Source organism: Eutrema salsugineum, unplaced genomic scaffold, assembly GCF_000478725.1.
Source record: "Eutrema salsugineum unplaced genomic scaffold, Eutsalg1_0 scaffold_17, whole genome shotgun sequence".
In the NCBI taxonomy this organism is placed as follows: domain Eukaryota; kingdom Viridiplantae; phylum Streptophyta; class Magnoliopsida; order Brassicales; family Brassicaceae; genus Eutrema; species Eutrema salsugineum.
The window spans coordinates 138,710-210,013 of NW_006256852.1; the positions used below are offsets into that span (position 1 = coordinate 138,710).

At 36.9% G+C, this 71,304-nt stretch overlaps 6 protein-coding genes, 1 long non-coding RNA gene and 1 pseudogene across 7 annotated transcripts in view; 4 read left to right on the forward strand and 4 right to left on the reverse strand.

Annotated features, from left to right (window-relative positions):
* The first annotated feature begins 4,604 nt into the window (after positions 1-4,604).
* Positions 4,605-5,850, forward strand: LOC18020668 (annotated as a pseudogene).
* A 1,095-nt stretch (positions 5,851-6,945) lies between these two features.
* LOC18020669 (pentatricopeptide repeat-containing protein At5g44230) lies at positions 6,946-10,525 on the reverse strand. Its single transcript, XM_006403064.2, has 2 exons — positions 8,032-10,525; positions 6,946-7,043 (listed from the first exon to the last, which is right to left on the reverse strand). The coding sequence occupies exon 1, from the start codon at positions 10,523-10,525 to the stop codon at positions 8,555-8,557; it is 1,971 nt and encodes a 656-aa protein (XP_006403127.1). The 3' UTR covers positions 6,946-7,043; positions 8,032-8,554.
* A 2,601-nt stretch (positions 10,526-13,126) lies between these two features.
* On the reverse strand, positions 13,127-13,896 carry LOC18020675 (ethylene-responsive transcription factor 9). The gene has a single exon (XM_006403065.2). The coding sequence runs from the start codon at positions 13,870-13,872 to the stop codon at positions 13,276-13,278; it is 597 nt and encodes a 198-aa protein (XP_006403128.1). The 5' UTR covers positions 13,873-13,896; the 3' UTR covers positions 13,127-13,275.
* Positions 13,897-15,492: 1,596 nt separating this feature from the next.
* Positions 15,493-21,202, forward strand: LOC112087573. The gene is made up of 3 exons (XR_002900144.1): positions 15,493-15,596; positions 15,816-15,862; positions 20,547-21,202. It is a non-coding gene; the product is annotated as an uncharacterized LOC112087573 (long non-coding RNA).
* Positions 21,203-22,433: 1,231 nt separating this feature from the next.
* LOC112087583 (meiosis-specific protein ASY2-like) lies at positions 22,434-24,778 on the forward strand. Its single transcript, XM_024157528.1, has 6 exons — positions 22,434-22,790; positions 22,864-23,296; positions 23,362-23,499; positions 23,570-24,110; positions 24,196-24,286; positions 24,359-24,778. The coding sequence occupies exons 1-6, from the start codon at positions 22,434-22,436 to the stop codon at positions 24,776-24,778; spliced, it is 1,980 nt and encodes a 659-aa protein (XP_024013296.1).
* Positions 24,779-50,936: 26,158 nt separating this feature from the next.
* On the forward strand, positions 50,937-53,301 carry LOC18020676 (nuclear cap-binding protein subunit 2). Its single transcript, XM_006403066.2, has 9 exons — positions 50,937-51,070; positions 51,171-51,214; positions 51,512-51,735; positions 51,836-51,974; positions 52,064-52,097; positions 52,243-52,353; positions 52,669-52,734; positions 52,837-52,943; positions 53,054-53,301. The coding sequence occupies exons 2-9, from the start codon at positions 51,197-51,199 to the stop codon at positions 53,126-53,128; spliced, it is 774 nt and encodes a 257-aa protein (XP_006403129.1). The 5' UTR covers positions 50,937-51,070; positions 51,171-51,196; the 3' UTR covers positions 53,129-53,301.
* A 422-nt stretch (positions 53,302-53,723) lies between these two features.
* LOC18020677 (transcription activator GLK2) lies at positions 53,724-56,351 on the reverse strand. The gene is made up of 5 exons (XM_006403067.2): positions 55,844-56,351; positions 55,153-55,293; positions 54,638-54,973; positions 54,171-54,287; positions 53,724-54,045 (listed from the first exon to the last, which is right to left on the reverse strand). The coding sequence occupies exons 1-5, from the start codon at positions 56,279-56,281 to the stop codon at positions 53,899-53,901; spliced, it is 1,179 nt and encodes a 392-aa protein (XP_006403130.1). The 5' UTR covers positions 56,282-56,351; the 3' UTR covers positions 53,724-53,898.
* An 8,375-nt stretch (positions 56,352-64,726) lies between these two features.
* The window catches only part of LOC18020679 (homeobox-DDT domain protein RLT2), a 7,366-nt gene continuing 788 nt past the window's right edge, over positions 64,727-71,304 (reverse strand). The window contains 19 exon segments of the mRNA XM_006403069.2: positions 64,727-65,619; positions 65,677-65,776; positions 65,779-65,929; positions 66,003-66,107; positions 66,193-66,723; positions 66,804-67,322; positions 67,417-68,043; positions 68,137-68,346; positions 68,433-68,588; positions 68,685-68,837; positions 68,925-69,011; positions 69,101-69,201; positions 69,311-69,533; positions 69,626-69,790; positions 69,874-69,963; positions 70,050-70,430; positions 70,525-70,604; positions 70,703-71,140; positions 71,252-71,304. The exon segment at positions 71,252-71,304 is cut by the window's right edge and continues 69 nt beyond it. Coding sequence (XP_006403132.2) covers positions 64,824-65,619; positions 65,677-65,776; positions 65,779-65,929; positions 66,003-66,107; positions 66,193-66,723; positions 66,804-67,322; positions 67,417-68,043; positions 68,137-68,346; positions 68,433-68,588; positions 68,685-68,837; positions 68,925-69,011; positions 69,101-69,201; positions 69,311-69,533; positions 69,626-69,790; positions 69,874-69,963; positions 70,050-70,430; positions 70,525-70,604; positions 70,703-71,140; positions 71,252-71,304 — 4,966 coding nt within the window. The 3' untranslated portion in view covers positions 64,727-64,823.

The following is a 71,304-nucleotide window of genomic DNA, read 5'->3' on the forward strand; positions in this document are numbered from 1 at the left end:
AAATTATATATAAATGTCGTCACATAAATATGGAGATTATATATATATATAACATTTTTTATAATGTCGTCACATAAATATGGAGATTTTTAAAATTAAAATAAATACATGTTCATTCGATAATATAATCTTTAAAGAAGAACGTTTCAAAATTTGTACATGCGTCTACGTCGGTAAAACTTTGACGAAGATAGTACAACCAACTTTCAAATATCTTAAACGGGAAACACACCCTCCAAAATACATTGATCTAAGTGGAACATTATAAGTCCAAGAAGGATATCAATGGTCAGAAACATTATCATCCTTTTCGATGAGTATATTAATCGGCTTTACACTACGATGATTATCTACATTATCATCACTTTCGGTCTCATCATCTAACTTAACATCATCATCAGCATCGTTATTATCGTCAGTTGAATCATCATCAGCTTCATTGTCACCGCTATCATCTTCTGAAGGATCACTCGAACCGTCAAATCCTTTAGAAGATTCGCCGTCATCGATAAAATCATCATCAAAATCGTAGTCATCTGTTTCATCCATATCACCAGCATCATCATGCGATTCATCATCGGAACCCAAATAATCCTCGAAACCATAATCATCATCGGTGCCACATCCAGACAACACCTCATCCTCTACAGAGCCATCAACTTCTAAAGTTAAACATAAAACAATTAAAGGTATACATCAGAAGTAATTTAAATGGACAAAATAAAACAGAACCAACTTAATTTATATACTATTAACCCCATCAGATGTTTTGCTTACAATCCAAGCTTTTCTCTCTAAATTCCAAAGAAAAGTGCTAGGAGAATGGTCTGTTGAATCAACACGTTAAGAGCCTACAATGCAACATGCACATCAGGACAAATAGAAACCAACGTAAAAGGTTTATGATATAGTATTAAGAAATCAAAAAAGTCAGGATTACCTCTTTTAATCAAACCTTCTGATCAAGAATATATAAAACGTAGAATTATGATCTATATAAAACAAACAAAATATTATTTTTTTTTCATGGAAATAATAACTGAAAAGTATATGAATAATAGAACTAAAACGTAACACTGCGAACCTTCAATCATAGGATTATATGACCCAAAACCCAAAGATCGATACCAGAATCCACAAGTAATTGACATGGATAACCTAAAAACAAAACAAAATTACAAAAGTATTTAAATAATTCATAGGAAAAAAAAGTTTAAATACGATGAGAACGAATACTCTTTTTTGTAGAGATGTCTACGAAAATATATGGAGTAATGTAACGGTAACCTGATTCATCGTCTTGATTGAAACTCGGAGTAAAGAGATGGCCATTACACGGATGAAAAATCGCGAGCAAAAGCTTGGTTATCAAAACTTAGCAACGGCAAAAACTGTTAAATTCTATTAAAAAAACAAAGAGCATAATATTATTAGTTTAATAGATTTAAGTTGTACCCAACGAAGCAGAAAAAACTTCCCAAGAAATCCTTACTTAGATGAATGAGCAAAACTGTATTTAGAAGAACACATGGTTAGTTTTGAATGCAAGTAGACAAACACCATGAAGAATCAAAAAATTTGAAAAGGATGATGCTACTGTAAACCTACAAACCAACAAATAAGCTATCATAGAAGAAACAATTACGAAACCGTAGCAAAAAAATAAAACTGTAAAATTATGAGACGATTCTTCAAATACACATCATATTTATACGTCAAAATAATTTAAGATTTAGTTGATTTTTAATTTTTTTATTTTTTTTTAAAAAGCTCACGATAATTATACCAATATTATAACATTGTTAATGATAACTACAAAAAGTAACTTTTCATTACTGTTTACCGCGGAAAAATTAGATACGGTATGATCTTTCTTTAAGATTCGAAACTATTATTTTATAAGGAAAAGTTAACTTTTCGCTTTAGATAACAACAAAAGAAATATGACATATATCCGTTTTTAAAATATCTATTATATAAGGATTTTTTTTCTAAAACCTGGCTTAAAATAAAATTTCAAAAAAAAAACAAAGAAAATAAGATGTGCTTAAATTTAAATAAAACATAGACTTAACTGAAGATCAAACCATCATACGAAGCTATTTTTTGTTATTAACCAATCAATTGCTAAGTATATATTATATGCCTGGATCAAAGAAAAAAATCAACAACTGATAAACAATGACATTCGAACTCGTAAATAGTTAGTTGACAAACAAATCACCAAACCAACACACCTATCCTCTTTTATATTGCACACAATAAATTGATATTTATATCTCTATATTATTATTTGAGTAAACATTTACATAAATGAACTTTTATTTATAAGATATTACAAAATATTTTATATAAATAAATATTTGTTTATAAGATATTACATAAATAAACATTTACTTAGAATATATCACATAAATGAACTTTATAAATATAGAAAACTCAATTAAATATTCCTCTGTAAGAGATAGTTAAATACAAAGTTAACATATTTGTTTTGAATATATATGAATATAAATCAAAAATGTATTTAGTTTCTTTACTTATTAAAATACTCAAATATATTCTATTATTTTAAATAATAATCAATTCATGTATATAAAAAAACAATATTTAAAATTTTGCAATATTTTTAATTTGTATTTTGATAATTAATTAGTATTATTTTCAAAAATAAATTCAATTATTTTATAAAAAAAATATGTTTTCAAAATTTAAATTGTATTTTTACGGGTTGGCCAAAAATATATTTTAATAAATTACGAAATAGATTAAGTAGATGGGTGTCCACTTTGACAATCCTCAATATAATAATTATTAACAAATTTTATATAATTCATTTACTAAAAATGATGTTTAATTTTTATTAAAATATTCACAATTAAATTCTTATTGTAATATATATATATATATTAACATTATATCACTTTCACATTTTAAAATTACTAATAATTAAACCGCATAACAAACGTAATTCAAAGTCTTATTTGATGCCTGAATTTTTCGGGAATTGGGACGAGAATTGACGGGTAAAGATGAGAATGAGAATTTTGGGAATCTGAATATACTACCCAAAGTATTCCCACAAAATAACAGGAGGGAAATTTACGGGTATGGGACGGGAACGGAAAATTTAGGAATCAAAACATACTTCCCATACAATCTCAAAATAAAATATAATCGGAAAATGAACGGGAAAGGGACGGAAAAATTTTCGGATAATTCGAATGATTAGACTAAAATTAATTTTTATTTTTTTAAAAAAATTATTATTTGTTAATAAATTGGAAAAATATTATTTATTAAAAAAATTTCAATAAACCGAAATCTCTAAAATTTTATTTTATATAATTACCCAACGGGAAGTTCGGGTAATCCCATCCCCGTCCCTACCCTTTTCCTTACCCATTCAAATATTATTTTCAAACCCGAATGGGAAGTTACAATTTCCCTTTCCCGAAAAGTTCGGGAATTTCGGGACGGGTACGAGACGGGACGGATTACCCTTTCCGAAAAATTCAGGCCTAATTATATACAGGTAAATATCGGTTGTGTAATATTTATATGTATTGTTATTTAATTGCCACTAATTTAGTTATTTATATTTTTTGTTAAATGATTTTTACCACCAATGTTAATTTAACCAAAAAAATTTAAATTTAAAGATAATTTAAAAAACATTACTTTGTGCGGGTTAATTCTTAATTTTGGATTAATCGATTTTAAAAATTTAGATTTGAGTCGCATTATTCTAGAGAAAAGCTTTTGACACTTCTGATTTTAATAACGGAAGGTTTTTATTTTTAAAAAGATTAATATCTGTTTTAATAATTAAAAATTAACTAATCAAATTATAATAATAACCGACCAATCAATATATTGTATTTTCATTAATTAAAACAACGTCAAAATTTGAACTTTGAATTTTGATCGAATCTCGCAAATATTATAATAGATATATATATATATATATATATATATAATAGATATTGTAGGATAGATACGTGGATTTTGTTTATTTATACAATTTTTTGTAACACAAAACGGAATGAAAAAGTATATTATTCACTTAATATTTTGTTATGTTATAGAGAGCTTTACGATAACAACAAATGGAAAAGAAAAAAACAAATCTCTCGATTTCACCCCATCCCCTCTCTTCCTCATCTCGTTCGTTTCTCACGACTGTAGAGTTAGGCTTTGTTGAATTTTACGTGTTATTCTTCTTCTGCAATTCGCGAGTAGATAAGTTATTTCATTGCAGGTAAGGTAAGTTTGTTTCAATGGTTTTCAATTCGCAAATGTATATCGTTCCGCGTGATTCATGTTCATAGGTTGAAACCATGTCATATCCACTGTTACTGTTACTGTCCATGTTCTGCGTCATTGACCATTCTTTGGTTCATGTTCTTACAGTCTCGAAATATTTGTAAGATTATACATCTGTTGCTCAAAGTTATAAAGATCATACTTGGAGAGTCAATCTATTTTTTCTTTAGCTCTTTTTTTATTTGTGTCCTGTATTGCGTCTGAACACTATAGTTTTATAATCATTCTTATTTGACCATCGTAACGTGATGCACATTTTGGTTCTCCTTTTCACTAGGATGAGAGCTGGTGAAGTGGATGATGACAAGGAGGGTGTTTGTAAGGTCTCAGTCAACAACTTAGCTCATCATATCCCTCCTGATCTAGAGATTGAGATCTTGACTAGATTGCTGATTAAATCTCTTAAGAGGTTCCAATGTGTATCCAAGGAATGGTCATCCATCATCCAAAGCCAAGTATTCATCGATTCGTTTATCTCACTGTCCCAAACTCGGTCACGGTTTCTAGTAGCTGTTCGTAGTGCTAAGAATCGTGTGGCCCTCTTATCGTCTTCACCCAATGAAACAGAGCGACCTACCACTCTTAAAATGGCCGTGAACCCTATTGGTTATACACTTATACTTGTTTGCATACCAATCTCGAAATGACTGTGCCCTGTTTGCCTGTGGACCGTGTTCATTTGTCTTGCGTCCATGGACTGTTTGCTTTGTTACATCCTTCAGATCCAGGCGGTTCACCATTTGTAACCCTTGCACTAGACAGATCATAACATTGCCAGATCTCAAAGCTAAGGTTATAAGGGAGGACATATATATGTTCTTGGGATATGATCCGGTTGGTAATGAATACAAAGCATTGTGTAGCACGGTTTTGTTTGGTGAACGTTTTCAAGAGCACAAGGTTTTAATACTTGGAGGAGGAAACCTGTCATGGAGAAACATCAAAGGTAGGAAAACCAAACGTTATAATGTTGTGACCAACGGAGTATGCATCAATGGGATGGTGTATTTTGGTGGTTGGACTACCCGAGAACAAGAGAAAGAACCAAGGATTTTTCGTTTTGACGTTAGATGTGAGAGGATGAGTTCTATCAGAACATTTTCGTCATTCATAGCTTGTGGATCATTGTTAAACTACAATGGGATGTTGGCTGCGGTATATCCCAATCCTCGTGAGCCTCTTCGTGGTTTCGTTATATGGGTTTTAGATGTCTTCGACAAATTTAGATGGAAGACCGATGTCTTCCATCTTCACCCTCTCTTGGCGGATTTGTCAGGGAAAATTCAGTTAAACTTCTTAGGCATGAACAAATCTGGTGAGGTCATTTTAGGTCCGCTAAAGTTGCCTCCCAGACATGAACCATTATACATTTTCTACTACAACGGAAAGGGAGCCAAGAACTATATTAGAAGAGTTGAGCTTGAAGGATTTGAAGAGTTTGGGTGCAATCATACAAGTGATGAGCAATGTGTTTGTCAACTTCTTATCTCACCGGAACACTTTGAAAGTCTTGTGCCTTTTTAATATCCCTTTTCTTTATTTTGTCTTTTAGCTTTGCTTCTCAAGATTCCAAGGCCACAGTGCACTAAACCACATAATTATAATCATGTTTCTTCTGTCACAACTAGGTTTCGTACTTCTGTTACTTCAACCTATACCTCAAAATGAGAATATTTGAACCTATATGTCTCAATTTTATTCCTTGGTGCATGAATTTCCAACTTAGTTATGTCTGTTTGTGGGTAGTTAGAATATTGCAAAATAACATTATATATATATATATATATATATATGATTATTGTTTGTAATTTTGAATTAAATACTAGGATACTCAACACATCTCCCCACGAGTGTAACAAGCCTAGACCTAGGAGATAGTGGGATCGAGAGGATCACAGATTACATCAAGGGTCTTTATAACCTACAGTTCCTTACTCTGTCAAGCTGCAAAAGACTCACGTTATTGCCAGAGCTCCCTGGCTCGCTCAACTGTTTAACAGCAAACGATTGTGAATCACTGGAGAGAGTAAGTGGACCTTTAAATGCTCCACATGCAGAGCTCAGTTTCAACAACTGCTTCAGGTTGTGTGGACAAGAGATTGTTCAACATGTCGTTTGTTCACAAGTGGGCTCTCTTACCTGGAAGAGAAGTACCTGCAGAGTTCGATTACCGAGCCAGCGGAAACTCCTTGACAATTCCTCATTCTGCTTTTATCAGATTCAAGGTTTGCCTCGTGATGTCACCTAACCGTCAAGCCATGAGAGGTTTGGATTCAGAACTATTGTATTCTTGCAAAGTCCACAACTTAGTAAGCTTTACTGACATGAAGTTCGTCATCCCCAAATTTCAAAGGCGGCATCTGTTTATATTTCTTCACTCTGGCTTGCCCTTTATCGATCCTTCTGAAGTGAGGAGAAAGACAGTTCTTGAATTCAGCTGGACATATCAAGAATTCGACATTATTGAATGTGGTATTCAGATCATGACGGACGAAACCGACCGCAGCAACAATGGGGAATCTGGCGATAAAGATGACCACATGGATACACATGAATCTAAACCTGAAGCCGGCCAAGCATCTGCCAAGGAAGATGATGAAGAGGGATACAAATTCAAATCTGCAGAAGCCTCCAAAGACAGAGATGAGGGTGACTATGAATCCATATCCAGGAAGCGTCCAAGGAAGACGATGATGATCACAAGTGCTCCTTCAAATCTGAAGAAGAAAAAAAAAAAGTGAAGAAATGAATCATGAGTCCTCTGTGTTCAAAAATGAATCATGAGTTTATGTACTGTCTTTGTATGGTCAGTTGCTGCTCATTCAAGTTGATCAGTAGCATAGCTTGGTAAAAAAATTATATAAAGTTTTCATACCTGCTTTCTTCAAGCTTTAAAGTATTGTTGAAATATTCAGAATCAATTTGCTGTTCAAAGAGGAAGATGAATTCACAAGGAACCGGCTCTGGTGATTCCTCTAGACTATAAAAAGCACAGTTTTGGTACTCTCCGTTCGGTGGAAATTTGTAAAGGTAAAAGCAGAAGAGACAAAGAAGAGCTCAAGAGAGCATACATGTCGTCCCAAGGTATCATAATTGTGACCTACTTGTGTATTGAAAGAGTGTATATTGGATGAATACGTCGGTGAAATCACAATTTTGGGGCAGTGTCAAAGTTTGCGGACTCTCAAAATTAATAATGGATAGATTTTGTATTTTTGATCTTCTGGTTTCAAAATGGGATGAATTTTATTTTATGAAAACATCTTGTGCTACAGTTTTCATCTAGTTATATAGAAAAGGAACAAATAATTCAATCTCTGTAGCCCAAAATATAGAGAGAAGAAAAGAGACTTCCCTAAAACCTCTAATGAGAAGAGATGCTTTCTAAGAAAATATTCGGACATTGTCTTGTGTCTCTCTTCTTTCTAACAACCTATCTCTTTACCTTCTTTGTTCTAGCAAAATTCCTAAGGAAGCAGAACCAGAAAGTCAAGGTGACAGTTATAAAAGCAGTGACGATAATGAGGATGATTAAGACGATGAAGAGGATGCTATATGGTGTTGAGACTATAAATGGTGTTGAGACTATAAATGGTGTTAAGATTTAAATTTAAAAAATGGAATTCGACTTTCCGGTTTGACTCATAATGAAATCCCAAGTAAACTAAATTCTCAAAGTCTAGTTGTAAGAGCTACTTGGCACACCTGGTCAAGGAGGAGAAAAAGCAGCTGGATCAGGGGAAGCTATTGGGATCTCCATAAACGCCATCGCCTTGCTCCTCTCCATTAGCGTTCTGAGTCCAGTCTTGGTTTGCTGTGTGACCCGATACTTCCTGTGTGACCATCCCATATTACTTGCTTCGGTTGCTCAATTTTCTTCTTCTCAATTTCTGCTTTACCAGCATTTGAGACTTCTTCTTCGGTTGTTCCAAAGAGATCCAGACGCAGACGGGACAGTCCGACTATGTTTGTGCAACAGTGGTCTGGTCTCACGAATCTTAGCAGACATACGATCACTTTTGCTCTTTGAACTAAGGATCAATAAGCGAAATTCATTAACTCGCAATTGGTGATATAACAAGCTTAACTTTCTTCGTCCATTTCCATTTCGTCCAGGGCTCAACAATTTCATCTACTTCCATCGCTGATACTTAACTCCTCCTTACAACCTCATCAAGTGTCATAGGTGGTGGCAACTCTTCATCTTCCTCGTCCGCAAAATCGATTCTCACCAAAAATCACCACATGAACAAGCTCCACTCCTAAAATGGTGGAACCTCATATTATCCCTCATTATAATCACCCTCCCTGTAACCTCCGACGCCAAACGCATAAACGTGTGACAATCTTGGCACATCCTCAAATTCTTCATTATCTTTATCGAAGAATCTCTGCTCGTAGTTAACAAAGAGAACGCTAAAGCCAGCTTCTCGGTGTGCCGAATCAGTATCGACCTCTTCTCATCGTCACTCACGTTGTAAGGTACAGAGCTTAAATCTGGTTGATACCCTAACACCGTTAATCTCTGTACAAGCTCTTCTAACGTGTCTTCAATCTTATTCAACATCGGATGGTTCATGTATCCCGGGAAAAACTTGTGCATCTTACCTCTGTTATCTACAACCCAACTAACCGCTGGTGTCTTCTTCAAACCCTTTCTTTTAATCAGTTTCCGCACACTTAAAACACCGTCCCAGTCTCCAGCTGAAGCGTAGACGTTAGAGAGCAAGATATAGTTTCCGATAATATCTGGTTCCAATTCAAACAAATGTTTCGCAGCAATCTCTGCAACGTCTGGATCCTTGTGGATCCTGCAGGCACCAAGCAATGCACCCCACACACCTCCGTGTGGCTCAACAGACATGGTTTTGATCACTTCAAGTGCTTCTTGTAACCGTCCTGCACGGCCTAGAAGATCGACCATACAAGTATAGTGATCACTCGTTGGTTTAACGCCGAATGTTTGATGCATAGAAGCGAATATTTGACGTCCTTGGTCCACAAGACCCGCGTGGCTGCAAGCTGTAAGCACGCCGACAAATGTAACCGTGTTTGGTTTAACTGTGGTATGCGTTACCATGTAATTGAACAGATCTAAAGCCTCTTGTGCACGTCCGTGCATAGCCAGACCAAGGATCATCGAACTGTAAGAAAACACGTTCTTGTTGTTCATCGACTCAAACACGTGTAGTGCCTCTTCTACATTTCCACATTTCGAGTACATGTCTATCAACGCAGACCCGATAACAACATGATCTCTAGGAGAATACCCACATTTCCGAGCGATTTCAACAGCCCGATCAGCGTATTTGCTTGCTCCAAGCTGTGCACAAGCTGATATGAATCCAGCTACGGTCACTTCATCAGCTCGGATTCCAGATTTCTCCATTCTATCAAAGTACTCTAAAGCTTCCTGAGGCTTCGCGTTTTGCGCGAATCCTGTAACCATGGCGGTCCAAGCCACCATGTCCTTTGTAGGCAAGCTCTCAAACAGTTCAGAAGCAGATTCCATATTCCCAGCTCTCGCATACGCTGCTATAAGCTCTGTCCACGATATCACATCTCTCTCAGGCATTTCGTCGAACACCTTACGCGCACAATCGATAGACCCGCACTTCACATACATGTCGATCATGGTGTTGCCAACGTAAACGAAACAAAACCCTCTAAGCCTAAACGTCTGCGCGTGAAACTGCCTACCCAGATTCAAATCTCTCACAAATCCACAAGCTTTCAATAGAGCAGAGAAAGTGAAAGAAACAGGAGTGATCCCTTCTTTCCTCATACATCCATACATAGAGATTGCTTCTAACAATTTACCTTGAATCGCGTAGCCACGAATCACTGCGGTCCATAGAAATGGGTTCCGAAACTGAACAGACTCCATCACACGGCGAGGGTACGGATCCATGGGGACGCCGAGCTTGGTGAGCGTGCGGATTAGCTTGGCGATGATGTAGCAGCTTTGATCGAGTCCTTGACGGATAATATGACCGTGAACTTGCTTGATTTGGTCGAGACCGGTGCAGACGTCGAGCTTAGAGATGAGCGATGACACTAGAACTTCTTTTTGACGACTGATTTCGGAAAAGGTATCGGCATTGTTGATCCGTCCAAGCTGAATCAGTTGTTTCGAGAGCAAGCTTATGTTAATGGGGTTAAGCGCCGTCGAGAACCGGTGAGAATGCGCCACCGTCATCGCCGACAATGCCCCGGGGCTCGCGCCGTGCCTTGCCTTTAATTACCGGTTTCTAATTTTAGCTATGTAATTACCAAAATGCACCTGTGAAGATTTTTTTCTCTCGGGCTTTTTCCGATTTAAGGCCCAGCTCATTAGAGAAATGTCAAGTCCAGGCTCATAAAGAGTTTTAAGACCCGCACAGGTGGAGCACATACTTAGGACACGTGTCAAAAATGAAGCTGTAAAGGAAGAATTTAGTGGGCCCCGGAGTCAGACAAAGAGTCCAATGGAAAGCGAATAAGCTATAGAAGAAAGAGACTTTTTTTTTTCTTTTCAAAACAAGCTTTTTCGTTTTGTCCAAAAAGAAAAAAAAATTGTTTAAAAGGTTTACTATTGAAAAAGGAAGACTTCATTATAGTCTTTTTCTGTCCATAGATCATCGAAGAAAGTAAGAGTCAATTTTCAGTTGTACCAAATAAAAGTCTAGTGTGAATGCTTGAATTGTAGTAAAATGTTATAGTCAAATTTAGAAATTCACTTCAATTGTTTTTTCCTGTCCATGCATTGTCGAATAATATGAAAGTCAACATCGAGTTGTACCAACGTCCAGAACTCCAAAATAGAGAGAGGTCATGTGTGAATGCTTAAATTGTCGTTATAATAAAATGTCGCAATTTTGTAAACCGTCAGTGAGTTTACAAAATTATGGAAAAAAAAATACTCCTATGACTCACCAAAAAAAAAATACTTAAAACCAATTAATAGATTAGTTAATTAAATTAAGGAGACCACGCACGCAAGGCTCGTGAGTAGACCAACACGCGGCGAAACATCGGTGGAGATATATTTTCAGGCTAAAAAAAAGACCAAATGGTATGAAGTATGAACGTACGTACGCGCGAGGCGGTGATGTCACGTGGTGTATGTGTGGACGGTGAGTGAAATAAACGCGACGTCGTGGCGCGTGGAGAGAAGCTTAAAAAAATAACTTTCCGCAGAATCTGCCGACTAAGTATGGGACCCACGCATATCTGCTTACCCCGACCTTAATTTGAGTCCCACACCCACTTCGGCGACTTATCCAATGCAACCAATAGCTTCTTCTTCTTTTCTTTTCCCGGTCTTTTACAATATTTTTGCATAACAAAAGTAAAGTTCATGCAAGACTTTTTAGAGTCTTGTTAACAATACAAGCTGAATAAATTAACATATACACATCACTTTGATATATAGGTCATAGGTAACACCGTCAAATATATTACCACATCTGTAGTTAAACAAAACAAGCTTTATAGTAAAAATATATATATATATATATATTAACCCAATATTTTCATGTATTGATGAACTTACAGGATAGATCGGTAAAACCTTCCAAAAATGCAAGAAATGGAGTGGATTGTTGCTAGCAATAGTAGAAAACATGGTCGAAGAAGATGAGGTGGACTCAAATGATCTCTCCTGAGAATTATTCACCTGTTATTCTTTTTTTATCTTCAATTTATGTGTTTCTTTGTGTACTTTTGCAACTAGATAAGTGTATTTTTAATCTCTTTTATTCTGAACTTTTCTAGTAACAGTATGACACAAAAAGACCACAGTTTTCTTTATTAGCTGTATTTTATTTTTTATGCATTTTCCAAATCCGTGTGATGGGCATATATGTACCAATCCAAAAATCAATCTCCACGCGAATACATGTACAAGAAGAATTATGATTACTAAAGAAATATAGTATTAACTTAAGGTAGTTAGCGAGTCTTTATATATGATTTGTCTCCAATCATTTGTACGTCCATGATACAAATTTTCAATCCATACTCTTCAGAAGAGGAACTATGTTTTAAATTTTGTCACCAAACATTTCAATTTGTCACCAAATATAGTATGAACTGGTTTTAAAATATTGACACAAAACTTATGAAATATGTACACAAATCTGAATGTAATAAGTTTGAGATTACTAGAAATCAAGGATTAAAAAATATGAACAAAAACAAAAGGGAGACGCGCCTGGTGGACGGCGAAGGCTCACGTGCCTCCCACCTGACACTGATGCCATCATCCCCATCTACACGAAATTCGAAAGATTGGACAGATGATGCTACTTTCACTCTATCTTACATTTTTACATTTTCAAATTTCATGATTTTTATTCAAAAATTCCTGACTTCTTTACTGTTCATTTTTCTCTTTTGAACTTCACTTTCTTACAATTCTACTACACCTTCTGAAAAGAGGTTTTTTATAATTAATTTCATAATCCTATTACAACATAATGAGAAAACTTAAAAAATAAAACAAACATAATGAGAAAATTAAATGTAATGGCAACTACTTTGTATGTTATGATGACGATTTTTTTGTACTCTCCCGTCTCAAACATTAATTTGTTTGACGTTGACAGACAAAGTAAATGCTTCACATTTCTTTGATTTCATATTCCACAGCCACTTAATGCATTTAATGGATTTATATCGACTACCATTTGATAAAATTAACCATTATTTTGGTACCCAAAAAAAATCAACTATTATAAATGTCATTTTAAATCAACTTCAAAACGAGAAAAGCAGATAAAAAAAAAGATAGATTTCTAATTATAATTTACATCCAGGAACCATAGAGAAACAAAAAAAAGGGGCTTTCTAAACTTTCGTCCTCTTACTTGTCCAAATTAAAAAAAAAAAAGATGCAGAAAACAAATTAAATTATTATCTCCCGCAATGTCAAAAAAAAACCAAATTAAAAAGAAAAAAGAAAAAAATCTAAACGTCTACCGGTGGAGCTAAGTTAAGATCCAGGTTAAGTTCCTTTCTCGGTTCGACCTTAACGGTCTGTTGAATACCAATACTCAGCTCGATATTAACCGGATCAAACCGAACCGGGTAAACCCGAGAAAGCTCCGCTCTTAACGCAGCAGCCCTTGACGGATCGAAGAAAAAACCCGCAGCAGCCGGTGATAAACCGCCGGAGACGTATTGCTGCCGGTGACATGCAAACGGAAATCTACCCACCACCCCAACTCGCCGTGTCATCTCACGCGCCGCCATCACCGGCGAACGGTTTCCACCGGCGGTATGGCTGACCGTAGTAGACTCTCCGGGAAGAGGGAAATTGGTTTTTGCTTTGGAGCCACGAAACTCTCTCGCGGCGGCGTCGTAAGCTCTAGCGGCTTCCTCCGCCGTATCAAATGTCCCGAGCCAAACACGGCTTTTCTTCCCCGGGTCACGGATCTCCGCCGCGTATCTTCCCCATGGCCTCTTCCTCACTCCTCTAAACCTCACTTCCTTCCTCGTCGTTTTCCATCCGCCGCCGCCTTCAGTCACGGTGGCGTAACTCGCATTCGTCTGTTTTGGAGCCATTTGCTAAGGAAATATAAGAGAAAAAGATGGTAATTTATAGAGAAGTAACGTTGGGTTTTATTTATAACGAAAAAAGGTTTCTTGGTTTAGAGAGAGAGAGAGAAGAGGTCAATGAGGGTTTGACTGAAAAGCGCCGCCCAAAAAAAAAACAGACAGTGAGGCTTATGTTTTGTGACGGCTTTTTTGCCTTAGCGTCCCGTTACTGCGGCGTGACTTTGCGTAATTTGATTGCTTTAACTCACGCTCTCTCATTAATGTGCGTGACTGCCACGCTCTAAACATATTTAATCAAACAGATTTTACATTAATAGAGAATTTGTAAGTATCAGTTTGATATTATGGCATATCATGTTTTTCTAAGGTGTTGACATCTTTTTAATAAATTGGTTAGTAACTTAGAATCCATCAACTTCAGTATTAGTTTTATATGGCATATCATGTTTTTCCAATAGATTTCCGTTTGTTGTATAAATACATGAGATACAGGTTGATCTTTAATTTACTTTTGTAGATTTCGTTGATATCTTGTTTTATGAAATCAACAACAATCATATTGTGGACGTCCTAGCCGTCAGAGAAATTCAGAGATTTCGGCTCGCTTTATCGTCGTCATCTTTTTCCTGTTATAGGTTTGCAAGTTTATTAGTGGTATTTTTATTTCATCAGATGTGGATTTCGTCTAAAAAAAACTATTGCAGAAGTACAACATTTTCTTACGGATATCACTCTCTTTAAGACATGTTCGTTTGTATCAGAATGCTGTATTTAACTCTAAATGTTTAAATGTGGTTCGTTTTACCAAAAAAAAATATTTGATTTCAGATACAGCCTCTGGATGCAAATTAATTAGTATCTCAAAAATCTAGATATTTTAAATGTTGGAAAATGGAGTGATCAAATGCAGCGTTTGCATCTAGTTTAAAAAGACAAAAATACCCTTACTAAAATAAATAAAAACTACACAGAATTTTAACCTAATCTAAAAAATTGTCTCTATCTCTTAGCCGACAATCTGCTCTCTCTTCGGCGACAATAAGACGGAAAAAATCTGATCTTCTTTCATTAATTGTTTTCGTTGCTCATGTAAGTTTTTTTAACTATTGGGTTTTCATATTGTTCTATAAACTTAATACATTAGCCTTCATAACCTGGTTTGCTGCTTTACCGTCTTTTCTCTTCAGCTTCTGGTTTAAGATGCGTTTTCATGGTGTTAAAATTTATGGGGTTTATTTCGGTGTATATGACTTGGTTTTTCTTCTTTGTATTTTTTATTTGGGGTTTTGGATTCAACTTCATTCAAACCCCAATACCGGGAAACTGGGAATTGTTTTGTAGACCGACCTTATTCATTTTGTTGTACACTGAACAAGAACAAGATTGGTTGGCTTTTGATCTATGATTGAAATTTTTTTAGTTCTTGTAGCTTTAACCATTGTTATAGTTGTGTAAGACAAAGGACCTTTGATTCTTAAAGAACAACGATATGTGTATATAAGAGAGAAATATAAGAAGATGACAGAAAGAAACTGAATAGGAAAATGCAATGAAAGTTTTACATTCACTCCCAATATATTTCAAATCCGGTACTTGTAGGAAGACTTGATTGTGGAAAATGTTTAACTTTGCAGATTATTTGTAAAATCTCTCGTAAGGAAGAAGTGGTGTATATTAAGGACAAAGAGATCAATAAGCAGAAGTTGATGAGAATAATTGATCAGTACAAGGTGAGTTCCGAGTTTCTATGTCTTCAATTGTTCTGAGTTTTTATGTCTTCCAAGTTTAGAACTTCGATTTTGGTTTAGGGTAGATAGGTTAAAACCCTTAGTTATGTGTGTTTCTAATTTACAAAAAAGAAGCTTGAAACATATTATTAGCTCGTAAATGTCAGAAACTTGTTTTAATTGTATTACTATGCTTCTTACTTTGACTTATTTACATAACAGAGAAGCTGCAAAAACAGAAGATGACCTCAACAAGCAGCGAGAATGACGTGAGTTTTCATCTTTTCTTATAAAATTCATACTTATAATATTTATTATATTAAAATAAAAACACTTTTAATACTTGCTTTCAAATCTATTATATAAAAGTTGGGTTATGTCTCACAATCTTGACACATCAGCATCTATTATTTTGACACATCAGATTTACAAAATAATTTATAATTTATTTTATTGATTTTTAATTTGTTTAGAAAACACAAAAGTCCTAAATCATTAAATACAATACAAAAAACCCTTAGAAACAATAAACTTCTTATTTTTTTTATTTTTTTTTGGGTTAAAATTCTTCTGCTTTGATTTTAGTGAGAGAGAATAAACCATTATTTATTTTTATTCTATTGATTATTGATAAAGATAATCCAACAAAAAATCAAATGTAATTTGAGAAAACAAAAAAAGATCAACTACATTCTGAAAAGCTTAATGAATATCAGGAAGTCAACAACATAAAGTTATGGAACTAAAGGTGAATGATAATCTTTTTGTTTATAGCCTGCATTTGGATTACAAATTTTTTTAGTTTGTATGTTGCCTTCCGATTTTAAATCTTGACAAATTCTTGTTCTGTAGTAATCAAACTTATTTGTATGCTCAAAAGTCTAAATAATATCCCTTTAAAAGGAGTCAAGAAAATGAATACAACATATTTAGAGAAAAAAATAGTTTTAGTTGTAATGACTAATGATGACTAAGGAATTTTTGTTTTGTAAAAAGTCGTATTTCTCTGATGCAACAAATTATTCGAAAGTACTTGTAAAATTTACCAATACGTTTCTCTTATGCATAAAACTTCGCAACTTTAGACGTAAAAACTAAAATTTGTAACCAAATGAAGGGAATAATAAATCTTATTAACTTTAAAAATTCGAAATAATACAACTAAAATCATGGAAAAGTAACTATTTTGGAAATAAATTTAAATAAAATAAAAATCCCATAACTGTAGAGTTTGGATTTTTAAATTATTTTTTCGTATTCTATAGTCTTTTCAGACGAATTTCATAATTGTAGGATTTGGATTTTTAATTTGTTTTCAATTTTGTATATGTTTCTTTGCCTAAAGTTGTAGATTTGGGCTTATATGCCAATTTTCTGTACCAAAGTTTTCTACTTCTACGTAAAATATCCCAAAAAGTAAAACAGATGTTAAGAAGATGAAATTGTGTGACCAAAGCCTCGGTAATATTTTCAAGCATGCAAGTGTTCTTAAGATTTAGCATATGGAACTATGAAACCATACGACGTTACTTTGAGAAAATTTGGGCTGATAGTTTTTAAATTCGCTTTAGTTAACGAATATTAAAGGTAGCGATTAAATTCAAGTGAAAGATTTAGCATAGAAGACTATCTCCAACGTAAGATCTATAGTGATTTCATACTAAAAATTTGGTGAAGAAAAGTGGTCATGGGTTTAATACAATTTGGGATATTAGTTAGAACTCCATTATATTCATTTTTGATTTCAGAAGAGTTTATGAAATACTTTACCAATTAAAATAGGAAAATTCGAATAAATTTATCTATTTATTTATAAGATATGCCTCTTGAGTTTATAACCATAAGTTGATATTTTATACTTAGTATTTGTTGGATTATCAACTCTAGATTTTGTTTAGTATAATAGCTTCTTTGAAGAAAATAATAGCTAAAAATAAACTGATAAAAAAATTACTTTTAAAAGAACTAAATAACAACTTTTTTTATATGTATATGATAACTTTAAAAAAAATTCTGAATTGAGTTTATTTAAAGTTACAAAAAGCTTAAAAATATTTTAAAAAACATTAAAAAGACTCCGTGCATTTGCACGGATAATCATCTAGTACTCTTTAAAATTCTTTAAATAAAATAATTTAAAAACAGTTTAAAATAATCATAATTTCTTACAAAATTATTTAAAAAACATTTTCTTTTATATATAAATTTAATTCCAAAAATTAGATATTAATAAATATCTAAATATTTCCTTAAATATATGTTATATTTAATTTAGAATTCAAATTATTTTAATTTTTGTAATTTAATTTTTGAAAATAGATATTAATTTAAATTAGTCTAAAATTCCTTAAATATAGGTTCTATTTAATTTAACATTTAGAATTCATATAATATTTTTATAATAACACATACAATTAACGAATACTTTATTTTATTTGTTGTAATCATATTCAATCAGATTAAAATTTCACATATTGAAAACTGATAGATATTAATATTATATATAATAATTTGATGGGATAAGTTAAATTTTTATTATAACTGTGATTTTATGCGGGTTATATTATTAAAATATACAAAATATTAAAATAAATTTTATTTCAAAATTAGTAAATATTTATATTATATAATGATATAAACGGACGAGTTAGAATTATGATTTTATATCTTTCAAAATAGAATGAGCGAGTTAGAAATAACCTTTTTTAAATAATGGTTATTTAGACCAGTCCAACCTATACAGAGGCAGGCTTATGAGTAGTTCCGGATTGCAAATTTCAAGGGGTCAAACCTGCATGCATAAATCAACAGAGATTTCAAGGATTTTTGACTGTACACACATACAGATAAGCCAATAATAATTTCACGTCACGATACATCACTAGTAGTTCTCCAAGCAGGGTTTCAGAAATCAAGAACTAACTTCTTCACTTGTTTTGAGACGGCAAATTCGATCAAATACTCGATATCTGCCCCGAATCCCACTGGATTGGAGAGATGAATCTCAAAATAATTAAGTAAATTATTTACATGTAATAACAACATATGATGTAACATTAAAACCAAATAACTAAATATCTTTGGTTCTGTTCATATAAGTGGAGTTGAAGGTTGGAGTACTCAGCAAGGAGAAAAATGCTTAGAGACAGCTCTCAGTCTAGAGACAGCACATTTTTTTACGTCTAAGGTACATCACTTTTTGTTATAACGGTATAAGAAATCGTTTTTATATACTTTTTTATAGTATTTAGTTATTTGGTTTTAATGTTACATGATATGTTGTTATTACACGTAAATAATTTACTTAAGTTGTTCTTTCGAAGCGTTAGAGGAACATATGCCATCAAACCAAAAATATTGCTTTCAAAGAATCTGAGTACATGTACAGGTTTGGCTGCAAGAAAGTTGCTAGAATTTCTTTGGTTCACTACATGCGTCAATGGGTGTCTAGATTTCAAGGTCAAGTCATTGACAGTTTTGAGATTCATTTCTCCAATCCAATAGGATTAGGGGCAGATATCGAGTACCTGATCGAATTTGCAGTCTCAAAACAAGTGAAGAAGTTAGTTCTTGATTTCTCAAACCCTGCTTGGAAAACTACTAGTGATGTATCGTAGCGTGAAGTTATTATTGACTTACTTATATGTGTATACAGTCAAAAGTCCTTGGAATCTATGTATATTTACGCATGCAGGTTTGACCATTTAAAATTCGCAAATCAGGAACTGCTCAAAAACCAATGTATAGGTTAAACTGGTCTCATAAAGGTCAGAATTTTTAATTAAGAAACTAAAAAAATCCTAAAACTAATTTTTTAATTCTATACAAAAAAAGCTTTTTTAGACCAGTCCAACCTATACAGAAGCTTATGAGCAGTTCCGGATTGCGAATTTCAAGGGGTCAAACCTGCATGCATAACGTACACACATACATATAAGTCAATAATAACTTCACGCTACGATACATCACTAGTAGTTCTCCAAGCAGGGTTTGAGAAATCAAGAACTAACTTCTTCACTTGTTTTGAGACGGCAAATTCGATCAGGTACTCGATATCTGCCCCGAATCCTACTGGATTGGAGAGATGAATCTCAAAACTGTCAATGACTTGACCTTGAAATCTAGACACCCATTGACGTATGTAGTGAACAAAAGAAATCCTAGCGACTTTGTTGCAGCCAAACTTGTACACGTACTCATGTTCTTTGAAAGCAATATTTTGGTTTGATAGCATAGGTTCCGCCAACGCTTTGAAAGAACAACTTAAGTAAATTATTTACATGTAATAACAACATATTTTGTAACATTAAAACCAAATAACTAAATATCATAACAAGTATATAAAAACGATTTCTTATTCGTTTATAACAAAAAGTGACCCACTTTAGCTACCCCTCCACCTACTCATGCAGCTGATGTACCCTCATCATCCAATATATTAAGGGCTAGTAAGAAAATGAGAGCAGCACATGATATAACTGACGCGATTAGAGACAGCTCTCAGTCTCGGGATGAGATACTTTTTCAGAAAAATCAGCTGTTGGAACAACACTCTGATTACAGTTGTAGTCAGATTCATGTAATGAAAGTTTTACATTCTCGCACTAGTGTGAGAATGTGGTCTTCTTTGTACAAAGCAGCAATTTTGCATGTCCAAGCAAATCCCACCAATCATCAAACGTTTTTAGCATATGAAGTGGATGAAAACAAGGTTTTGTACTTGGAATTTGCAACTGGTGAAAGTAGAGATGAATAGAGACGTGTGGGGGTGGATGAAAAACTTAGCTTCTGGTTGTTTTTTTTCTTCTATGAATGATGTTTTAAAACTTAGCTTATGCTTGTTTTGCCTATGAACGATGTCTTTGAAACTATACTTTTTTATCATATATAATATGTCTCTGAAACTTGGCATCAATTTGTTTTAATGTTACGATTTTTTTGAAACTTTTGCAGAATACATTCAGGTGGTTTTTGGAAGATGATGACACATACATTAATATAAAAGATGAAAAGAATATATATGCATGTTGCTGTTGAAGAGCTTTATGGAGTCATGGATGTTAATTATGATAGGCAAATACGTAGGATAGATCGTGGTGTCAGATGGTGTCGTGTGCAATGGTTTATGGTGGAATCTGAGAGAGAATGTTATGATATTTTAGGGATTAATCAAGGTACATTCAAGAGTTTATGCCAAAAGCTATCAGAGCAATACAAGTTAAAGGAATCATCTCATGTTTATCTTGAAGAAAGTGTGGCAATGTTTGTTGAGATGGTTGGACAAGATATTACTATCAGACTCTAGCAGAGAGATATCAACATTCTCTTGATACTGTGAAAAGAAAGTTGGATGAGGTTTTGAGTGTACTCTTGAAGCTTGCAGCAGATACATTGAAACCTTCAAGAGGTGAATTCACTAGAGCTAGTCCTGCGTTGGTCAAGAATCACCTGTATATGCCATACTTTAAGGATTGCATTGGTGCACTTGACGGTACTCATATACCGGTTCATCCTCTTTCTCAGAATGCAGGACTTTTCATAGGTTGAAAATCAGAAGCGACAATGTGCTTGCTATATGTAATTTTGAGATGAAATTCATATATGCATATCTTGGCATTTTTGGTCGAGTCCATGATTCTAAAGTGTTGACACATTGTGCTACAAAAGAACTTTTTTCCCTGCATCCTCCAAACGGAAAATATTACCTGGTGGATTCAGGATATCTTACTAGAACCGGTTATCTAGGCCCTCGTCGCAAAATTTGATACCACATATTGATCAGTTTGCTAAAAGATGACCACCAACAAATGCTAGAGAAATGTTTAATCGTAAACATTTAGGTTTGAGATCGAAGATTGAATGCACATTTGGAGTGTGGAAGGAAAAATGGAGGATTCTAGACCGCAAGCATCTTAAATATAAGTTGAAGAAATGGGTGAAGATTGTGACAGCCACTATGGCACTACACAATTTTATAAAAGATTCACCTTACAAAAGATCGTGATTTTGTACATTGGCAAACAATGGAACATTATGAGTGTTGATTGTGGTTCTCAACTATTTAGGGTCGGTTCGGTAATTCAAGTTTGGAAGATTGATTTTATTTAATTAAGTTTCAATTTACAGTTCGTTTAGTTCGGAGGTCTCTCGACGAACTGGATACAATAATACTGAGGTCTCTATGTCTCCGGGTCCAAAAAGGGATCCATTCTACAGTAACGAGCCCTCTACTTATAGTACATTAACGAGGATAAGATTTAGGGCTTCCCCGTCGACTCTCACCGCCTCTTGTCGTTGGGCCTGTCTCCCTGTGGGCCGTGCTGTCAGGCTAGGCCCATTTCGGCTAAAACTGTCGTAAACCGAGATCAATTGGGCCGGTCGCGGTCTTTATTCGGTCCGAACCGGGTAGCGGAGCGTACCACCAACAATATGTCCCCCCCCCCAATTCGGTAAATGAACTTGACTGAATTTTGCCGACTTGAAGTTGGAGCGGTTGATGACCGAGGTCGGCGAAACTAGATTCCCGATTCTCGTACGTGCTTTCCTTACTCTGACGTTTTTGACGAGGGTATTAAGGTCTTTTCGCTTTTGGGGAACTGAAGAGTCGTGTCGGTTTTGGCGGGAAATTGAGACGTTACGAGGCACGGAACTCGAGAAGTCACAATGATTCGTTTTTCTTCTATAAATAGGGCTCAGCTCTCCCCATTTCTTACTTTCGCTCCTACTGCCAAGGTATTTGCTCTCCCTTCTCTCTAAGTTTTCTTCTTTCTCTCTCTAGGATATCCGGTCATCGTCCGCCGTGCTCTCTCGTCAACGGTTGTTTCTTACGGTGCTCCGACAATGTCTTCCGAATCCTCATCCAACTCCGAGGCGGCCGTCCTCCCTGAACACCGCCGGGAGGAAACTTCAACTGATATCTCGAGTTCGGGATCTACCGAACACTCTTCGAACGCCTCTCTGGTTCGGAAGAATTCTCGGGTCGTCGAAGTCGGGTCCAGTAGTCGTGTTCCGATTCGGTCTCCGGAGCAGATGGATCAGAACGTCCACGAGCCCGAGAGTCAAGTCCCTGCCGACTTAGACCTGGGACGGGAGCCGGACGTGAAGACGGACGAAGACGCTCTATTGCAGGAGGTCGGGGAAGGAGGAGCGCAAGATCCGAACGACGACGATATGATGCCGATCATAGATCGGCCATCTGTGTGTGCTCCCATGAAGTCTACATTGTCGTCCCCAGAGACACTGCGGGGCCCCTTCCGGCATCATAATTCAGGTTTCTGAACCAGAAGAGCGTCCTTGGGACGCTCCTGAGGACTTTATCTGTGTCTACGAGGCGTACTTCCGCGAAGCCGGTATGACCTTTCTATTGCCGCGCATACTATTTGCCTACTGCAATCGTCGTGGTTGCGCGGTGTCGCAGTTGCAGTCCGCAACCATAGTGAATTTTATAGGGATCCTTCAGCTCGGACGCGACATTCGTACTCATATCAACGTCGCCCAGTTTGAGGAACTCTTTATTATGAAGGTTTCTACGGCCAAGAGCTGGTTCCTATCAGCGAACTGCAATCCGAAGTTTGATTTGGTCACGAGGAATAAGGCGAGCAAGTTCGCGGACTGGGACAAAAGTTACTTCTTTGTCCGTGTTGACTCGCATTCCGCTGAGAATCCGGAGAGCACGTTCAGGACTGGCTGGAGTGTTGACTTTGGTATATATCTCACGGTTAACTCTTTTATTTTTTTATTGGTACTGACCGTTCTTCAATTTGTGCAGATCGCCACATTCCAGGATTCCTTCAACGCTCCCTCACGACCGACCTAACGAAGCGACTAAGCCTTGCCAGACAGCGTCGTTGGCCACGAGCTTACCAGGAGAAGATTGACCGGAGGATAAAGAGAGCCCAGGAGAGAGGTATGAATTCCGGCTCGTTCCCTCCAAAACGATGTTGAGGTCGTGACTGATTACATTGTTTTACTTGTAGTTAAAACTCAAGCTGAACCCAGCTCTTCGAAGAAAGCTCCACGAAGGAAAAACCCGAAGAAAAGGAGTAAGAAGACTCGGAGGATGGCGTTTGACAGGTCAGACATCCCAATGATGAACTTTGCAGGCGATGACGAGGACGACAACGCTCCAATCGACATCGTCGGCCTCGAAGGGAACGAGGTCGGTGATGGTACTCTCGAGCCTCCGCCTGTCGATCAGGCAGATGCGGTAATCCCTGTCACGGACCCCGCAGCGGAGGAGGTGGGGATTGGCGTTCCCGAAGCGACTCCTCAGCCTCAAATGGAGGAAGGTGAGATCGGTGAGATCGGTGAGCAGAACGAGGACGAGCTCACCATTGCTGATCGCGCGCGGAGGAAGAAAGAAAAATCCTCCAAGAAGTCATCTAGGAAGAGGGTTGGCGATCCCGAAGCTGCTGTTAGCGAAGGGACGATGGTTCTTCACGGTGGAGACATCGAGGGCTCGCCCGCGGCTACTCAGGATCCTCCCGAGGGTCAAGCGGTCGAAGCCGGGAACCCGAGGTCGTTGAAGAGGCGTCAAGTTTCCGGTTCGTCGTCTTTCTCGGTCTTTCTTCGATGACGCTTTCGCCTGCGCCGAACTCTTCAGGCAGATTGTTCCGGCTTCCACTCCAATGCGCGAGACGAAGGACCTCTTCCGTCCCAAGTCCTATGCCCGGGTCGCGAGATCCGCCTCTGCTGTAAGTTTCCTTTTCTTTTGGTACCTAGGCGTTTTAGCTTTGATATGTTATTGACTTTATCTTGATTTCCAGCTCGTCTACGATACAAATGAACTCGTTCGGGAGTACGATTCCGAGGTCGAGAGACTGAGGAAGATTAATGCAGATGTTGCTGTGGAGAGGGCGTCCCTGGAGGGGTCGTACCGGGACAAGAAGGAGCGATATGAAGCTTCCGTGCTGGCCTTCACCGAGAAGGAGAAAGAGAACGTAGCTCTGAAGGAGAAGGTCGGGGCTCTAGAGAAGCGGGCTGCCAAGCTGGAGGTTGATTTGGATGCTTTATCCAAATCCTTCAAAATGAGCGAGCTCGAGAGGCGAAGGTATCGGGACGCCGAGTCGAAGGGTCGGAAGATGATGGCGGCGCTAAGGAGCAAATGCGAGGGGAAGCTGGCAAAGATAAAGGACTTCATGGACAAGTCCGAGCTGAGAAAGGCGCCGTTCCTCAAGCTCAACTAGGCCACTGCTCTGGTCGGCTTCTATAACTTCCTTAGGCGGGAGCACAACCTCATCGTTCTATCTCACATTGTGGAGACGTACCAGCGGAGGGTGAGGAATTGCACGAGGGAGGTCGATGGCGTTCCTCTTCCGTAGCTCGGGAATGAAGACTTCACTCGTCCGAGCGATGCTGACCTTCCCGAGAATTGACCTTCCCCTGGAGACGCATGTTCCGGAAGGCTTAGACTAGTTTGGCTCAAACTCCAGGTCCATCTCGGCTGATCGGGCAGCGAGTTTGAAGAGTCCGGCTTCTGTTGCTCGCCAGTAGATTCCTTTGTTGTTTTTCTTATGTTGTCTTAGGTTGTATAGTTATCTTATCCGCATAGTTCGGGTCAAACTTACTGTTTTGTCGCCGGTTTTTGGCGTTTAATTGTTGTCGTCTATCTCGACAATTCCAGATATTTTAATGGAATGAATGCGGATATTTCTTCACAGTTTTTTACCTAGAATTTACTTTCCTTGTATTGCGTATTTTATTTGCAAACTGTTGGGAGTTCGGCTTGTTTTCCTTAAATTGGAGAGTCTGTGATGCTATGATGACGATGCGAACGAACTCGGGGAGCTTTTCCGAATTTGAGTTCGTGATGCTATGATGACGGATCGCTATTCGGAGGAGCGAGTGCGGATTGGGTTCCGGCTTTAAATGATGGAGCATCATGGGGATGCGGACGAGTCTGATCTCGGCTTTTGAAGTTGTATTCGTGGGGAATACTTGGATCGATCTCCTGACCGGGGAGTCGATGTGTGGAATTAGTGTTTAGGAAAAAATGGATTTTTATTGGATTTGTAGCTGGACTCGAAATCGAGCTGCCTACGTACCCTTTTGCAAGGGATCAAGCCACTCGTATTTCAGTTTACAGGGGTGAGTTCGGCTAGAGCCGGACTGATTTTTTTTTTTTTTGGGCGCTGGTTGCGCTAGAGAATGGGGCCCGAGCTCGCGGTGGCTGGGACTTGATCATGGGAGGTTAGCCGAGTTCTACGATCGCAGGATCGGCGTTCCGTCGAGCTGCATGAGTTCGTATACTTCGGGCTTGACGATTCTCATTACTTGGTACGGGCCTTCCCAGTTCGTGCCCTGCTTGCCTGCATTTACCTCCTCGCTATTATGGAATACTTGCACAGGACGAGGTCGCCTTCGTCGCACTTTCTTGTTGTAGTACCGAGCAGCGAGGCGTTGATAGTTCTGGATTCGGAGGAGAGCTAAATATCGTTGTTCTTCCAAGGTATCGAGGTTGTTGATCATCATCTGGTCGTTGAGATCGGGGTTCTCGTGGAGCACGGCGTACCTTAAGGTCGGGATGCTAACTTCGGCCGGACAGAGGGCTTCGATTCCGTACGCCAAAGAGAAGAGAGATTGCCCGGTTGATTGTCGTGGAGTAGTTCGGTGCGACCATAAGACCCCATCGAGCTCATCCGCCCAAGTGCCTTTCTTAGCCTCGAGACGCTTCTTTATACCGTCCAGAATGGTCTTATTGGTTGCCTCGGCTTGCTCGTTGCCTTGCGGATAGCGGGGTCGAGAAACTAAGACGAATTCGGAATTTCGCGCACCAATCGTTGAACGTTCCTGCAACGAATTGTGGTCCGTTGTCTGTGACGATCTCGTGCGGAACCCCGTATCGGCAGATGATGTACTTCCATACGAATTTTTGAACGTCAAGGGCGGTGATCTCGGGGTACGCTTCGGCTTCGACCCATTTCGTGAAGTAATCCGTCATGACCAGGATGTACTGCTTTTGATTTGTTGATCGGCATAGGGGTCCGATGATGTCCATGGCCCATAGCATAAAGGGATAAGGCGCCGTACTGGTTTGAAGCAGTTCGGTAGGCACGTTGATCATTGGGCCGTGTCGCTGGCACTTGTCACATTTCATGACGAACTTTTGCAGTCTGCACTCATCGTCGGCCATAAATAACTGGTTTTTTTAATTTTCAGGGCAAGGGACCGTCCTCCCGAATGATTACCGCCAGATCCTTCGTGGATTTCGCGCATGATTTTGACTGTATCGTTTCCGCTAACACAAGCCAAGAGCACTCCGGACGCACTCCATCGGTACAGTTTATCCTTATGCATGGTGTAGTGGGCGGCTCGGACTTTAAGGCGGCGAGCGGCCCATTTGTCTTCGGGGACTGTTCCGTTGAGGAGGTTGTCTCGTCCAATCTTCGGCGAACTCGTTTCCCTGGTTCTCATTCGTTGATGGGTTATGGATTCCATTGGTTATGTGCTCGAAATCGTGGTCGTCAATTGGATCTTCGGGAACTTTTTCGGCACCCTCGCTCGTGCGTGCCGGGTTCCTTCGTTGCGTTTTTGGCGGGATCGGGTTCGGGTTATCGTCGTAATTCCGTCGCCGAGTGGCAACGTTGCATTACTGTATGGTTTTGATGCTTGGCTCTGAGATGCTCTCGACCGAACTTTTCTCTTCATGTGTGGGTCGGAACTGGAGGCTAGAGCAGCTAAGGCATCTGCTGACGAATTCTCTCCGCGAGGGATTTTTGTGAGTTCGAACGTTTCAAACCCCGAAATGAGCGCTTTAGTTGCTTTCAAGTATGCATCCATTCGGTCGTTTTTGGTCGTGTTCTCGCCGCTTAGCTGGCTCGCAACGAGCTGCGAATCGCAAAAGGCGTGAAGATGTTTTACGCCGAGCTCTTTGGCTAGTCGCAGTCCGGCAAGTAAAGCCTCGTATTCAGACTCATTGTTGGATGCTGGGAATTCAAGACAGAATGATTGTTCGAGGATTTCGTCGTTCGGGGACTTTAATTGAATTCTGACACCCGATCCTCGGTGCGATGATGATCCATGAACGTGCAATGTCCACAGTTCGCGGGGCGGCTGTTCGACGACGAATTCTTTAGGGAGCTCGATCAGAAAATCGGCCAGTACTTGGGATTTTGCACTGGTTCGATTCTTAGTTCGACGGCCCATTTCGCGAGGCGACCTGACTGGCTTGGACTGTACAGAATGGTGTGGAGCGGCTGGTCAGTCAGGACGGTGACAGAATGAGACTGGAAGTACGGCCGAAGCTTCCGAGCAGAAACTACCACCGTGAGCGCTAATTTTTCTAAGGTTGGATATCTGGATTCGGAGTCACTTAGTGACTTGCTGACATAGAATATTGGACGCTGTTCTCCCCTGTCCTCTCGGACTAGAACGCTGCTAACCACCGTGGCGAAGATTGCGATATATAAGAAAAGCGTCTCGCCGTTCTCGGGCTTAGCTAAGATGGAGGGAGTCGATAGATACGTTTTCAGCTGCTTGAAGGCGTCTTTGCACTCCGCGCTCCAAGTATGATGCTTGTTACCTCGTAACAACTGATAAAACGGCAAGCACTTGTCGGTCGACTTGGAGATAAACCTGTTCAGAACGGCGATCCGGCCTGTGAGTTTTTTTACTTCTCTTTTTGAAGTCGGGCAAGGTAGGTCCAAGACTGCAGATATCTGTTTAGGGTTGGCCTCAATACCGCGCTCTGTAACGATATAGCCGAGGAACTCTCCTGCTGTTACACCGAATGTGCACTTCGCGGGGTTGAATTTCATCCCGTACTCGTTAAGGATATCGAAGCACGTCGATAGGTGCGCTATTTGGTCCTAGGCGTGCAGAGACTTAACATCCATGTCGTCTATGTATACCGCTATTGTCTTCCCGAGCTGACTGGCGAACATACGGTTTACGAGTCTTTGGTACGTGGCACCTGCGTTTTTGAGGCCGAAGGGCATGACTTTGTAGCAGTAGATTCCCCGATCTGTGATGAACGAAGTCTTTTCCCGATCATCCGGATGCATCAGTATTTGGTTGTACCCCGAGAAGGCATCCATGAAAGATAACAGTTCGTTGCCGGATGTCGCTTCTACCAAACGATCAATATGGGGTAGTGGGAAACTGTCTTTGGGACATGCTCTGTTCAGGTCGGTAAAGTCGATGCAGATCCTCCATTTTCCGTTCTTTTTCTTCACGACTACCGGGTTTGCTAACCAGTCCGGATACCGAACTTCCGTGATCGAGCCGGCTTTAAGTAGTTTCTTAACCTCATCGTTGACTGCCCGTGCTTTCTCGGGTCCGAGCTTGCGTCTCTTCTGTTTGATCGGTTTGTAAGTTGGGTCGATATTTAGTTCGTGGCAAGTGATATCTGGGTTGATTCCGGGCATGTCGCTGATGGACCATGCGAATGTTCCGACGTTCTTCTAGAGGAAACTGATGAGCGCTTCCCGAATGTTGTTGTCGAGTTCGGCCCTAATACCAACACATCTTTCCGGGTTCGTCGGGTCGATGCCGACCTGTTCAACTCGGCTCTGCTTTGGTGGCCCGAACTGACCAACCGCGGCCGCGCGTTCCTCTTGAAAAGGGCTGATGACGTATGTTCGCGTAAGGCTGAATTGGCATTCGGTAAGTTGACACAATCGAGATGCGGTCTGGCTTCCTTTAAGGGTGTAGATCCCTAACGGGGTCGGGAACTTAACACATTGATGGAATGTCGATGCGACAGCTTTCATGTCGAACAGCCAAGGTGTTCCCAAAATAGCATTGTATATCGCCGGCTTGTTGAGGACCAAGGATTTGATCATCCGTGCTGATCTACCGACATAGATTGGTATCTTCACCGTTCCGACTATTCTAGTTTTCTCTCCGGTGAAACCGGTTAACGACTCCATGTAAGGTTTGATTTTGGAGTCCGGGAAATCCAAATTCTTGAGCGTTTCTTTGAATATGACGTTTACCGAGCTTCCGGTATCAAAAAGTATTCTGCTTACTTCAACGTCTCCGAGTTGAAGTTCGACGACGAGGCAATCGTTATGAGGCATATGCACTCCCTGCAGGTCGGCATCAGTGAATAATAGTGGTACAGTAGCTACCGTTGTCTGGGGTTGCGAACTCGATGCCTGCCGCCTATACTCCTTCAGTGCTATGACGGAGTAGTTGCATGATTCAAGGGCTTTTATGATCATGTTGACCTTCTTCCTGGTTTTGGGAATGTTAGTTCCCCGGTTAGGCGCTTCGCGGTCTCGTTTAGGGGGGGGGCGGCCTGCTCTTCATCGGACTCGGCTGCCTTCGCAGTCTCTTGGTTGTCGGGTTTGTTTTGTCGCGGGTTCGGCCGTCGAGGTCCGGGCTTAGGCAAATCCGTGGTGGCGACCTCCCCATTGCGGAACTGTTGAAGTAAGAAGTCCCTCAGATGCCGTTATTCCTCCGTGTTGTGCCCATATCGCTCGTGATACTCGCAAAAACGTTCACTCAACGGCGTATCGTCCTCTCTGTTCCATGTATTCCAAGACTTTGGTGGCCTTCCTGACTTGTGGTTTGACCATCCGGCTTGGTTCACTACTCCGTGTTGCCTGCCGTACTGGGCTTTTATTTCCGAGTTCTCTTTGACAGTCAGGGTTTGGTCGGGCTTTGACGCTGAATACTGCCGATCTTTGGCGGCTTCCTCCTCTTCTTCCGCGATGAAAATGTTCGATTTGTGAAGCGCGTCCTCAAGAGTGAGTGGTCTGTTCCTGCGAAGTTCCTTATGAAAGGGGGATTTGTACCACGTTTTCTGATATAGCGCTTCGAGGGCGGCTTCATCGTCCACTGTGCAGTGTGCCACGATTTGCTTGAACCGTGCCATGAAGTCTCGGAGCGACTCGGTTTCGCCTTGTGATATTTCCCATAACTCGGAGTTACGGGTTTTCTGTCCGATGAACATTGAAAAATGCTTCGCAAACTTTGTCGATAGCTCATTGTAGTTGTCAATGGAGTCGGCTTCCAATCTTGAGAACCAGTCTAGTGCGATGCCTTCAAGGTGTTCGACGAACAATTGGCATTGGATCGCGTCCTTCTGTTCGGCTGAGATGAACTTGAGTCTATTGATTACAATGCCGAACAACGTGAGGAAATGTCTTGGATCCGAGTTCCCCTCATACTAATGCAGTTTGAACTTCTCTCGATTGGGGACGGGAACGTTGGTAATTCGGGGAGTGAACGGTGTTTTCTGTGCTTCCTGGATTACGCGGTCGATTTTAGGTGCCGAGCTGGTGGCTTGGTGGAATTTGGAACTGATCTCTCGCAGTTGGGCTTGCATCCGCTCGATTTCTAGGTCGCGCGCAGTCGGCTGAGCGCGCGTTTGCTGGGATGGGCTTTCGAATTGTTGCTGTATTACCGACCGTGCCGCTGTGTGCTGCGGGTCTCGCTCTCCCTGAAAGTCGCTGATGAGGTTTCGTCGTCTAAGCGGACTCTCTTGTTGCAGACTAGAGATCTGTGCGGTAAGATTCGCGAATTTGGCATCGTTGATTCGGACCAGTTCCTGCATTTGAGCAGCGAAAACGTTCATGAGTGCGGTTGGATCGAAGGCAGCTATTGTCTCATGGCGGGCTTCAGCGCTCGAGCTCGGTTCCGCTCTAGTCCGTTGCACATCAGGTTGAGGTTGCACAGGGCTGTGAACATCTTTGCATGTATGTCCTCCGACCTGGGTGGGGTTGTCCTCACAGATTGTCACGTGACTTCCGACCTGGACCGAGGTCGGTTGTCTCTCGTCAGTTGTCATGTCTTCGAGGTCGATTACCGAATCGGCCCCACGGTGGGCGCCAATTGTTGATTGTGTTTCTCAACTATTTAGGGTTGGTTCGGTAATTCTAGTTCAGAAGATTGATTTTATTTAATTAAGTTTCAATTTATAGTTCGTTCAGTTCGGAGGTCTCTCGACGAACTGGATACAATAATACTGAGGTCTCTATGTCTCCGGGTCCAAAAAGGGATCCCTTCTACAGTAACGAGCCCTCTATTTATAGTACATTAACAAGGAGAAGATTTAAGGCTTTCCCGTCGACTTTCACTGCTTCTTGTCGCTGGGCCTGTCTCTCTGTGGGCTGTGCTGTCAGGCCAGGCCCATTTCGGCTAAAACTGTTGTAAAACGGGATCAATTGGGCCAGTCTCGGTCTTTAACCGGTCCAAACCGGATAGCGGAGCGTACCACCAACAATGAGCATCATAGTGATCAAGAAGAAGATGATGGTGATATCAAATATGTTCCATACGTGCCGACTGGTGATACAGTGATGGAAGCTCTACGTGATTCTATTACGAAGGAGATAGCAAGAGGAAGTCCACTCCCATATTAGTATTTGTATTATTCTATGTTATTTGCTTTTATTGGATTTTATATGTTATTAAATGTCTTTATATCTAGTTAACTACTTTATTATATATTATGAATGAAATGAGTATTGTTTACGTTTATGACTTGCACTGCACGTGATTTCAATTGTATTTGCTTACATGGTATAATTAAGATTAGCTTATAATTTTTCTGTTTTTTCCATGTATATAAAAGTTATTAGTGTATTTTAAGATTTATTAAAAACTATTTATCAAAACAAAAAAGTTCATTAAAATAGAATTTCATTTAAATTGTTTTCTAAATTTCTAAAATTGAAATTTTAAAATTGATTTGAATGTGAGAATTGTTTAATCGTAAATATAATTGTTTTCATTTAAAAAGTTTACTAACCTAAAAATATTGTCTTTTTAAATTAATTGCATCTGAATGCTATTCCAAAATCAAAAACATACAAACCAGCATCTAGATGCTGCATTTAGATGTAAATGCCAAATTTAAAATCAAAATCTGGATGTAGCATCTAAATGCAACATTTGGATACATCCAGATGCAGCATCCAGAACAGGGCCTAATAGTTTTTATGAATCTAGGTCCATTGTTTGGGAGTAATCTTGAATATTTGGATGTGACATATGTACCTTTGTCGCTTTCGTAATTGAGTAGCGTTTTCATCTTTCTTGCCGTTTCACCTTCTAAAGCGATTTATCATTTTGCTAGGTTCTTTAAAACTTCTATTGCGATTTATTATTTTTTACTGATGGACTTAGTTTTGTAGGCTTACTTGGCTATATGGTTTTGTTTTCATATGTCTCTCTATTATATGGTTTTTGTTTCCGAAATTTTTTTGTTTTCTGCCGGCTTATGACTCAGGATGCCAATTTTGTCTCAGAAGAACTTATGTTCTGCTGACTTTGTAGTTTCAACATTCTAATTATAAAATAAAGATGCCAGCCTTATTTTGAATCTTACTAACATGAATTATGGATACATCAATATAAGGTGGATTACTCAAGTATCTTGCAAACCAATGTTTATTAATAGTTTGACACATTTTTATTGTTTATGCTAAATTAACCTCGTATACCGATCTTACCCTTTTGGGCTTTGTTGAAAAAAATATTATTACGAAAATACCATTATTTTTTATATGCCACGTAAGCAAAAAGTATCGCGACATTATGCATAAGTCTACCACTATTTATAGTAGACTTGTTTGAATTTAGTCAACGCAATTTTTTAATGGTAGATTTATTTGAGAGTTGATAGATTTGTTGAACCTTAGTAGACTTGTTTTGGTAGACATATTTTTATAGCATAGTAGACTTATTTTGTGTTGGTAGACATATTTATTGTTGGTAGATTTATTATCTTTAATAATAGACTTATGAAAATATCGTTGACTTATCGTAAGTGTTTGACTTTTTGGTAGATTTAAATAATAATGGCGACAGATTTATTTGTAATGGTGACAGATTTATTTAGTTTGATGTACAGTAGACTTATTTTGCTTGGTAGACTTATTGCTATTAATAGTAGCTTTATCAGGAGTTAGTAGACTTATTCGTATATATGGTAGACTTAAAACAGTCGTATTTTAGAAAATAATGTAGTAGATTTAATTATAAGTATGGTAGGTTTATTAAATTTTGGTAGATTTAATATTTGTAATTTACAATACTGGTAGACTTATGTTTGTATTTTGTTCTTACTCAATTAACCTGCACTTTAAAAAATAATCTTCAGTTTAGTAGACTTATAATTATTTGGGTGATGGTAGACTTATGAAGCTGGTTTATAGTAGACATTTGACTTTTTAAAATTTGAAAAGAATTTTTGCCCAAATTTGTTCGTAAATATTACAAAAAAACTGATTGTGTCATCTTCTTCGATTAGGGTTGCAGCCGTCGAAGTGTGATACTTGAAAATATATATTTTATGGTAGACATGTTATTTGAATAACCACTTGTAGTATACTTATTTATATTTTATAGTGAACATATTATTTGAAGTAGCATTTGTAGTAGACTTATTCACATGTTTTATAAGCAGATCAGGGTTGAAGATGCCAAATTTTTGGCTGTGCAAGTTATTGATGCAGATCAGTCAGAGGTTATTGGCACAACTTCTGCCCATGTTGTCAATTTGAAAGAAAAAACATGTACCTGCCGTCGGTTTGATATTGATAAAATCCCTTGTGTACATGCCATAGCCGCTGAGGAAGCAAGAAAAACTTCACGAATCTCCCTATACCATCCCTACTATCAAACAAATTACTTGCAACATGCTTACGTAGGAAGTGTAATGCCAAGAGATATAGCACTACCAGTGCCAGAAGAAATGGCTAACAAAATTTTTCATACTGTTTTCGTTCGCAATCCTCCAGGCAGACCAAAGAAGACACGCATTAAGAGTGCATTCGAGATCGCGACAGCGAACAAACGTCCAAGACAGATGCCTAAATGCTCTACTTGTGGTAAAAGTGGACATAATCGCATCACATGTAAAGCCTAAATTTTCTACTTTCTTGTAATAATCGGTTTGTTAGACTTGTAACACTTGCTTCATTTTTGTACTCTCTTCTAGTACTTGTATTGTCGTACTTTTTTAAAAAAATTATTGTCGACCTAATTGATGCAAAATATTCCAATAATTAACCGTTTTAACATTAAATATACCAAATTTTCAAAGAACCAACATCATGCCAAAAAACATCATGGTCCTTTTTAAGTCTAGTTCATCAATATGTCCTAAAAGAATCTGCCATAGAAGTCTTCCGTCGTTAGGGTTCGACATACAAAACAATAAAAGTCTACCTTCGTCAGGGTTAGACATAACAAGTCTACCGTCATAACTGTTTGACATACAAAATAAGTTTATCACTCTCAATCATTTATGAAAACTCTTCTTCTGCAGAGGTGATCTCCCAGGCGAAAATAGTGTGGATGGGTACTCCTTTGTCTTGCTAGAAGAGGTCATCTCTGCATATATGTAATAAGAATTAGTCTACCATTCTTAATCAGTTACAAACAAGTCTACCACTCTCTATACAAATATGTTTACCACTCCTCAATCATTTACGAACAAGTCTACCACTCACTATACGAATATGTCTACCACTCTCAATCATTTATGAACAAGTCTACTAAACTAAACTCTATCTTTACTGAACATGTCTACCACTCTCAATCATTTATGAACAAGTCTACTAAACTAAACTCTATCTTTACTGAACAAGTCTACTACTCTTTCTGCTTTTCCGACAAGTCTACTACTCTTTCTCATTTATGAACAAGTATACTAGTCTTTATGGAAACAAGTCTACTACTCATTTTATATACCAATAACAAAAACTCAGCTTACTTAACAATAAATCGACCATAATATCACCCTAACTCACCGCAGATCTTCACCCTCACCGGATTTCCTCTAACCCACCGGGAATTTCTCTAACACCTGCAAACAAAAAATTAGGGTTAGATTTTACCCAACAAAAACGGCGCCGCAAGGTAATTTTCGCTGTCTAATCCTTGCTGTCGAAAACTAAAACGGCACCGCAAGGTTTTCGCAAAAAATTCCGGCAACTCCTCGAAAATCTGCGGCGACTCAAACCCTAAAAATCGTCGAACAACTCTGCAGATGCTTTGAACGGTGCAGAAACTTCTGTAAACAAAGAGGAAAGAATTTAGAAGTGTCAGGAAGAAGATCTTACCGGAAAACCTTCTATCTCCGCCGGAATCTGGTCGACAAAGTTCGTTCGTTCCTTTTCGCCTTCGCCGTCGCCGCTATCGTTCTTTTTTTGTCAGAAACCAACAACTCCTCAATCTTAACTTTAACCTATTTCTATTTTTATTAATATCTATTTAAAACTAAAATAATATAATTGAAAATGGCAATTCTGTAATACTGTGTATCCTCGGGGTAAAATGGACATTGACAAACTTATTAAGGATAGTCTAGCAAGGTAGACTTATCCAAGGATACACTGGCAATAAACCATGCTTAGGAGGATAGTTTCATGCATTAACTCCATCAATATATCACACCAACGTTATTGCCATATAACATACAAAAACTCACTAATATATTTTTCCCACAATATAACATCCCTATTGATCAGTTAAGAGAGAAGAGAGATCAACTGGGATGGAGTTTGGACATTCATGACTATAAATGAATTTCTATTAGCATACTAGATTTAGCAGGTGTGGCCCATAACATAAGCGAGAAAAGTTATGCAGGATATTTTATAGTTACTAGGAGAGAACTCGTACTAGACACATGTCTTGTTTTATTATGTTTTAGACTTTTAGTTAAATTATCAATTTGTTTTTGTATAATTTGTATTTTTTTCATAAATCTAGTAATATCTTCTATTTCTTATTTTTTTTTCTATTTTGTTCACACAAATTTCGAGTTCTTTGATCTAAATTTTGATCTAGAGATAATTTTTTAACTTTCTCAGCATACATATTTTTTAAACAAATTTACTAACCTCTTTATATGTTTTTTTTTGTTTTTCATCAAAATCCTGACTAACAACAATTTTAACTTTCTCAAATTTATCATTTTTATATTTTCTTATTACACATTTACATTCAATCCATATTTCCATATGATATCTTGAAAATTGCTGCCATATATATTCTTTTCTTTTCTTCTTTTTTTTTTATTTTTCTCTATGTTTGATATCTTGATATTTTTTTTGATTCTTTATGGATTTTTTGGTGTAAAAAAATTATTACTCTTTTTTTGTTATTCTTTAGTTGCTTGTTTTTTTAAAACATATTTTTTATTGTTTTAGCCTTATACCTTGCTTTTTACCATTTTGCGTTTTTATGATCTTAATCATTTCTTTCATCCTATTTTTTTTAAAAAAATTATTTAAATTCTCACATAACAATTATTTTGTTATTACATATGGTTTATTGAATCCATCTTTCCAAATATATTTATTTGTTACCATATTCTTTTTTCCAATCATTTATCTCTCTACTTTTGATATTCTTTTATCTTCTCGATTATTTATTAAATTTTTGTTTTGTGTGTTGTAGTTTTATAGTTCTTGTTTTTGTTCTTCAGTTGCTTAATTTGTTTTTGACTTTTGTTATTATTTCTTTGTCTTAAAATTTGTTGTTTGTTGATTTAGTTATTTTATAGGTCAAAGATAATAACTAAATTAGATGTAAATAAAATAAAATGACAATCACTATACTTTAACAAAGTTGAATTTTATTTATTATAAGTTTATGCTTTAATATTTTTAATAAAACATATTTAAATATAAATTAGATAGTTTATATCTACTTATGTTATTTAATGGATTTTTTAGTTTATTATTTTTATTAAACATATTGGTTTCATTTTTAACCTCATAACTTGTTTTTTACTATTTTACATTTTTCATAATCTTAGGAACCTCTTTCATATATTTTTCTGAATGTTTTTTATTTAAACCTCACATAACACTTAAACTTTTACAGTTTATTATTTTTATATTTTGTTATTACGTATTTTCATTAAATCTATTTTCTAGTCAGTACTTTTAAAATTTTGTATATTTATTTGCAACTATATTTTTATTATTTTTTCTCTAATTTTAATATTTTCTTATTTTTTCGATTAGTTATTATTGTGTCTTGTAGTTTTTTTAGTTGCTTGAAAAAATTTGAATGATTTTTTTTAGTTTTAATCTCAAAACATGTTTTTTTTACTGATTGACGTATTTTTGTTAGTTTCAAGATAATTGAATCATAAACAAAAAAAAATAAAAAAAACAATCACTATATTTTAATAAATTTGAATTTTATTTATTTTAAATTTATGCTTGAATTTTAATTTAATATAGATAAATATATTAAATAATTTATATATATGTATGTTGTTTAATGGATTATTTTTAGATTTCATAATTTTTATATTAAATGCTGATGTTGAAAACAAACTTAAATGAACCAATCAAGGGGGCTCATGTGTTGACGTTGGAGAGCCCCCTTCTCATTTTATATATTAGATATTTGTCTTAAAACCTCTTGTTAGTGTTTATATATAAACAAAGTTTGTAGACTTTTTCTAATAAGATAGTATTATTTTTAGGGTTTTTTTAACAATGTTTATAGGTTTTTACTAACAAATTTATTGATTTAGTGCACTATCAAATAATTATTATCTTTATTAGTTAAATTATCTTTTAAAAAAAAAATTAAAACCCACAACACAAAATGATGGTGATTTGTTAATGGAATTAAAAATACTCCATTAGTACCAAATGAACTTTGAATTCTTATTAAAATGCTTGATTTTTTGAAAAACAAATAAGAGATTGTTATCAAACATATAAAAAGTGTCTTCACATATTGTTGGCCTTTAAATTTTTTAAGTTGAAACTAATAAAAAATTATTTGTGGTTACTATATTACAAAAACGATTGAATATATAATGGTTTTATTAACAATTAAGAGAACTATGATTGTAATATTCAACCATATAAATTTAACGAATGATTTTGCATGTAAAAATTACAAGTTAAGCCATATTTCAACAAGAATTTTATTTTCTTATTATTTTCTTTTCTTAGAAACCGTTTGTGGAGTTAAATTATAGAGTTGAATAATTTATAAAGTTCTGTATGACTTTTATACTTATTTAAAGCATTCAAAAATATTGAATCAACACTGAAAGTTGATCAAGATTATTGAAGTTCGCAAGGTATTGGCAATTCATTATTGCTATAATCTTTTTACTCAGCAAAGTCTCAACCAATAAAAACAATATATTGCAAAAATACAAATGGACAAAAATATTAAATGTGTATAAATTGTGCATACAAATTACAAAAAAAAAACAAAAAAAAAATATTTAAACACATCATGAAACACATGGATCATATAAATCCTAGTTTCTCTATATGATAATTGTAAAAAAAATGTTATTGTGGAACATGAGAAATTAGTGATTGTGATCCATATGATGATTGTCATCTACATCCAATGTTGAAAACACTAGTGAAAGCATTGAATGTTGTTTACCAACCATTGATTCCTCAATTTTTAGAAGATTTAGACGATTAGTGTAGATTTCTTTTTTTTTGAATTATATGCTTTGTGTATGATCATTGTTTTTTTTTTGCGTTACTTAATCTCTCTATGTCAACTTCTATATTTATCTTATACAAAAAGAAAGAAACTCATTCTATAAAACATAACAAAAAAAATCTAAGAAAGTGGTGTTTGATACCAATATGTTAGAGATACATATTTTCTTATGCAGTCTATTTAACATACAAATTATATTAGTATAAAAAGATTCATATTGACTACAAATTTAATTATGAAAAACAAGCACAAGTATTCAAAAAATTGGGTTGTATTATTAGTTAAAAATAGGATATTATTCATACTGAACAAATATCCCATCTATATTAGGACTGTTCTCATTTACATCTGCTGGGATGTGGAAAACTTGCTAGTTTTTCGCGACCATAATTCTCTGCGGGTCTTTGAAGCTGTGAAAAAAGCATTATTTGACATGTATCCATAAACAAAGCTAAACCAGATATTTATTATGATTACATGGAATCCAAAACTCAAAAGACAAAAGAAACACTAGTTAACTGCATTGCTTGTGGGCTAAAATCCAAAAATAAGCTCATTCATAAGTTCAGTTGTTCAACGATGCATTCATTAACGACATCACAAGTGTTGTGGCGTCTTGGTGTTGCAAGGACTTCTTTGAAGATGATGCTTCTCATAAAAGCACTTCACACCCTAAAAATCAATTTCTTCGGTGTTGTTGAATTCTTCAGGAAGTATCTTGCTAGCTGCATTTCTATTTCATATTGAAAGTACATATTTTCTATAGAATCTAAGAACACAAATAAGAATGAATAAAGAATAACTCTCTTTGTATTATTGCTTAGGAAAATCACTCTTAAAACCTAAACAACTCAAGTAACTCTTATGTTATGTCATAGCTCGACACACATATATATAGTAAAACAATTTCCTTTTCCTAATAGTATTAGATACCTCCTAATCTTATCAGAAACTATCAGAAACCGACTTAAGCCCTACTTTATCCTAATCCTACTTGATATAAGATGTCTTGGGCCTTAAGCAATGTTGAAGCTTATTCAACATTCTCCCTCTTAAGCTTCAACTTGTCTTGAGACATGTCTTCTAAACCGATCAAGCTTCTCATTTCGACGAACTTCACTCTCGCCAAAGCCTTGGTTAGAATTAGGCCTGAATTTTTCGGGAAGGGTAACCCGTCCCGTCTCGTACCCGTCCCGAAATTCCCGAATTTTTCGGGAAAGGGAAATTATAATTTCCCATTCGGGATTGAAAATAATATTTGAATGGGTAAGAGAAAGGGTAGGGACGAGAATGGGATTACCCGAACTTCCCGTTGGGTAATTATATAAAGTAAAATTTTAGACATTTCGGTTATTTGAAATTTTTTTATAATAAATAATGATTTTTCCAATTTATTAACAAATAATAATTTTTAAAAAAAAACAAAAATTGATTTCAATCTAATTATCTGAATTATCCGAAATTTTTTCCGTCTCTTTCCCATTCTTTTTCCGATTATATTTTATTTTGGGATTGTATGGGAGGTATGTTTTGATTCCCGAATTTCCCGTTCCCGTCCCATACCCGTAAATTCCCCTCCCGTTATTTTGTGGGAATAATTTGGATAGTATATTTAGATTCCCAAAATTCCCATTCCCCTCCCCTACCCGTCAATTCCCGTCCCAATTCCCGAAAAATTCAGGCCTAATTAGAATATCAGCCTTTTGCTCTGTTCCTGGTACATGTTCAACATTCACAAGCTCCCTCTCAATGCATTCACGCACAAAGTGATACCTCTTGTGAATGTGTTTGCTTTTGCCGTGAAATACTGGATTTTTTGTGAGTTCTATAGCCGACTTGTTATCGATTCTGATCACGACTTGCTCTGGTTCCCAACCTGTGACTTCGCTAAGAACATCTTGAAGCCATATAGCCTGCCTCGCTGTTTCAGTTGGCGCCATAAACTCTGCTTCGCATGATGACAAAGCAACTGTATCTTGTTTCTGAGAGCACCACGTTATAGGTGAGGCTCCAAGATAGAAAATATGTCCTGTGGTAGTTCTCCCGTCGTCTTGATCAATATTATGACTGCTGTCGCTGTATCCGACGATTTTCATTGTTGTGTCACGTATGAACTTTAAACCGAATGCCATAGTCCCTTTGAGATATCGTAGGATCTGCTTCATTATCTCTCCATGGGATTTTCGTGGGCTTTGCATGTACCTGCTTGCAATGCCAACTGCGAATGCTAAATCTGGACGAGTATGAAGTATATACCTTAAGCAGCCGACATTTCTCCTATAGCCTGTGGCATCGATCTCTGGTTCTTTCTCAGCCTTTGAAACCTTAAGTCCGAAATCCATGGGAATCATAGTAGAGTTGCAGCTCTCTAAACCGGCTTCTCTTAATATTCTGCGTGCATAAGCTTCTTGCTTAATTTCTATTCTATCATCACTTTGATGAACCTCTATGCCGAGATAGTATGTGAGTTTGCAAAGATCGGACATCTCGAATTTTGATGACATTGCAATTTTAAAATCCCTTAGTGTCTTAAGATGATTGCTTGTAACAAACAAGTCATATACTTAGATTGCAATTATCAGCAAATTCCCTCCTTCTTCCTTTCGATATACTGATATCTCTTTCATGCACCTCACAAACTTCATACCCTTTAAAATTTGATCCAGTTTGGTATTCCATGCTCGCGGAGCTTGTCGAAGGCCATACAAGGCTTTGGATAGTTTGTAGACTTTCTGTTCTTCACCTTTTATTTCGAACCCTTCTGGTTGCTCGACGAACACATCTTCCTTTAATTCACCGTGTAAAAATGCTGTTTTAACGTCCAAGTGGTGAATTTCCCATCCGTGCAATGCAGCTAGAGCCATTAACAGTCTGATGGTCTCAATTCTTGCAACCGGTGCAAACACCTCGTCGAAGTCCACTCCTAACTCTTGTATGTAGCCTTTAGCGACAAGTCTCGCTTTATACTTGTTAATGGTGCCGTCTGCGTTCTTCTTTATCTTAAAGATCCACTTGAGACCAATAACCTTCATGTTACTTGGTCGATTAACAAGATCCCATGTTCTGTTTTTGTTAATTGAGTGGATTTCTTCTTCACATGCTTTTCTCCATTCTTTTATATCCTTTGCCTATCTGTAGCATCTTGGCTCGCTGTCTATGGAAAGGAGAAGTCTTTCGCATTCAACTGCAGCTTGCATCACGAAATCGTCGAAGTAACTTGGCTTTCTAACTTGACGTGATGATTTTCTCAGCACCGGTTCTCCTTGTACTGTGCTGTTTTCATTGTGCTCATGATTTTGATGGTTTGACCCACTATCGTTGTTATGCTCACCGTTCTCGAAGGTATTTGTGTCTTCATTATCAACGTCACTTTGATCTTGTGTATTAGTTGCTACAGGGCCTTCCCCTGTATCTACAATTTCGCCCCATCTCATTTGGAACATTCCTGGATCCCTGCTTGGTCCACTCGTTGTTGCTTTCCAACTCCAGCCCATCTTTTCGTCGAACACGACATCACGGCTGACTACTATACGTTGATTCGATGGATCATATAATCTGTACGCTTTTGATCCTTGTTCAATCCCCAAGTGAACAAGCGTTTGTGACCTGTCGTCCAGTTTTCTGAGTTTTGATGAATCGACTTTTGCGAATGCCAAACATCCGAAGATCCTTAAGTGCTCGATGTTGGGTTTCTTCTCCCGTAAGCTTTCGTACGGAGTCATACCATTCAAGGCTCTTGTGGGAACTCGATTTATGACATATGTGGCACGTCTTACAGCCTCTCCCCACAAGTAGTTTGGTACACTTTTGTCTTTAAGCATACTCCTCGTCATCTCCATTAGAGTTCTATTTCTCCTTTCGACAACTCCGTTTTGTTGAGGCGTATAGGGTGCCGTTAATTGCCTCCTGATTCCATTTGTTTCACAGAACTCATGAAACTCATTGGATGTGAATTCTCCCCCTCGGTCAGTTCGAAGTGCACTGATTTCTTCGCCAAGTTCTTTCTCGATCAAGTGCTTAAACGTTTTAAATTTGTCGAAGGCATCTCCCTTCTCCTTTAAAAGAATGGTCCACATGTATCTTGAGAAATCGTCTATAATGACAAAGACGTATCTGTTATGTGCAATGGTAGCTGGTGTTATTGGCCCACACAGATCTGCATGAAGGAGTTTTAGAGGTTTTTCTGCTCGATACATGGTTGCTTTTGGAAAACTTTTACGAGTTTGTTTTCCAACAAGACATGATTCGCATATCCTCTTCTCTTCTCTCACCGTTGGTAATCCATGCACTATCTTCTTTTGGGACATATCTTGAATCGTTTTGAAGCTTATGTGCCCAAGTCTCGCGTGCCACTTCCATGTACTATCTTCTATTTGTGATTGCAGGCATGTGGGTTTGCCGATCTGAAGTTTGATCTTGTAGAGCCGATTTGGTGATCTGACAACCTTTACTAGAAGTCTGTTGTTAGAATTATGCACGGTTAGATAGTTCTGCCTCATGCGAACATCACATCCAACCTCGGTAGCTTGTCCCAAGCTGAGAATGTTGCTCTTAAGATCAGGGATATAGTAAATATCTTTCACAAGTATTTGCTCATCCGATTTGCTTTGGAAGAGTATGGACCCCTTTCCTTCTATCTCTACACATGAGCCGTCTCCAAATTTAACCTTGCCTTTAATGCTTCTGTTGAGTTCCGAGAAGTAAGATTCATTGCCAGACATGTGATTGCTTGCACCATGATCCAAGTACCATATACCTTCTTCTTCCTTGTAGTTCTTTGGTATGATCTTATCTTCATTTAAAAATATAATCTCGTGCATATACAAAGCTTCCCCTTCCTCGGTTTCCTCTGTTTCTACTACATTAGACTCTTGAAACCTCCGAGTTCTGTCAGGGCATTTAGACGCAAAGTGTCCTGGCTTGTCGCAGCGGTAACAGATTACTTTCGAGAGATCTCGTTTTTCTTTTGTTTGATCGTTTTGATCAGTTGTTATGTCTTGAGAGTTAAACCGTCCTCCTCTGCCTCGACCCCTGTATCCACGTCCTCTTCCTCTTCCGTAAGAGTTTTGTTGGTCTGAATTTGCGTACAACAACTTGCCTTGCGTATCATCTTGATTTTCGTCATCCAAGATACGCTCTTCATAGGCCTTAAGTCGCCCGATGATGTCTTCAAATCCAGTTTTCTTTAGGTCTAACACTTGTTCCAGAGATGCAATGATGTGAATATACTTTTTCCTCGGTAAGCTATTAAGAAACTTCTTAACTAGCTTAGTTTCATCGATCGTTTCTCCAAGTGCAGCTGACTTTGTTGCGATTTCTGATAACTTTCCCGCAAAGTTATCGATTGTCTATGTGTCTGTCATCTTCATTCTTTCAAATTCTGACATTAGAGTTTGAAGCCCTGCTTCTTTGACACGCTCTGCTCCGAGGTTGCGATCTTTAATCGCTTCTCATATCTGTTTTGGAGATTTTTGTTCACTGACTTGTAAAATCGAATTCTCCGGTATGGATTGGAAGATTAGACCCGTTGCGATATCGTTTTTGGTGGAATCATCTGATCCTGGCTCGATCGTTTCCCACGCTTTGTGAATACGCGGCATCACTCTCATCCTCATCGCCCAAACTGTGTAATTAGTAGAGGTTAACATCGGACACTGTATAGACGACGGAATCGTCTCCTTCGTTTGGTTCGCCGGAATTACGTCTCCCATCTTCAAAGTACTGTATGATCTTAGAATCTGATGTTTAGAACCAGCGCTCTGATACCAAATATAGAATCTAAGAACACAAATTAGAATGAATAAAGAATAACTCTCTTTGTATTATTGCTTAGGAAAATCACTCTCAAAACCTAAACAACTCAAGTAACTCTTATGTTATGTCATTAGAGGTGTCAATCGGGCCTTTTGTCTGTGGGCCAGGCCCGTTAAGGCCCTAATGGATGCGGGTTTGGACAACATATATTTTGCCCAATAAGAAGTGGGCTTTATGGGTTGATCCGCTGTGGATCGCGGATTAAACGGGTCAACCCGTTGCGGACATGCGGGTATGTGGGTTGACCCGTAAATATATATATGTCAAAGAAAAAAAAAACGTTTCAGAAAAAATTAAGACCTTTTGTTACTACTAGAGTCTCTTATAACTTAATTAAAACCCCTAAATATAGCAGCCAAGCAGGAAACTCAAAAGTTAAAAAACTAGAATATTAAAATTAAAACAAAGCTTCTCAGTTCTCCCGTCAAAAACAACATCTGCTTCTAGTCAATTATTTGCAGAAAACTAAATTCAACAGTTCAGTCACCTTTGTAATGGTAAGGTGTTTATTTTTTTAATATTGTTTATGCTTTATCAATTTTATAGATTCTGCCATGCTTATATAAGTTTTTGCAGTAACTAAAATTGAATTCTCGATGTATAATTCTTTTTAATGTATCTTGCATACTCTGTATATATTCATAAGTTTCTCATTCAATAAAATTATAGAATTCCATAAACTTCATATGGTAAACCCTAAACCTTATAAATCTTCAATAAAATTAAAGATTTATTTTCAGCCCACGGGCTAGTCCGTTTACCCATTGGGCTTGGCGGGAGCTTGGACATAATTTTGTTGTCCGTAATTTTAGCGGGCCAGCCCATCAAAGACCGCAAAAATAAAAATCCGCAGCGGATGTGGTCCGTTGGGCGCAGGCTGGCCCGTTTGACACCCCTATATGTCATAGCTCGACACACATATATATAGTAAAACAATTTCCTTTTCCTAATAGTATTAGATACCTCCTAATCTTATCAGAAACTATCAAAAACCAACTTAAGCCCTACTTTATCCTAGTCCTACTTGATATAAGATGTCTTGAGCCTTAAGCGATGTTGAAGCTTATTCAACATTTTCCAGTTCAACAAACTTAAGCGAAGATACCAGACACGGAGGCACCAACATGGAGGCACGCATGGAAACATTATTTTCGTTCCAATTCCAGCACATCAAATTTGAGGTGGCAGTTGTTGTCAAAGAGATGAACTAGACCACTGATGCCTTCACCCAGAAAAAAAAACCGCTGACATATTTTTGAGTTTTGAGATTAGAGGCTTCTCAATTAGGACTCAGTGATCAATCATTTCTTGAATGGATAATATATGGTTTTGGACTTTGGTTCCAACATAAAAAAATATGTTTGTTATGACTGAATTTTTTTTTATGGATTTCATGATATTTCATAATCCTTTATTCAATGATGTTTAAATATTTATTTTGTTTCACTTTATTTTTTATTTATTTATATGCATAATTTATATATATTTAATATTTTTGATCATTTATATTTTATAATATTTGTTTATTGGTTGAATAGATGTCAATTAAATTAATATCTTGTTTAGTAGAAAGGAATACTTATAATTTACTAAGATTTTTTTAGTTTTTCGCTTTACGTAGACATTCTTTTTTATAAGAGAGGGAGTGTTTTCTATCTTTTTTTTTTACTTCTAGGAGTATTTTCTATCTTGAAGCACATAATTTTTATTTTTTTATTAATAAAATCATAATGGTTGTGGAAGTCTCCAAAGCCTAATGGTTGATCAAAGATTATTGATGTTTCAGGAGATTTGGATTTTAAATCCTAGAAAGTGTAATTTATTATTAATTTGCAGATTGAAAGAATATAGGATATTCTCTAAATATTTTGTAAATGTTGTTCAGATATTTTAGGCTGAGATCTCTTTTGGAATCTCGTTTTGTAATCCCTGATATTTGGGAACAGTTTTGGCTTTATATAGCCTTGTGAATACAACATGAAACCGGACGGGGAATTCACCATCTTTCATGGTATCAGAGCCTATAAGCTCCTAACCTCTTCTCTAAGTTCTTTCTTCTTCTTTCCCTCGTTCTCTCCTTCCTTTTCTTTTTCTCTCGTGTTATCTTTCAATGGCTGCTCCCCCAGCTGCAGTAGAACGCGCCTTCGGCGTAACAAATATCAAATCTCATATCCCCATCATACTTGACTTTGATGATCACAACTATGATGCGTGGAGGGAGCTTTTCCTCACACACTGCTTAGCTTTCGACGTCGCCGGACATCTTGACGAAACCCTCCTTCCCACTGGCGCTGATGATGCTGCTTGGCACAAACGTAAGTGGGGATTTTTCGGTGAGTAGAGAAATGATTGTTTTTGGTTTGTGGATACCAGACTTGGTTCGAGTCGTCATTGCGTGACGAGGAGCGGGAAGAATTTGTGTTGGTGGGTTAGTTTGTATGGGTGGTGGTGTTGGACCACGGTAAGATTGAGCATATGGGTTCCAGTTTTGAAACTGGTTCGGCCATGAATTGTAAGGTGGTGTCCACATGCCCGATGGATTCCATGTAGGGAAGTTTGGATTGAACTGGTTGTTGAATCTGCCACGACGGTTTCTCTTGTTGCCTCTGTAGTTGTTGTAACGCTGGGTTTGATTCTGCCTGTTTTGTTGTTGATTAGGAACCGGCGACGGTTGCGGATTGGAGACGACAAGCGCTGACGGTGATGAGGAATGGTCGGCGTGAGTAGCTGTAGCTCTGTGTTGGCGTTTGAGTCGAGTTTCTTCACCCTCCAGCATGTTTTTCGCATCATCGAAACTTGGAAAAGGGTCCTTGTGTTTGATAACATTAATGATGTTATCGTATTTGTCGTTGAGACCGTTGATGAGGTACATGACGAGAGTTCTGTCGGTGACTGGAGCGTCGACATTGGCGAGGAGGTCAGCAATGGATTTGAGTTTCTGGGAATAGTCTCGGGACTCGAGTGCCCGGAATGTCTCGGGAATTAATGCCCGGAAATTGGTACCAATATGGAATCGAACCCTGGTGGGAGCTGCAACGTTAGCGAGACTCGACCACTTTGTGCGGGTTCGAATTGGTGTTTGAAGAATGGTTTGAAAAATGGGAGCTGGTTCATCGTGGTCCAGAAATTTGTAAGGAGTATGTGGATTTTGGTGCTTTTGAGCAGCTGGAAATTTCTCTTCATCGAAATGGACGTGGCGAGATATGATGATCTTATTGGTTCTTAAGTCAAGGCATCTGTACCCTCGGTGCTGTAAAGGATAACCTAGAAAGAGACAGGGTGTGGATCTTGGTGATAATTTGTGGAGAGAAGAGTTATTGAGATTGGGAAAGCATAGACAGCCAAAGACTCGCAAATGATCGTATTTTGGATATTTCTTGAAAAGCAAAGTGTATGGGATCTGATTTTGAATTGCAGAGGATGGTAAAATGTTCAAGAGATGAACGGCGACATGGAGAGCTTCAACCCAATAACATGGCGAGAGCTGAGCTTGAAAAAGCAGAGATCGCACAGAATTGAAAAAGCAGCTGCTCAAAAGCACCAAAATCCACATACTCCTTACAAATTTCTGGACCACGATGAACCAGCTCCCATTTTTCAAACCATTCTTCAAACACCAATTTCGAGCCCCACACCAACACCACCACCCATACAAACTAACCCACCAACACAAATTCTTCCCGCTCCTCGTCACGCAATGACGACTCGAGCCAAGTCTGGTATCCACAAACCAAAAACAATCATTTCTCTACTCACCAAAAAATCCCCACTTCCAAAAAGCTATAAACAAGCCCTTTCTGATCCAAATTGGACACCAGCGATGACTGATGAACATGGTGCCATGATTGAAACTAGAACTTGGGATCTTGTACCTCGACCTCCAGGGGTCAATATTGTTAACTCTATGTGGTTGTTCAAACATAAGTATGATGCAGATGGAGCTCTAACACGCCACAAGGCCCGATTAGTTGCAAATGGCAAATCGCAGGAAGCAGGCATCGACTTTACCGAGACGTTCAGCCCAGTAGTCAAGCCTGCGACTATTCGCACTGTTCTAAACATTAGGGTAGCTCTCAATTGGCCGATCCATCAGCTTGATGTGAAAAATGCCTTTTTGCAGGGAGATCTTGAAGAAACTGTTTATATGCATCAGGCACCTGGCTTTGTGGATCCACAATTTCCCAATCATGTCTGCAAATTACGCAAAGCCATCTATGGCCTTAAACAAGCACCAAGGGCTTGGGATTCACGGTTTGCTAAATTTCTAAGTCAAATTGGATTTCTGCGCAGCAGAGCTGATGCCTCTCTTTTTGTTTTCAAAAGAAATCGTGATCTGGCTTACATACTCCTTTATGTCGACGATATAATCTTAACAGCTTCTTCAATGAGTCTTCTTCATCAGATCATCGCTAAGCTCAAAGAAGAATTCCCAATGACAGACATGGGGAAGCTCCATCACTTCCTTGGAATAAAAGTTGAGTACAATGCTCAAGGTATGTTCCTCAGCCAGGCTTCGTACGCAAAGGAAATACTTGATCGCGCGGGAATGGCTAACTGCAATCCATGTTCGACACCGGTGGATTTAAAATCCAAGCAATCGGCGGATGCAGGGAAGCCTGTTGACGATCCCAAGGCTTATCGACAGCTTGCTGGAGCTCTGCAATATTTGACCTTCACTAGACCAGACATCTCGTATGCTGTTCATCAGATATGTCTGTATATGCATGATCCTCGACAACCTCACCTTCAAGCCCTCAAGCGGATCATCAGATACATTAAAGGAACAGCATTGCATGGTTTACAGTTGACTAAAGGTCCAATCGATCAGCTAACAGCATATTCGGACGCCGACTGGGCTGGATGTCCGGACACGCGACGTTCAACATCTGGTTATTGTGTTTATCTGGGTAATAATCTAATTTCCTGGTCTGCAAAGCGTCAGCAAACAGTTTCTCGTTCGAGCTCGGAGGCAGAGTACAAGGGCGTGGCAAACACAGTTGCAGAACTCTGTTGGTTACGTAATCTGATGCTAGAACTACACTTCAACATCCACAAAGCTTCTTTGGTCTACTGCGACAACATAAGTTCAGTTTACCTCGCCACCAATCCAGTTAAACATCAACGCACAAAGCATATTGAACTGGATATACATTTTGTTCGTGAAAAAGTCGCTATTGGGGAAGTTAAGGTTTTACATGTTCCATCTAGCCTGCAATATGCAGACATTTTTACGAAGGGATTACCAACGTCTTTATTCGAATAATCGTAACTAATAATAAATAAATAGATAAAGGAGCCCTCCTTTATATGATCAATGTTGATACTACTTTTTTTATTTTGTAAATGTTGTTCAGATATTTTAGGCTGAGATCTCTTTTGGAATCTCGTTTTGTAATCCCTGATATTTAGGAACAGTTTTGGCTTTATATAGCCTTGTGAATACAACATGAAACCGGACGGGGAATTCACCATCTTTCACAGATTAATGGAGATAAACTTATAGAAAGTTTTTAACATGATGTATAGAAATCCGTTGGCGTGTATACAAGCAGGAGAATTATCCGTTGTAAAATTATTGCTATAATAGTTTTCATAATTTATAATAAAATAATAAAATAGTGTTTGAAAAAACACAAATGTTTGTTTTTCTAGTAGAGATTGGCTAACAATAAATCATCTACAAATGGATGTGTCATCTAAAATTTCCATCATCAAGATTCACAACCATAATCGATCTTACAGTCCATAAAAGAGGACTAGAGAATTACTATCTCATGATAGGAATCGAGCAATCAATGGCAACCGTAACATGGTTTGATGATAACAAACAATTATTTTTAATTATTTATAAACTATATCCGAATATTTCTGAACTAAACATCTGAATAACTTCAGGAAAAAAAAAAGATAATCAGAAACTAATCAAAAACCAAAATGATGAATTTTTTTTAGAGCGAGATGTTTTTCTAAATTACATAATAGATGCATACATTTTTTGTCAATATTTGAAATGATTAATATTTGGGAAAAAAAGTTATACAAATTTAATTAACACCAATTAAACAAAATATTATCGATTAAAATTTTATAATCAACTTACTAAAATATGAAGTTGTAAAAAGGTTCCGTGTGCCATGTTACCAGACTCGAACTCGAGTCGCCGGTGTATCCCGCTTCTATCAGTTTTCTGCTTTTCCATTAGAAATTAGGGTTTTGGAAGAGGAAGAAGAGCAAGAGTCTCTCCGTCTCGATTTTCCCTCATCTTGGTAATTTCTGTTTCGCTCTTGTTCGTTTCCTCTTGTTTCGTTCCCCCAAATCCAAATTTAAACCCTAATTTATGGGCTTTATCCTCTTTCGTTATCGCAGATTCACTCCTTTCTTATCGAAAGGCGATGGCTTCTTTGTTCAAGGTACACAAGTTTAGATTTTATCTTGTTTGGTGAATTCCGGTGAACGCATTTCTGGGTTTTGCTTATGATAGCTTGGAAACTCGAGATTGGTCACGGCAGTTAATTTTTCAGTGAATTGAGTGTATGAGTTGAAGCGATTGTTAACATAATGATGAGTGATGAAACCCTAAATCGACTAAATTGATTTGGAGAAATTGAATGTTTTCTCGCATTTGAAGAAGGATATTTGACTTGCTTTTAGCTGAACTTGCATATTTAGGGATTGAGTTTTGTCAATTTCATATTTGTTGATACCAGGAGCAAGCAAAGCTCTCGGCTTATCGAGATAGAAGATTCTCAGGAACACAAGAGGAGTTCGACGAGGCGCTAAGGACTTCTTCGACGGTTTACATTGGAAATGTGTCTTTCTACACAACCGAGGAACAGATTTACGAGCTTTTCTCCAGAGCAGGAGAGATCAAAAAGATCATCATGGGGTTGGATAAGAACACAAAAACACCCTGTGGTTTCTGTTTCGTCCTGTAAGTTTCCATTTTCAAAGGGTCTTTTTAACCAGTTTCACCTGTAAGTTTTCATGATGATAGGTTGGTGATTTTGCTTGTGTGTGTGTCTTGTTATCAGGTTCTACTCGAGAGAGGACACAGAGGATGCAGTGAAATATATAAGTGGGACTATTCTTGATGACCGGCCTATTCGTGTTGATTTTGATTGGGGATTCCAAGAAGGAAGACAATGGGGACGTGGTAGAAGCGGTGGCCAGGTATTCATCAAATGCATCTTCTTCTGTAATTTTCTGACCCTTTGTGTATACATTATTTGTTGTAACTATGTTTTTCTAATTTCATACAGGTTCGAGATGAATATCGTACTGATTACGATCCTGATATCCTTTCAATCCGCTTTTGTTGTGCTTAATAGTTCTTGTTTATTATGCATGCTTATTATAGACACAAACCAGTTGGGATCTGGCTTTGAGGTTTGATTGCTCGGTTTATCTATCCTTTTTTTTTTCTTTAACTCATTGATACCTAGAGGTGGTTATGGAAAATTAGTTCAGAAGGAGCTCGAAGCACAAAGGCAGCTCGTAGATTACGGTACTGGCTCATTGGGAGCATATCCTGCTGCTGCGCAATCGAATTGTAAGTTCTTTCAACTTTCTATCTGATCTACATGATTTGTTCCTGGTTACATGTTTTTGCACTGAACTGTGTATGGTCAACATGTGGGAGTACCACCATGAAACGCTAGTTCTAAGATTAGCATTGTATTGCCCAGAAGAAGACATCTTCTTGTCCTTTTACGGGTTACCTTTGTCATAGATAGTTATAATCATAAATCCTAACCTAAGGAGCTAATGGAAGTTCATCGTGTGAGAACTTGATAGTAGAGTCTGCATATAATTTATTACTTTGGAGATACTTCCATCTTCCTAAATGGTTAAATCAATCATGCAGATGGAAGGCGTGGTGGTGGAGGAGGCTATGGCCAAGGAGGAAATCGCCATGGAAGAGGAGGAGGAGGTATATATGTTACTAAATTAACATAATGGATAGTAAAATTGCAAATCATCAGCCACAAGCATAACTTAAAACCCATTTGAAGTTTTTAATGTTTTTTTGCAGATTACCATCGGAAACGGCAAAGAGACGATGATCGTTATGGACGTGAGAACTCGAGAAGAAACTCAGATCAGGAGTCTAGGAGAGAGACTGATCATGACATGAGACCGGTATTAATTAAAAGAGATTATTCATTCTCGCAAATAAACTTTTTGAGTGAATTTTGGTATGTTACTGATGTGATGCTTGGGACATTGCCTGCTTTGTGTGAATTTAACAGGAGAAGAACCCACGATTCCGTGAGAGCGGTGACTCAGACGATGACGGTGAAGATGATCGGAAGAGAAGATCTTGATTTTGAAGTTGCAAATGTTGTTGAAGGATCAATGTAATCTTTAGTTTTATGAGTCTGAACTTAATTTGGGGTTTGCTAGATTTTTCATTACAACACTTTGAGTTGGTTTCATCAAATGTCATATCCTCGTGTAACTAACTTTTTCTCATTGATCAACTGAAATATCATTTCGAGACTTTTGGGCCAAAAGAGCCTATTTGAAGGCCCACCATAACACTAGCCAAATAAAATGTATCAATCTGGCTCTCCGTTTAGGATGTTGAGGATTGTATAATCTTGAATGCCTTCTTGAATATGTAGACAAATTGTTATATTCTGAAGTATATAATTTCGTTATAGATAGGTGCAAAAGGTGAAAATAAAATTTTCCACACTTATCCATATTGTCTAAAAAAATCTTTAAACTATTTTATCGAACAAGTAATTAATCTTTCACTTTGCATTGATTTGACAAATTAGATCTAACTAGGAATATATACAAATGGGTTTCTGTCCGAAACTTCATGTTTAAAACTTGTTAAAAACAATAAAAAACTCAATGTTTAAAAGAAAAAAAAAAAGAGATAATACTTTTTTTTTTTAAAAAAGAGACTAATACGACCAACTTGCTTAACTTCGATACATGTACTTCATATATACTCCTTGGAGTAAGAAATACATATGATCAATCAACAAGGATTTATCATCTTCCTTGCAAAAATACTTATAAATTAAAGAGACCAAAAAAAGAAAGATGTTAACAAATGCAATTTCGACGAATTTTGTCTCTCTCAAGGACGAGGAGGAACATTAGGAACGCCTTGACGTTGTAACTCCGTCATGACGCCGTCAACTGATGGCGGTTTGAGTCCCAGAGGAAGCGGTAGCCACGGCTTTGTTATCACGTCTCCAATAGCGGCGTCTATGCTCTCGTTAGACTGCACCGTCAAAGTCAAACACAATTAATAGGATAAGGTTATCAAAATTAAACAAACTTTTTTGGATTATCTCATAATCAAAGATAAAACAAAAGAAAATTCAAACAAACTAAAGGTACACTCACGGGATGAATGTCGAGAGGAGGATTAGTAGGGCCTAATGGTCTTGTAGGAACACCAATGCTTGTTTCTGATTTAATATTATACATCGAATGATTCGATGATGATGCCATACCATATCCCTACACATATATATATACACGTTAAACCCTAATTAAACAATACAACATCAGTTTTAATTATACAGTCCGTGTTGCATGCATAGTAACTTATAGCTCTTAATCTGATTAGTAATCCTCTTAAAAATTAGTTTAACTTGTATATCAAAGGAATAGTGAAATATCCAATGACTTGCTATAAAGAAATCATTTCTCAAATTTGTGCATGTTTAGAATGGTAAAATATGGTTATGTTTTTCATTTAATAATTTTGTCGTTTCGTTATAAATTTTGTAATCATTGTTTTTCAATTATCATAATTTTAACCGTGTAACCAATCAAAATCAATAAAACATTTTAGAAATGAATTTTACCTGTGGATAGAGTGGCTGTTGGTGCCAATATGGTGGATGAGCTGGCCAAGACGACGGAGCCACCGCCGCAACGGCCGGAATCGGAAACGTCCGATGAGTAGTCGGTGGAATGTTAGGCTTGTGTTTAGGCCACGTAGGATGACCCCACACGTGCAAAGGCCTGAAGTGGCCGTGATGCAATGGTGTCACGTGCGGTGGATAGCCTAAAGCAGGAGCCATCCACGGCTTCTTCCCTCCTCCTCCTCCGGCAACTGCCACGGTGGCATGTCGTCGGAGATTCCAGCTGGCAGCTTCTGCTTCACGCGCTAGTAAATGCTTCCGGTGTGACCTATATTTCTACCATTACAAGAGAAACCCACAAAATTAATCTCATGAAACGGATCTGAGTTCGTGTGTATTTTAAATTGTTTTTTTTAATAACTAATAATACCATAAATTCTGATTGGTTAAGAATATAGTTATTACAGGTTAGTAGATGTAAAATTTAGTCAATAGATTTTTAGATGGTGAAATACCTGGAGATGGCTAGCGACATTGTGACGAGTGAGAGATTTAACATTCATAATTTCCAAAATCCGAGATGGCACAGCCTTGTCTACCCCTAATTGCTCCACCGCTTGTACGAATTTCCGGTGTAAATCCGGCGTCCAGTCCACCTGATTTACCGGTAGCAAGAAACACAAATTGTTTAGATTGATTATTATATAAAAAACAAAATTATTTATTTACTTACAACAAATTAGATGATTAATCTGCCATGTGCCGAAAACATAAAAATTAATCTTAAAAATTAAAGTTTTTGCTGTTAGGATATTAAATTGTTTAATATAGAATAATTTTTTTATCTAAAATCGACAAACTAGATGATCGATCTGTCTTATGCGAAAAACATAAAATTTTATCTTAAAATCAGATAGTTTTAAGATTAAGATTTTGCTGCTATAAAATTAAACTGTTTCATAAATATATGTTTTTTTTATAAAAAAAAAAATCTAGAGGAATTCAAAACATACATTTACGATGTATTGTGAAAAAAATGTTGAACAAACCCATATTATAAAATCCTCTAAAATACCCAAAAGTTTATGGCATTAAATCAAATCAATGGAATACTATTAAGAAAAAGGTAAAAATTTAGTATTTTTTCAAAAGGAAAAAGGTGATTTAATATGGTTAATTAGGAAAAATATATAGATAGAAACAAACCTTGGTTTTCTTCTTAATCTCGTTATTAGCTGATAAACAATCTTTATTTTTCTTCCCTTTACGTTTGCCTCTACGCACCGTTTTGTCCGTATCACCACCAGCACCACCTTGAGGCTTAAACTCCCCACCGTCTCTCTCCGATGTCTCCGACGCCGTCGAAGTGTTTCCCTCCATTTCTTGTTCTTCATCTCTTCCGCTGCCGCCGGAATGTTCCCCGAGAATCTCCAAATCCGGCAAAACATCGTCTCCATCGAATCCAATGAAAAGGTCGTCGTAGTAATCGATCCCTTCAAGAAAATCGAGACTACCGTCGTCGGAGAAATCTCCGACCGTCTTGAAGTCCGGCAAGTCTTCCGTCGTAAAATCTGCAAAATCAGCCGCCATGTGATCGTCCTTTGAGGTGGTGTTGTTTACGACGAGGGGAGACACAGTTAACATCGAATGGTGAAAATGGAAAAAAAAATCAAGATTCGAAAATTTAGAGAAAACAAGAATGACACACAGTGAAGTAGTATTATGTGTCTATATATATATATATATATAGATATACATAGACGTGTGTGTGAGTGTCTGTATAGATATAGATAGTTCCAAGGTTTATTAAAATCTTTATATGCCATGTATATGTGTTGGTGGGACTGACATGAGCAAAGCTGTGGTTGAGAGATATGACTGACATAAAAAGAAAATATAAATTCAAAGTATAATAGTTTTTTTCCATTAAAAGATTAGGAAATTACGTTATGTCCATTTTTATAAATATTTCTTTAAAAATATTATGAAATTTCTTTAATTTATATTTATAAATTTCTTTATAAATATAAGTTACAATGATACTGTAGATGAAAAAAATATTATAGATGAAAACACTACTCAAATATTAAAAAATTTATCGCAAACATTCAGATTACTCGTTAAACAGAAATCATAAAAGTTTTCCGAAATCCAAACTCGGTCCAAGTTCGATCCAATATTATTTAAAAATGAAAATCGAGTTGGGCCTTACGTATAATTAAAATTAGGCTTTTTATTAACGTAAAAATACATGTTTATCTTAAAATTTACGTTTAAATTTTTGGGCCTCAAACAACCGTTTATCTTGTTTATCTTTTGGACCGAACTTGTCGAAACCATAAACAATTTTAACAAAAAAAAACATTTCCATATGCCGAGAATTTGTTTAAAATATTAAATTTAAGATTTGATTTAAGAAGATTATTGTGCTAACTACTCTAAATTTATGACAATCATATAATTCACCATATTAACGGATTAAACATTTAGCTGTCATGTTTCATATATAGTGTATATGGTGCTAATGTAGAAGCAGCAATGCATTAATCAAATTTGATGGTAACAATATTGATAACTATTGTAGATGTCTTAAATTAGTAAATAACTAAATATCTTAGGATATGAAATTATTTTAAATGTTATGTTTTTTTTTTAAATAAACTAAAATCACTGGGATTAAGAAGTCATAAATAATTTTTGACATTTTCATGAAAATGTATTGTTTTAATACTTGACTAAAAAAATCGAGCCAATAAAATAAAAGACAAAGTAGAATGTAAATTTTCATAATAGAAATAAAATTTAAGTTTTGCCTATAAATTTTCAAAAAATAAGATAAAAAGAAATTTAAAAATATCAGGGAGTAAAAATTATTATAGTTAGTAACGACAATGGCAAGTATTGGCAACGTACAAAGTTTTTTTGTTTAAGGACATACACACAAATATTTGTCATATTAGTAACCATAATATTTGTCGTAGTAGTAGTAACCATAACAATAAATTTCAATAACTCATTAAAAGCCTAAAAGGGCATCTCGCCAAACATGTGTGTGTGTGTGTAAATGCAATAAGTTAACTTTTATGGCTTAAACAGTTCTTAAATAAATAATGATGCGACGCGGCGTTACTGACTTAGTAACGTTATTTTTCATTAATGATGTTTTGTGTAACGTAAAAAAAAATGATGTTTTTGTGTACTTTTATGTTTAATGCGTGAATGTGTATTTCGTGGCATTAAACTCATTAACTCACTTGGCTACATTCAAAGACTAAATGACCAATATTTAGTAGATGCCAAGAATAAAGAGAAAAATTACTACTCCTAGTCTCCTTTGTACACTTATTACGTGGCTATTTACCATTGTCTTTTCTAAATAAAAGTTCTTAATTATAACGCTCAAGTCTATTTATTTCTGCATATGGATACAACAAAATAAATAAATATAAAAATAAAGGATAGGTTGGTTTTTACATAAGCAACTCACTTATCCGAATGAAAATAAAGGTAACTTTAAGTATATAGTTTTGTTATTTACATAAGCAACTCATGAATATAATATATTAAATTTGTGGTGGGATCTCAACCACATCTTTTCTTTTTGGGTTATAAAAGCTAATTTCCATTTTACATCTGTGCGTGTGCCTATATATATTTGAAATGAATAATGCAGTGCAACGGGGTTGGCTACAATTTGATTTTGGTCATATTTTTCTCCATTTCTTTTATTAATTATTATTTTATTCTATGTGGACTCCAATTATTTTGATAATTTTATTATGTGAAAAAGTCATGTCATTCTCACTCTTCACCAGACGACATCTGCTTCGTTTTCGTTTGTGAAATGTTAATATACATATATACCGGGGGGGGGGGGGAAACGAATTATTCAGCAATATGAAAATAAATTAATAATGCAACTAAAAAGAGAGGTCACATTATTTATTAAAATAAAATAAGAAAATGAAATGATATGTACAGATTTATACAAAACAAAGAGACAAAAGATGATGGAGACGAGACGTTGAAACAAGTGGGGGCGTAGAAATTGACCTTCTCGTGAGCCACATTTGGATAATGTTCCTTTAATCTCCTTTTTCTTCCCATTTCATTCAATCTACATGTCTTATTAAATAACTGTTGGGATAGGGAATTGAATTCTATCAAAAAGGTTGACTTGAATAAGAAGATTTTAATTGTATAGTATTACCACTATTTCGAATTATACATAAAAGTGTTACCTTAATACCATTACGATCAATGATATACAAAATTATATCTAAATCATATATTAGTTTGGTCAATATATAGTCGTTGGGATCGGTCTACTTATGAGGGAGTTCACAAACGGACTCAATAAGTTTTTTTTTTATTTGCCACGAACCAGAATATATGCTTGCGAAATAGTAAGAGGTTATATCCATATTTTCGTTGCTGTCGCCGGAAATTCATAAGAGCCTAGAACTTCAAGAATAATAAGAATAGTATTTTTCGAAAATTTAAAAACAAACACGATGATATATATATTTTTAAAAATAGACTATACTTGGTTGTAGGTAACATAACATATAAAAGAAAAACCATTGACTTCCATTACTTATTAATAGTTCAAAACATTCTTTTGCACCCAAAAAAATACCATTCCTAGCAAATATGAATTATTATTATATTGCTAGTAGTCTAGTACTAATTAAATTGGTTGATAGACATATTCAGAAAAGGAAGGCAAGAGTCAGAAGAGGGAAAAAGAGAGGAGAACAAAGCAACCAAAATTTGACAACTTCACACCAAAAAGAAAATGTTTCACAAAAGGGCAGACACCAAAAACAAATCATATGTAGAGCGTTGTAATAATTGAAGCCTTTTTTTTGTTGTTCAAATAATAATTGAAGCCTTTTCTTTACTCAGGAACATTTATAAACGTGTTAATACCAATAGGTTAATTAATAAGAGATAATACATGATTTGAAGGGAGAATAGTCTTATAACTGGACTTCAAACTTTGGAGCAAATATAATACTTGAGTTAATCGAAGATCGTAGAAAAAAGATCTACAAATTGTAGAAATTCTTTATCGATTATAAATGATTTTACAGTTACCATTGAAAGTTTTTCGTTGACAACATGCAGCATCAAAATTTCAAAATTCTTCTACATGCATGTAACATCTTTAAATGTATGAAGATGTTCAAGAAAAAAATATCTTTAAATGCGTATTTAGTTCGCATTTAGTTTGAATAATGTCATATATCTACTGCTTTATCTTCGAAAACAAAAATCTACTGCTTTATCTAAAATAAAACAAGCCTATCAAGACTTTTTAAGAAGTAGAGCAATTTTTGTTTTACCCGAAAACATAACAGATAATGATAGAAAAGTAAACATGAAATTTTCTTCTTACGACACATTGATGTAATAATGATGAGGATTATGGAGGTACAAAAATTTAATGTCCGTCAAATCAAATTACACTGATGCATAATTAGTGAGCGACATGAGTTGTACCATTTTTTGGCATTTAGTTTTACTTCTATCAATAAAGATTGAATATCATTTTCATGAATGAAATGACATTTTCACAGAAATGTATAAATCGTCGTACATGTGTTTTTGGAAATTCGAAAGATAACTATAATGGCAACCTTACAGATATTTTAATTCTTATAGTATCCTTATTTCTTAAAGTTATTTAAAATCTAAGAGGGGTATCATAGTTGGTGTTTTTTTCCTTTTCTTTTTTGCTTTTTGTCTCACATATAAAACATCTTTAATTATTTAGATTTTTGTTTTTGTGGATGGTGAACGGACGTAAGCGGGTGTATAATGGAGTGAATGGGTAACTTTAAATGTAACTAACATTCTTTTTATAAGTTGCACATCACTAAGTACAATATTTTATCCGCTAAAAGTTATTCAAGTTCACTTTATATAAGCTATATTTGATTTGATCGGAGTTACACAACTCCAAAACATACTAGAAATTATCCTCGACCAATTTCTAGTCTGTGACTCGAGTTACTCAATTCTGAAATAGACTTTAAATGGACACCGACCATTTTGTTCATATTTATAATCTTAGAATCTCACTTACATAATTTTTTTGGAATCAGCGAACATTTTGTCTCAGCTTTAAGACTAAAACGCTTCAAAACCTAAATCTTACTCTCTTTCTAAAAAAAAACCTAAATCTTTCTCGATTTGGCTCTGACTTCTAAGTGTGTCCAGTGACTCCTCCTTAACCTTTAGAACATATTTATATCCACAGGCATAAACTCTGGACTTAGAATTTTTACACAATTTCGTATATATTGAGGTTCCTCTTTAAGTTTATCATTTCTTCAAAACATTTAAGGGAATATTTAAAACTATCGAGCTCGCATTACAGCCATGTCACACTTTTGTTTATAATAACGTCTAGCTACTACATCGTCTAATTGAACACAACTCTTAGCTTTTTTTACGCTCTAATGCTTGACCGCATCATTATGTTTATAGACAAATAAGACTGATTTTATTATTGGAGGCAGAAAATAGGACTTCAATATACAATAGAGAGAATGGAGAACGAAAAAGAATATATGTTAACCCTAAACTGACTTTGAGCGTAACACTAGACCCAATAAAATTAATTATTAAAGTGTCCAATATAAGAACACCCACATACCATTGATCCCATGTTACCGTAAGCAATTCACGATACTATTCATGACATATCAACAGTTTTCGTCTTAGTCTTAGAGGAAGTGTTTGCATTTCTTTTGTGCCCTGGTTCAAACTCTTTTTGGGACGGAGGGTTATTCTTTAAATAGAAATATCTATAGGTTAAATCTGAATATTGAAAGAGATTATGGACCAAAAGTATTTGCATTTTCTTCCGTTTTCTCGGTTGTTCAAGAATGCATATTATTGGCATTCTTTGATATTATTTATGTTTTACCTCATTGTTCTTAAACGACAGATTAAAATCGTTGTAATAGTGGTAACTCTGCGATTGGTCGAATTTGGCATCCTCCACGTTATTTTTTTAAATGTCAGACTCATTGACTGTGACTTGTTTGGAACATTTAAATCGAAATGAAGTAAAGAGCACTTAAACCATCTCTAATTCTACTCCATTTCCATCTCTAATTCTACTCCATTTCCACCTCTAATTCTACTCCATTTCCACCTCCAAACTCTATTTTGGAGTAAAATCCTCTCCAACCCTATTCTATTTCCATTTCTAAAATAGAGATATGAACAGTGCGCCTCTATATATGGAGTGACACTATTCATCACCTCCATTTTTAAGTGGACATTTTTTTATTTATAATTTGATCCCTCATCTATTATATGTTATCAGATAAATCTTAAACAAAAGCTTTATTATTTTTTACATATAAATTTTATTACACAACAATAAAAATATTTTGCTACACAACAAGAAGCATGTAGGAAATATGTAGAATGTGCATTTGGAGTTTTGCAATCGCGTTTTGCTATTGTGAAAGGTCCAGTTTGTTTTTGGCAAAAGAATGTGCTACATGATATAATGACTACATATGTAATTTTACATAACATAATAATCGAAGATGAACGTTATCTTGATGCTCCGATTGAAGTTAGAATAGAAGCTTAACCTCCAGAGATTCAATTGGCAGAAGATGATAATATTCGATTCCAAGAGTTTCTTGCTCGATATAGAGAAATCAAAGATAAAGAAGCTCATTTTTCACTTTGAAATGCATTAATTGATTATTTGTGAGAAAAATATACTAATGATGATAATTAAATTAAATTATGTTATCTTCTTAAGTTATTATTGTTTTTATTATGTTGTGTAATGTAATATATTTATTTATAAAAATTTCTTAAATTAAAATAACAATTTTCATTTTATTGAAAATAAATCACTAAAATAAAGTTATTGAATTCAATTCATAAGTTTGATAAATAAAAGGGTATATCTGTAAATAATTTATAAATTAAGTAGAAAAAAAATATACTTAAAATATTCTTTATGAAGTAAAAATAGAGTAGGGTTGGAGAGAAACCAATTCCATTATGGAGTTACTCCATTTATAAAGTAAAAATGGAGTAATGAGTTGGAGATGCTCTTAAGATCTTAGATCAGAAGATTGTATTTTGAAAAAAAAAATGAACATCAGACTCGATCAATCAATTCGTATTTTGTGCTATCCAAAGAATATTAACGAAAAAGAAAGAATATATACGTTTTTAACAAACAAGAAATTAAAGAATATATATTAACGAATTTAAACTACTTTGAAATGATGAATAGAAAAATTTTAAATGTTATTTCGTAGCTCGGGTCCTTGTTTATAGTAAAGCAATAATAGAAAAGAAAATCTTTAGCCAAAAAGAAAAATAATAGAAAAGCAATGAAATGTTCAAAAATATATAAATAGAAAAGAAATTAGACCACACAAATCACCGTGGAGTAAAACAATTAATTTGACATAAGGATTATGGACTTTAATCAATTTATCTTATCAATTTTGTTTCTTTTATGCAATCCGTACTTGTTTCATTGTTTCCAACCGGTTATCTTTCGCAATCTCCTATTTTTTTAATGGATTCATCAACACTAGAGTTTTTTTTTAATAATTCTTTTTGGTATTTTTGAATCTCGAAAAACTATCTGCAAATTCAGGAATCTGATATTGCCAGAACAATATTTTCGTAGATGTACTTATTAGAGATAGTGGACGGACATTTTAAAAGATGCAAAATATATTGCTATATTTATACAGGGGAAAAAAAACTTTATGCTAGATTTGTTCAAAACATTGGTACAATTTTATATCAAATACGTGAAGAAAACATGTCAGATAAAATAATTCTGAAATTGTCCATTTCCTCTCTGATCATAGTTTCTTTAACTAGTCAGGTCGATTTTACAAGTTACAACCATCTCAAATGCATTGTACCAGGTAATACCCTTTCTAGCTTTGCGTCAAAAGTACCATAATTTTTTTCTTCTATCAAAAATCAGACAATACGAAAAGAAAAAAGTTTAAATTTGTCTTTCAATGATTAAGAAAAGGTCCTAAATTATATATAAGACACCTTCTTAAATTGCAAGAATCTTTAAAAAAAAAATCATATCTATGATTAAAATAGATGTTTCCGTTGTATGATTGAGATGATATTTCTATTATTAAAAAATCAAAGAGAAGGTGTGATATGTGGAGAAGAAGGTTTTGTCTTTCTTCTGTGTCATGAGGCGAGCAGTTCTTTGTCTCGAAGTTCCATAGAGAGACATATGCACGACGTCGTTCTCAGTCCCACTCTCTATCTCTCTTTACAGATCCAAACTGTCTGTTTTTTTTTTTTTTCTTTTTTCTTTTACTTACAAGGCAACACAACACCACCAACAATAATGTAACAAAGTTACAAATTTTACAATCACAATAGCAACTAGTTAACTACCATGATGGGTACATATATTTCACAGCTCGGTTTTATAGTGTCATACCCCATATTTGAAAGAAATACTGGTCCATAAAAGAAAATTGATATAAGTATCTCTGAACTCTTCGCACTAATCTTTTGATGAAACAAATAGATATGTATTTGCATAATAATAGAAACTTTCTAGTAATATGGTGCATGAAAACAGCATCGAACTTTGAGTAAGAAATTAAAATGATATCTCTGATACTAAATGGCGTAGCCGAAACTTTAATAGATAGAATAATAATCTGTTGATTTTTGAAAATTTTCGAACAACTAAGAAAAATCAAAAATTATTCGTTTAGTGTAAAAATCTCGAATTAATCAAAACTTTGAGATCTATGCAAATCTACCGAAAACACAAAAACTGAATACAACCTTAGCCTTAGGCGTAAAAAAACCGAATAACTGAATAAAACCAGTCCACAGATAAAATTTTTGCGGTAAACCAAATCAACTCAATTCAAGATTTTGAGATATTGTAAGCTGATTTATGCTGATTTAGAGTTGGTATTTACTTATTAAGTTTTGCTGGTCAACCCTGCGACCGAACCGAACGGATCATTTCCTCTCCATTGTGTTTAGCGATTAACCTCGAATCAGACAGCAAAATCAGTGTTTGAAGAGATAAAAAGATCACAATTGATGCCACCTTAATTAAAAAAAAAAAAAGGGTTAATAAAAATGTGAACTGTTAAATTCAGCGTTTTGTTTCTGTTCTAATAATCAGTCACTGAAAATCGGAAGAAGATGAAGATGTTAGATCAGGATCTTCGAAAGGAAACCTTTTCCGAGCTGCATCAATACTAATCTCCGGCTGCTCTCTACCATCAAAATCCTCGTTTACATAATCTTCATCTTCATCATCAACATTCACTTCCATTTTCATATCTTCTTCTTCTTCTTCATCTTCTTCTTCGTATTCATCATCACTATGTAAACTAAACTCACCCCTACCTACTAATTTACTTGATTCCCCATCAAATGGAGCCATGACATCGTCATAGTCCTCCTTATACTGAAACGACCTCCCCGAGCTGCTAGCTTCTCCATCATCATCCTCCTGCAATTCAGGCGTCTCAATCCAATCATCATTATCAGGAAAAGCGTTCTTGGTGGTTACAACAACTTCTTTAGCTCGTCTTCCTCCTCCTCCTCCTCCTCCTTCATTAGATATACCGAGCGTTCCTTTTGTCGGTCTCAACCGGCTTCTGGTGCTGCTCCGCCGTCCGTTCTTTCTACCCCCGCCGCGAGGTTGAGCTCTTGGTCTCAACATTGTTTCACCATTTGAATTTGCTCCACCTCTTGGTGGTCTACCAGAAGAAGAAGCCAACGACGGTTTCTTGCCACGGGAACGAGGCCGGCCACGTCCTCGTGGTGGTCGACCTCGACCAGAGCTAGAGACACCAGGCTCTGTCCAGTTCTCTTCGTGCGTGTAAGCAACTTGCACCGGAGTCGTCTCCATTGCATCGTTTTCTTGGACATTACTCAGAAACTTCGTCTCCAAATCCTTGTGAACAAGAAAACTTTCAGTGCTTGAAATATTCAAGAAAAACTATAAGCATTCGTTGTTTAGTATATACTTACGACGAAATTCTTGGGATTCTTTGTCTTTTGAGATCGTGTTTTGATCAGGTGGTGTAACATTGAAGCTGTCGAGTTCAAAGAGTCTCAAAGCTACACTCCCGTTGTCTTTGGTACCCACGGTAGTACATTACCGGAACAAGAGAGATCGCTGGCGAGAGATTCCTCCGGTAAACCCAAGAGTTCTGAAGCTGTTTCGAAGTTTGAAGACAGGAAGTCTCTCTTTAGTGCTACCTCTAAAGCTGTGAGAACCTGAAACAGGCGGATCAGAATTGTCAAGAGAAGATAAAATTTGAATCAATGGAGGATATTTGGAAACACGAACCTGATGAAGTTCTTCAGGGGAACTTGATGACAACAGCTTCAGACCCCATGACTTTCTTAGATTCTCGGTCCAAAAAGCTTGAAGTCCTTCTGGTGGAAGAGAAGCCTGTCCACGGTAGAAGAAGAAATCTCACATTAGTGCATATTTCTAAGTTGGGATGATGGAAAAAGTATAGAGAGAAAAAACTCACTTCGATAAGTGCTAATTGAATCTTGAGCAGTCTTATTCTCAGAGGAGACGAGACCGAGCCACGCAAGATAAACAAAGGATCTCCTCCTTTCGAGTTATCACCGAGCTGAGCCACTTGTTCAGCAAAACACAGCTCACCAACATTCGAACCACCATGCATCTGACCACAACTCGGACAACAAACATCCTCAACAAAGTTCAACTCCGCACAGATTCTGCAAATGCGTAAAAGCGGACCGCTTGTCTTGGCTCCGTACTTAAACGCAGATAATGCACCAGGATGCAGCGTGTTATCCCACATCCACTTCTCAAAGCTCCGGAATCTCGCCATGGCGTTATGATGATCCCCTAGCTCCATCTTAAACGTCGTGGAGATCTCTTCAGTATCGGAATCTAAGCTAGAAGATATGGAACAATCCACATTCCTCCTCACTGCATCCTTGAAAGATGCTTCGATCTTCAGCAACATGAAGTGTAGATGTGACTCTCGTACACCTCGAACATCTAGTGACTTCACCAAATAGTCAAAACCCTGAAAAAAAACCAAGAACCAAAGAAACTTCAATGATTGTTATCGACAAATGTTCACATTTTAAGCTTCTTTGTATATACCTCTTCGGAATCAATGAGCCTCCATCGACCATCCTGAAGTTCAACAAATATCCTTCCACAACCGGGATCGTTCCGAGATGCAGACGCCGAAAACCGCCAGTAACGGTTACGCCTTCGATCTTGACCCAGTGGAAGTGATCTATATACATATAGCTCTTCTGCTTTATATCCAACATACGCTTTTAACTGTGCACGGAGCCTTTCCCTGTCCGCTGTGTAACCCTGCTGATACTGCAAACTCTCCATTCCAGATACATTTTCTTGCGATGGCAAGCTTGGTCCTGTGTTCACATCGATCTGTGGAAGACTCAATGGGTCCTGTGAGGAGATTGGAGTCACATCAGCTGATGAGCTTTCTTGGTTTCCTGATGCAGCGGTTGCGTTATTAAGCAGCCCCGGCTTTGGCGTTGGGTATGAAAGGTAGTTGGCTCGAATCAAAGACTCTTCTTTCCATCGTTTGTCGAGTTGTACTTCACCCCACATTTGTTTCTTTAACGCACTCGCAACTTCCAAACGTTCCTGCAAACAACACACACAAGAACCTGGTTATGGTCAAAGACTGAAGACAATGCACAAGTTTAAGAATTATTCTAGTATTAGTAGTAGTAAATACCTCAAGGGCGATCCGGATTGTGTTTCCTTCGATGGCGATACCAATGAGAGCAACAAGTGCATTTAAACGCTCCTGGACGCTGAGATTCGAGTAGTCTCCTTCCACAAGTCCTTGAACCCACTGTTCCCCAAGTTTACTTTCATCAAAACAAGCATTGTCCTCATCGTTGGCAACCGGATCCTCTAGAGCTTCATTTGCTAAACTATCATCTCTTTTCTCATCTTTAAGAGGCAGTACCTGTTCGGTTTTCATGGTAACTGTTTCCAATTTCCCATTTTCCAACACAGGTTCGACACCGGCTAAGTTTTCTATCTCCACAGCATCAGGATCTACCTTTTTAAGATTCAAATCAACCTCTGGATCATCTGCGACATCGCTTTCGGAATCTTCATCCCTCTCAGCGTCATCAACATCTTCTACATCGGTAACACCACTTTTAAACATGCGTATTCTCTCCCTCGCTTCAGCGAATATAGTCTCAGCATCACCTACATCTTTTCTATAGGAAGCACGCACACAGTAAGTAGAAGGAGCTACTCTCTCAAAGAGTTTCGAATCCCGAGACAACGCAGCAGCAACCGAGGCTTCAGGTGTCCTGCTCGTCGTTAGATCCCTCAATCCTGATTTCTATAATCAATATGAAAGAAAGCGAGAAATGAAACATAAGCTGCTTAAATAAGCTTCAAGAGAAAAACAATATTTTAGACCATCTTTTTTTACCTGAATCTTATCTGCAACATCGAGAATTGTCAAACCCTTTTCGCCTTCAATAGACAGAACATGAAAGGCAGCAAATTTAACTGTGCCTGGAGTCAAACGATGCCGTGAACGTCGCGGATTAGAAAGACCTCTTTCTTGCATCTTGGCAAAAGCATTCTCAGCTGCTACTCCAACCCTTAAGTTGAAAATCACATTCTCAGAGTTGTTGGCCTACACTTGAGAGAAAATAAGGTAAATAGAAGTCGCACAACATTATAAAAAAAAAACGAAATAGCAGAAAACACAGATTTACACACCTCGTTGTCATCATGAACAGACATGGTTTTAATGTCTGGTTTCTTCAGTTGTGGTCCTAACCCAGCAGAGAGAGCGAGTTGCCTCAAGATTTCAGGCCAAGTAAAAACATTCAAGTTTCTTCTCCAGTTGCGTATATCAAAACCCCAAGCATATGCCTAAAATACAAAATTGCATCATACTAAACAATAGGAGGAATAGGAGAGATACCTTACATTATAATCGAAATCATACTAAAAAGGAATAAAACTTACACCCTCCACGACATGGGGATGACCACCTCCGGGATTAGCTGCAGCGTTCTGGTTTGCTCCAACGCCCATTGATATTGTTCTTGCAACACCTTCAATATCTTTGATTATAGTCTTCAAAAGAACAATGTGTATCTCTCCCATTAGCCGTGGGTCCTACATGACCAACAAGGTATAAAGCTGAGAAAAGCAAATCTTGTTTAGATCTGAATGCAGAGATACTAGAAAGAGAGGAACACTTACATAGTCATGAAATGATTGAGTAAACTCATCCAGAGTAAATGGCCAAAGGCCAAGAACATCCGCAAAAGTGATTAAGAATCTCCACACCTAAATGTTTTCAACCAAATCAAAACATTTGTTACTGATATTCACATTAAGAATGAAAAAATAAGGATAAATTAGATGGAAACACTCACCATAAGAAGATTTGCAACATTCTCATCAGAACCATTCCATGGTTTGACAGCAAAAGGCTTTTTCAATTTTACAGATGTTGGGGGAAATATCACCTTCTTATCTGAAAGAATATACTCCATCAGATGGATATAAGACACAACTCCCATAAAACAGCTGAAAAAACTAAATGTTGACGAGTTTTTTTTTTTTTAAAAAAAACAGTGATTCACCTTTATATGCCTCGAGGTTCTGTAAAGTTTCAAAGTCAAGAGCGAGCATTGAAGGCAATCCTTTGGTTAGTGCAGCGACCTCCATGAGTTCTAATCGCTCGTCTTCAATAAGTTCCATAGACTCCTTTGCGATCTTACGAGCAATGGCCCTCTCATTAGCAGCTTTAAGCCTAGCAACCTCTTTTACCCTACGCATCTCTTCTTTTTGCCGCATTTTCTCAGCCTAATCCACATTTGAGAGATTGCCAATGAGGAAAACAACATTTCACCCCAAGTTCTCAAGAAATGTAAAAGGTAGCGCATATGTCACATTACCCTGATTGTTTCTTTCTTCAAGAACTTCTCTCTGCGCTGCCTCTCTCGCAACTGCTCTTTGAGGTATCTCTCTTCCTCTCTCTGCCTTTCACGTAAAAGCCGTTCTTCCTCTTTCCGTCTTTCACGGTCTTGTCTCTCCATTTCTTTCCTCATTTGCTCCTCTCTCTACATAATCAACTTACACACTGAGGAAAAGAAACAGCAAAAACATCTAGTAAAGTATGTGCTTAGCTTAAACCGAGCAAGACCTTTCGTCTCAGCATATCTTGTTTTTCAAGCTCTTTTCGGATCCTCTTCTCATGAGCCTCGACTTCCCGAGATATTCTTGCTTCTTCACTCTACAATGAGTATGTATAAAAAACCGATGAGGAAGAACTCAGTGATAATAAAACAATGTAAATGCACAAGTAATTCTTTACCATACCTTGCGTTTTCTCTCCAGTTGCATAACATCATCCTCACCATCATCATCATCATTACCAACTTCTCTCTCTGATTGTATAAATGGATCCTCATGATTTAAGTTTCCAGTATCCACGTAGGGTTTCTGATACGGTGAGTCATATTCTCCCAAATTAGGCGAAAAGACGTGTTTCCCCTGATGAGTTGAAAGATTCAAGTTTGGTATCCTCGGTGAAACTTTATAGTCATCACGATGTCCAGCAGACACTGATGAAGCCCTCAAAACCGAAGCATCAAGTGGAACTCCAAAATGGTGCGAAGGAGAAGCTCTTTCTGAATGATCAGTCTTTGAAGATGGTTGTTCAGGAAGGAACTGATATTCACGAATGGTCCTCACAGACTCCTAAAAATGGGAAGATAAACAAATTTGTCAAGAACGAACAAGAACGACAAAAACAGCACAAATCATGAGACAAAGCTAATGGACAAAAACTAACTTTAACTGGCTTGACATCAGACCGGACATATATGTTGGTCTCAAAAGCTTGCCTAGCCGCCTTCCTATGGCTTGGCAACTCTGCTTCACACCAAACAAGATTATTAAAAAAAACAATTTTCAAACATTTCTATTGATTCTAAGCAGCTCCATGGTAAGAAGCAGAATGTAGTATATACCTATAGGCATACCAAATGCACCAGGAGGCAAAGGATCAAACTCCATTCCAAGAATCGGTCCGTTATCTCTCAAGCGCTCTCCTAATTGAGCTTCCACATAACCAACGGCTCTAACCTCGGCGGAAGACGGTTCACTAAACCGCCTAACCACCGTTAAACCACCACCACCACCGCCTCGCGGGGTTCTTCTGGAATCAAGCTCGTGACCAAACGAGTTATGCTCATTTCCCGCCACCAAATCACCGGCATTGACGGCTGGTATAGAGGATTCAACCGCCGTTGACGACGCCGGCGGCTCTTTACGCTGGCGTTTGCTCGGAGTTGTGGATTTCCGGTCTTTAAGCCGCCGGTGACAGAACCACATCTGTAACTGCCTATCGGAGAGATTTAGTTTGACTGAGAGATCCGCTCTTATTGCTTCCGAAGGATAAGGCTCAGCTGCAAAATTAAGCAAACATTATAGTGAAATTAAACACAAAACTCACTGATATAACAACAAATTAAGAACAATGAAGTAAACACAAAACAAAAACAAAAACACAAACAAACCTGCGTAAGTATTTTCAAGAACTTCAAGCTGAGCAGCTGTTTTCATTTTCCGT

What these genes read in the sequence shown, in the direction of transcription:
- LOC18020669 (XM_006403064.2), bottom strand. Translation starts at nt 10,525, where the DNA reads ATGACGGTGGCGCATTCTCACCGGTTCTCGACGGCGCTTAACCCCATT.
- LOC112087583 (XM_024157528.1), top strand. Translation starts at nt 22,434, where the DNA reads ATGTCTTCCGAATCCTCATCCAACTCCGAGGCGGCCGTCCTCCCTGAA. An exon ending in TGGCTGGAGTGTTGACTTTG is followed by an intron (nt 23,297 to 23,361) that starts GTATATATCTCA and finishes CAATTTGTGCAG; the next exon opens with ATCGCCACATTCCAGGATTC. An exon ending in TCGCGAGATCCGCCTCTGCT is followed by an intron (nt 24,287 to 24,358) that starts GTAAGTTTCCTT and finishes CTTGATTTCCAG; the next exon opens with CTCGTCTACGATACAAATGA.
- LOC18020675 (XM_006403065.2), bottom strand. Translation starts at nt 13,872, where the DNA reads ATGGCTCCAAAACAGACGAATGCGAGTTACGCCACCGTGACTGAAGGC.
- LOC18020676 (XM_006403066.2), top strand. An exon ending in GTGGTAGAAGCGGTGGCCAG is followed by an intron (nt 51,975 to 52,063) that starts GTATTCATCAAA and finishes AATTTCATACAG; the next exon opens with GTTCGAGATGAATATCGTAC. An exon ending in TGCTGCTGCGCAATCGAATT is followed by an intron (nt 52,354 to 52,668) that starts GTAAGTTCTTTC and finishes TCAATCATGCAG; the next exon opens with ATGGAAGGCGTGGTGGTGGA.
- LOC18020677 (XM_006403067.2), bottom strand. Translation starts at nt 56,281, where the DNA reads ATGTTAACTGTGTCTCCCCTCGTCGTAAACAACACCACCTCAAAGGAC. An exon ending in AGATTAAGAAGAAAACCAAG is followed by an intron (nt 55,294 to 55,843) that starts GTTTGTTTCTAT and finishes CCGGTAAATCAG; the next exon opens with GTGGACTGGACGCCGGATTT. An exon ending in AACAGCCACTCTATCCACAG is followed by an intron (nt 54,288 to 54,637) that starts GTAAAATTCATT and finishes ATATATGTGTAG; the next exon opens with GGATATGGTATGGCATCATC.